The sequence below is a fragment of the Malus domestica genome, chromosome 13, assembly GCF_042453785.1.
Source record: "Malus domestica chromosome 13, GDT2T_hap1".
Classification (NCBI taxonomy): Eukaryota; Viridiplantae; Streptophyta; class Magnoliopsida; order Rosales; family Rosaceae; genus Malus; species Malus domestica.
Window position 1 is genome coordinate 14,379,025 of NC_091673.1, and position 71,698 is coordinate 14,450,722.

Below are 71,698 nucleotides of genomic sequence, written 5' to 3' on the forward strand. Positions count from 1 at the left end.
CTCTATCCATTTACATACTTATCCACACTAGTAACCGGAGCAATCTAGCGAAGGTCACAAACTTAACACTTTCTGTTGTACCAAAGTCCTCGCTGATTTTGTGCATCAACAAACTATAATAATTATATATATATATATATATATTAAATTAAATTTTAAAAATTGGTGACCATTGGATTGGCTTAAATATACATACCATTCAATTTCTTAAATGTTATACATGCAAAATAAATAAATTTAAATCTACTTAATAAATAAATTTATACACACCATTGAACTTGATTGGATACGAATTCTACGAAACTAATTTTGACGGTTATAAACGAAAAACCACGATTTAACGGTTCTTTTAACTCCGATTTGATGATTTTTTTACAGCTACACTCCTTGACCCTATATGAATACAATGAATGAATTCGATCTTTAATTTAAAATATTTACACTAGTGGATACCACAAATCTTATGTTATACTTAATGAAAGTATAAATAAACTCTAAGTGTTAGTGAATCTATCGTTTTGATGAGATAGACATCCTATGAAACTAATTTCAATGATCCAACCGTCAAACTTGTTTGTATATGCTTCAAGATCGCATACGCCAAAAATCGCAAAAAACAAAGATTTAAAGATCAAGTAACGGGACAAAACTTTTCGACGGTTATAAACGAAAAATCACGTTTTAACGGTTCTTTTAACTCCAATTTTGATGATTTTTTACAGCTACATTCCTTGACCCTATATGAATACAATGAATGAATTCGATCTTCAATTTAAAATATTTACACTAGTGGATACCACAAATCTTATGTTATACTTAATGAAAGTATAAATAAACTCTAAGTGTTAGTGAATGTATCGTTTTGATGAGATACGCATCCTACGAAACTAATTTCAACGATCCAATCGTCAAACTTGTTTGTATATGCTTCGAGATCGCATACGTCAAAAAACGCAAAAAATAAACATTCAGAGATCAAGTAACGGGACAAAATTTTTTGACGATTATAAATGAAAAATCACGATTTAACAGTTTTTTTAACTTCAATTTTGATGATTTTTTATAGCTACACTCATTGACCCTATATGAATACAATGAATGAATTCGATCTTCATTTTAGAATATTTACACTAGTGGATACCACAAATCTTATGTTATACTTAATGAAAGTATAAATAAACTCTAAGTGTTAGTGAATCTATCGTTTTGATGAATTACGCATCCTACGAAACTAATTTCGACAATCCAACCGTTAAACTTGTTTGTAAATGCTTTGATATCGCATACGCCAAAAATTGAAAAAAAAACAAACATTCAATGATCAAGTAACGGGACAAAACTTTTCGACGATTATAAAAGAAAAATCACGATTTAACGATTCTTTTAACTCCGATTTTGATGATTTTTTACAGCTACACTCCTTGACCCTATATGAATACAATGAATGAATTCGATCTTCAATTTAAAATATTTACACTAGTGGATACCACAAATCTTATGTTATAGTTAATGAAAGTATAAATAAACTCTTAAGTGTTAGTGAATTTATCGTTTTGATGAGATACGCATCCTACGAAACTAATTTCAACAATCTAACCGTCAAACTTGTTTGTATATGCTTCGAGATCGCATACGCAAAAAATCGCAAAAAACAAACATTCAGAGATTAAGTAACGGGACAAAACTTTTCGATGGTTATAAAAGAAAAATCACGATTTAACGGTTCTTTTAACTCCGATTTTGATGATTTTTTATAGCTACACTCCTTGACCCTATATGAATACAATGAATGAATTTGATCTTCAATTTAAAATATTTACACTAATGGATACCACAAATCTTATGTTATACTTAATGAAAGTATAAATAAACTATAAGTGTTACATCTATTGTTTTGATGGGATACGTATTCTACGAAACTAATTTCAACAATCCAACCTTCAAACTTGTTTGTATATGCTTTCAGATTAGATACTTGACAATGAAAATTTCCTTATAACGTGGAAGGGACTCATTTTCATGAATCATTACCGTTGCCTACTAAGTTCGTTAATTATCCCAATACTGACGACGACCTAACAGATGATGACTTCGAACTTGGAATAAATATATTAATTATTTTATATATTGTAATTATTAATTAGACTATGTTTCAATTAGCATGTGATGATATTTTATAATAAAATTATATTTATGTTTTTTATTACGTATTTTATTCAAGTTAGATTTATTTATTAAAATTTTAAAATGTTATATGAGATAACACAAAAAAAAAAAAAAAAAAAGCTGGTTGTTTTTTTTCTTTGGGTTAAATATTAGGCAGGAAATGGATGAATTGGATGAAATTTTAGGTGGGAAACTCTACACGAGAAAGGACGAATTCGATGAAATATTAGGCGGGAAATTTCCCGCTTGGTAAACTTAGTGTCGGTTTTAACTGACACTGTCATATTTAATGCGACAAAAGTTTCATTAGACCGACGCTATGTGAAGTGTGTCAGAAGTTGGTGTCGGTCTTAACCGACACCAACATTTATTTAAACTGACGCAGTACTTTTATTAAAGAGTGTCAGAAAGTTGACTGGTTAGAAAAGTGTGTCAGGTTGGCGTCAGTTTTAATTGACGCCAAGTACATTTAATTTGACACTAGTGATTTTTAATTCGATGTCAATCAATCCATGTCGGTTTAAACCAATGCCAACTAAATACCCATATTAAACATCTCTCTTTCCCATTTCATCCGTGCTTTCATTTCTCCCCCAATTTCAATTTTTCTTCTTCTCCTTCCCCATTTCATCCGATCATCCCTTTCTTCCTCCTTTTCAGTTTTTCCTATTCTCCTTCCTGATTTGCTAACCAAATGTTTTAGAAATTTTATGAGAAACTCCAATCTGAACGTTCTGACAGTAACGTTCAAAATCCAGTAGCAAGCACAGATTGAATCCATACAGAACAAGCTGAAGAGGAAGCAGGTCGACGCTGTGGAAAAAAAGAAAATAGCCAACCAGCTAGGGTTTCGGATAGAGAGAATAGGCATTCAAGGAAGCGGAGCAGGAACAGAAGCAGGAGCAGAGAGAGGCATTCGAGGCGGAAAAGTAGGAGCAGAGAGAGGTATAAATAAAAAGATAGGGATAAGGTGACACACCCCGACCGAGGTCAAGGCATGCTGGCCGTCACGTGAGAGTGACGTAGCCATGAGCACAGTGCGGAAGCATTAAAGATAGCAACTATACGAATAATTAAAAAACCAGATTACTAGAGTGCATTACTAACAGAAAGTGATAGGAGTTAGTTACAACAGTAAACACTCCTAATTAGAGCATAAAGTCTAGGTGCAGTTCAGTAGGACAAGTACTAGTTATACAGTACTAGGAATGTCCTACTATTATTTGATAAGTCAAAACAGCCGACAATCCCGAGCCACTAACAGCAAGCTTACTTAGAACCGGGAGGGGCGCAAAACAGAAAACGTGAGTGGGCAAAAACAAATGTTTTACAAAATCATTTCATTTATCAATATATTAACCCCTCGCTGTAAAACATGTATAATTTTCCCAGAATCAAGATATAAGTATATACATACATATATATATATATGAAATCATATCAATTCAATTCATGTTTCACATAATCATATTCATATGTATGCCATGCCAAAATATAACAAAGTAAACAATCCAGGTAAGAATGATTTCATAGAAACATGATATGTTAGCCGAAACGCCTGAGGTAGTCTGTACGACTGAATTCATAGCTCAAAAGTCAATCTGGCCGAAGTAACTACAATGACCTATACGGCAATATACTGCACATAAGTCAAAACCACTAAAGAGGGTCTGTACGACAAGATTGGGTAAAATTGAAGGGAAAACCATGAGATTTCATGTGGGATTTCTAGTGACTAGCATGCATATACAATTCAAAATTTATATACGAAAGAAATGGAAGCATGTTATCAAATAATATCAAAGCAATAATCATGCAAATTCCCTTCAAGATGCATAGGTTTATGTAAGATGCATCATAAACAAATTTATATAAGAACAAAGTTTAGGAGTAGTTTTATACCTCTTGATCTAGATCTTAGACCAAGGATGGACCACCTCCAAGCCCTTTGCTCCTTGAACTCCTTGAGCCTAGCCTCCTTCCTTGCCTCCTCCACTTTGTTTAGAATAAGTGCTCCTAGGTTCTCTTCAAGCTTCCAAAATTGAAAACCTCTAAAGATCCTCACCCACTAGTGTAGTGAGAAGGATGAAGGAATAACCAAAGGGGTGAAAAGATGATTAGCTAAATCCCCCTAAGGTGGCCGGCCCTTTAAGTGTTAGAGAGATATTTTTCTTTTGTTCTTTTAACACTTCCAAAAACCCTAATGAAACATTTGCTATAAAGTTCCTTTTATAGCCAAAAAGAAACAAGTCAACATTTGATATTTCTCTCCCTCCTTTGGCCGGCCCCTTTGTGTTGTTTGGGCTTTGGGCTTTTATTTATTTCAAGTCATCCAATGCTTGAATAAAAGCCCAATGGGTTTAGGCCTAATGGGCCCAATTAAACCCAAACGTTTCTTTAAGCCCAAAACGATCTAAGATCGCTTTTATGATTTCTTTAGAATTTCTAATTAATCACAACACTTAATTAATCCAATTAATTATTTCCATCATCCATTAATTACTCACTACAAGAGTGTATTGGTGAACAATCGTTTTAGGTTCTAATTAGCAAGGCAGTGAGGTGATTGGCACCAATCCAATTGATTATATTTAATCCAATCACTTAGTGAATTAAAATTTACTTTTAATTCACCTTCTTCTTTGACGACTACATTTAATCATCTAGAAGAACTCACAAGCCATGAATGACATCTAACCATATATCATGGCTACCCAAGCTAATGTAGAAGTTGTTAGGAGAACCTATTCAGTTGGAATTACAATGTAATTCGATCATTCTCTAAAACAATACTCTCAATCACATCACTAGGGTATGGATATATTATGTCAAACCCCTAATGTGATTATTCCTTCTTATATGATTCAATTGAGTCGTATAGGAACGCTTTCCTTTATTACGCTCGATACTTCGGCCGAAGATTCCATAATCATATCTTAGAGTATTCATCATCTCTTAACGAGGATTAGAGATTCCTTGTTGCGCATTCACTTGCCTTCATGACTAAGTGGCTTAACCCCGACTATGCCGTGGACACCTGCGGATGTAGTGACTTTAACATAATCAAAGATAAAGTACTTAACCACAAGACAACGATGATGCCTCAGGTCAAATGACTACTTACATTATTCCAACCATTAGAGTTACTTGTTTGACATGTGAGTAGACCTCCATGCAAGTACTCTCGTTCGATTGTGTTCAATGAACTCATTCCCTTAATGAGCACCTACATACTTGTCTTAGTGTCACTACACGAATGGGATGAGACCTTCCATCTTTCTAATGGAAGCGGACATAGTATGTACCGGTCTATGCATTGTCAGTATCCCTCCGACAATCCTATGACCAGGAACCTTTTGGACATGATGGTTATGTGAAGAAGGTCTCTGTAGTCTAACTTCATTAGATTACTTCTTCAATCGATCCATTGTCCATGGATTCACTATTTAGGACATATATCGTTTATAGAGATAGTCCTAAATAGTATCTTTGCCATTTGATATATAAGAGTCATCTATACATCCATTTATTGTCCTGAAAGGTTTCTTCTAAAGATTGACTTTCAGGGCATATTTCCAACAATCTCCGACTTGCACTAAAGTCAATCACTAATGTATCTTATACATTCTAGTTGAGAGAGCTTATGCTCGTAGGTTAACTTGGTTATGTATTAATCTTTTTTATTTAAAAGGGATTCACTTATCAAATGTTTCCAAAACATTTGATGATGTCTCTTTCTTGTGTTCGAATACTTTGATGAGACCTTAATTCCATGGCTTGAGCTATCGCCTCATTGCGTCGTAGTGTCCTACTCACGACCTTATGGTTTGGATTCAATCATTGGTTCTAAAAGAACCCCTTCCATTCAAAACACCTTTTGAAGCAGTTTCTAAAACAATATATCGTCATATATTTCGTTTGTATACATTATACAAACTTTGCTCCAACCTTGAGACCATTGTAGTACAATACTTACAATATATTCATATGATTAGTACTTCATCCATTATGAAGTTCCATTTATTAAAATGGCTTATTTTGCACTTTGGTTTATAACCTAAGTGAATGCACGCTTCCAGAGTCCCACTCTGATGTTCCTTTCTTAAAGGCAATAATATTCTATCAGTTGCTTTGGTTCTGATCCTGGGATATAGTAATATCTTAAAGTGACAACCCCTGTGGTTCTTCACTTTGGGATATCTACTCACAAGTCCATACATGTGTCCCTTTTGTGATTTTGTGACACATTCATTATAAGGGTTACGAAAGTGATTTTCTATCATATAGGAAAATGCTTTCTTAAATCTTCAACATTTGAGATTTAATTTCCCCATTTAACATTCTTGAGATAGCCTCGCTATATCAATAAGTTCAATTTCAAGTCTATACTTCAAAATCGACCGTGTCATGTTTTGTCAATTTTCGAGTAACATCTATGTTCTATCAAGTCTATCAAATAGACTTTATTCATATCTTGTTGCTCAAATTATGACATCACTCCCACTTGCCTTGTTGTAACTTAGCATTCATTCAAAAACTTAACAATTACATTTTCTTGATTTGAATGCATATTGCTCCCACTAACTTGTCTTGGATCTATTGACAATCATTAAGATCCATTAGCTTATTGATGATGTCTCAACTATTTTGAGACTATCAACAACTCTAGCTAACACAAGTTATTTAAACGAATCATACACAAAAGAATTCCTTCTCAAGTAATTCCTTTTGAAATGTGTGACTTGCTTTGTCAAGTCTATTCATTTAAATTATATGGTGTCATACACCATACTACAAGTTTTAGTCATACTGAGACCTTTAATGTAGTCATATAAGAATTATCCAAGTCTTTAGTGGAAGCATGGCTCCTACTAAGGATATAGAAACTCAACCATTCCTTCTTTATGGTTGATATAATTCTTTATCAAAACTACATAGAGCGTTATAGTTACATAAGATGTCGAATTTGGATTGTCTTGTTGTTAAACTATATGTTGTGACTCATTTTGAAACTATTCCCTTTTGTTTCATCAAATTTGTCCATGGGCTTTGTTATTAGCTTGTTCTCATAAAAGAGAAAGATGGACAACTCCCAACATATAACCATTTTATGTTAGGTTGACGAAACCAATATTCAAAGACTATTCTTTAGAATGTTACACAACATAGAATTTTAACGTTTGAAGAGCTTGAGTCCTTTAACAATTAAAATTACAAACTCGTAATAATAGTCAGGTACTATTATTCTTTAGACAACTATAAACCAATCATATTCAAGTTTACATCCATTTTCACACCTCCCACTATTTCTCATGACTTTAATGAGAAATCACTTCATACATTCAAAATGTATAAACGTGGAGTATACGGGTAGAAGACATTGGGTAGTAGCTTTAAAACCTTTCAAGCTCATTTGTTTCAATCTTCACTAAGTTAATGTCTCGTTATTAAGTGACTAAAGTCTTTAAACATTTTATAGATTTAGACACTTCTTTCTTGGTTTAATCACTAACACAATTGACATTTTAAAACAATTTAAAGAATGCCCAATTAGTTGTTCAAAACTACTAATTGAATCAAGAGTGATCTTGATTATTGTGGTTTAAGTGATAATCATATAAGAAACGTTTTTCTTATTACTTATATCATCATAATGTGATATTCCTTTTCTTTAAGAAAGGAATCTCTAGACCTTTGTCAATTCATATAGAACTCATAGGTAGACAATTGGAACCAAATCTAAAGATTCATTGTATCCTTTTATGTCCTACATGTGAGATCTATCCATAATTGATAAGTCTAAAGTTTGGTTATCACATTACAATAAGCGATATAAATCTTGTATCTCAACTAGGATACAACAAGACAATATTCAATTCATAACACTACTTTAAGGAAATAATATATTAGAAGGCATTCATCACATTACATTGATATGATAATTCAAACATTCATAATGTTTAATACAAAAAGAATTAGCTCTATACATTTAGAGACTAATTATATACCTTCATTTAGGCACCAATAGTGGTCTTCCATCATATGAAGCCACATAATAAGTTCTTAACAAAATAAGAAAGTTTAAAGACTATGTTTAAGTGCCTAACAAACTTCCTAAATAGTTAGCAAAAAATATGGTGGCCGAACCCTTCTCCAACCTTTTCCTTGCTTATTCATCTTCTACTTGGCTCCTTCACCAATATACAATTATACAAGTGATTAGCCCTTTATATCAAATATAAAGGTTTAGAAGATCTAACATTTAGAATTGAAGATAAGAACAGAAACCATACCTTGTGGCTTGTCCTTAAGAGTTGCAAGGTATAACCTGCAATTCCTCTTCCAATGCCCTTCATTTCCACAGTGGTGGCAAGTCCCCTTGGGCTCATTTGCCTTCTTTTTCCTCACTCTTCCTTGCGGCTTAGGAGTGGGTGACTTCTTCTCCTTCCCTTTGCCTTTGCCTTGCGGCTTCGCCTTAGAAGAGGATGGCTTGTTGTAGGCTACTGCAGCAGTCCCTACAACGTTCTCTTTCTTCATAGTCTTCTCAGCAGTTACTAACATGTTTAGTAACTCAGAGATAGTACTATCCATCTTATTCATATTGTAGTTCATAATGAACTGCGAGAATGAATTAGAAAGAGAAGCCAAAATGAAGTCCTGGGCCAATTCCCCGTCAAGTGGAGTACCTAGGTTCTCCAATTGTTCAATGAGTCTTATCATCTTCAGTACATGTTGATGCACTGGAGCCCCCTTGACCATCTTGGTCTTCACAAGTTCACTGACAGTGCTAAAGCGACGGTTGCGCGTCCCTTCACCATATAACTCTGTAAGATGGAGTATGATGGAAGATGCACTGTCCATGCCCTCGTGCTGTCTCTGTAGCTCCTTATTCATGGAAGCCAACAGATAGCACTTGGCTTGTGTGTCATCCTCAACGTGCTTGTCATACTTAGCACGTTCATCCTCAGTGGCCTCAGGGCCGAGAGGTATGTGAGGTGGGGCCTTGTCTAGCACGTAAACAATCTTTTCCAATGTTAAGAGAATCTTGACATTATGATACCATGATGGGAAATTGTGCCCCTCTAGGCAATATTTGTCGAGTATTTTCGCGAGTGTGCTTTCAACCATATCTAAATACATAAACAATAAAATAATTAGTTTGATTGTTGATTAAGTCAAACAATTCGGGTCTTTAAACCGAATGACACCACCCACCATTTTTGGCAAATTCCATATCCCTCAAGATGGAATCCGGGAGATTTCAATGAAAGCTCCTAGCGGGTTATGGGAGGCTCACTATTACCAAGCCCAGCTCACGATGATACGATATTGGCTAGCAAAAATAATAATGAGATGGTACACTTACCCATTCACAACAACCTCTTGTGATTACCCATCTTTTTGGCCTCTAGAAAACAATGCCTCACGATGATATGATATTGGCATCATTTTTCTTAGTTAAGTTCTTTCCCACCATGCCGGTTTAGATAGGGGTCCAAGTATGACCTCACGATGATACGATATTGGCCACACTCGTTGCCTACCTTCACCTCATCAAATGTTTTAAATAAACTCCTCCTGAGTATAAGCATGCACTTTGCACTCCCCCATGATAGGGTGGAGGCGGTGTACAAGTCATAAACGATTGGAGCCTACCACGGTGGAAGGCCACGAAAAAGTGTTCAAAGCACTCTTACGCTTTCAACTTAATATTGTATGTTGGTTGAGGGATTTTAAGGTCTCATCAATTTTATTTATTTAATCACATTCAAATAAATTGTGTCCTATTATAACTACTAGTCCAAAGTTAATGAAATTAGTAGCATATGATATCCCCACTATTTGTTTTCATAAAACAAATCAATATCAAAACTTTTTTTTTTTTCAAAATATTGGAGATATATATAACTACTAATTATATTCATTATAGTTTAGTAACGTATGATACTCCCACTATTTGTTTTAAGAAAAACAAATCAAATCAAAAACGAATTTTTCAAATATTGGAAGTAATTACTACTACTATGGTTTTTGCATTCCTTTGAAATTAGACTTTATAGTTATCTTAGGCTCTTTGGATGACCATGGACTTATTGGGTTAATTCAACAACGAGCCAACATTGTTGAATAAGAACTCGGGGAGGTTGTGTCAATTTAATTACGTGCTTTTCAATCCAATTAAAACATTTTCATTGAGCCATTAGAAATGAAAGACAATCATTCATTGCTAATTAGGGCGTTGGACCCATTTAATCTTTAATCTCATGTCAAAACCCTCTTTTAGTTATGTCTCCTTACCAATAGTTAAAGAAACTCTAGTATAGCACTAGAGGGAATATACTAACTAAAAGAGATTAAGAAATAATAAGAATTACAAACCGATTTGTTCAAATTCCTACAAATTACACATACTAAGAGGGAGAGATAGATTAATGTCCAACGTGACAAGGTCCAATTGAAACAGTAATTAAAACACATTCCCAAGGTTCAAACAATTTGAGTTTAGCGCCTTATCTCATAGCTCAATTATCGTTTAAGGCATAAGTCCATAGTCACCCATTTTTCTAACTACTTAATCACATTAAATAATCATATGGAATGCAACATAAACATTTAGATTTAGTGCATATGGGCATAATATTATTATGAGTTTAAACAACTAATAAAATTAAAATCAAATATTTTAACTTTTCAAAAAGAAGGGGCCTAAATGCAAATATGAAAAGTTAGGGGTCAAACCGTAAATACTTAAAAGTATAAACAACCCTTTTAACATTACAAAAAAGCCCCACAAGTGGGTAATCCACTAGGGTGACCGGCCAACATAATGGGGATGGGAGGTTTCACCCATCTTGCATTGAACCAACATAAAGTAGAGAAAAAAATTAAATTTTGCTTGTCACTTGGTTTTGCTTTAAGGACTTTAGTGAAAAGTGTGATGGAAATTTAACTAGACTAGTCTAGGTTTGAATAAATTTTGAGATGGCTATGGATGGTTTGTACATCATCCAAAACCACAAAACAATGCATAAGAAACAAATAAAACCATTTTCACCAAAAACCAAACCATGAACACCAAGAACAAAACCATGAATACATTTTCAAGATTTGTATATTCTTGGTGATTTTTCAAACCCAAAAACAAAAGTGACAAGATTTCTACTTTCTAGCTTTAAAGTGTGTGTGTGTGATTCAAAATAAAAACACAAACACATAGCCGAAAACCCCTTTTTGTCGTGCCCTCCCTATGACTCAAAACCCCAAAAATTGTTCTAAACTCATTCTTCATTCATGCATCCAAAACAATTTTTGCATACATATCTTTCTCAACTATTGATTTACATTTTTCAACAATTGAAAAACAAAAGATAAACATACTTTGAATGAAGCAATAATATGTCATACATAAAATTAAAACCCATATGCATAAAATCCAAAAGGACACATCATACATAAATCTTTGGCTCTGATACCACTTGAAGGGAAAACCATGAGATTTCATGTGGGATTTCTAGTGACTAGCATGCATATACAATTTAAAATTTATATACGAAAGCAATGGAAGCATGTTATCAAATAATATCAAAGCAATAGTCATGCAAATCCCCTCCAAGATGCATAGGTTTATGTAAGATGCATCATAAACAAATTTATATAAGAACAAAGTTTAGGAGTAGTTTTATACCTCTTGATCTAGATCTTAGACCAAGGATGGACCACCTCCAAGCCCTTTGCTCCTTGAACTCCTTAAGCCTAGCCTCCTTCCTTGCCTCCTCCACATTGTTTAGAATGAATGCTCCTAGGTTCTCTTCAAGCTTCCAAAATTGAAAACCTCTAAAGATCCTCACCCACTAGTGTAGTGAGAAGGATGAAGGAATAACCAAAGGGGTGAAAAGATGATTAGCTAAATCCCCCTAAGGTGGCCGGCCCTTTAAGTGTTAGAGAGATATTTTTCTTTTGTTCTTTTAACACTTCCAAAAACCCTAATGAAACATTTGCTATAAAGTTCCTTTTATAGCAAAAAAGAAACAAGTCAACATTTGACATTTCTCTCCCTCCTTTGGCCGGCCCCTTTGTGTTGTTTGGGCTTTGGGCTTTTATTTATTTCAAGTCATCCAATGCTTGAATAAAAGCCCAATGGGTTTAGGCCTAATGGGCCCAATTAAACCCAAACGTTTCTTTAAGCCCAAAACGATCTAATATCGCTTTTATGATTTCTTTAGAATTTCTAATTAATCAAAACACTTAATTAATCCAATTAATTATTTCCATCATCCATTAATTACTCACTACAAGAGTCTATTGGTGAACAATCGTTTTAGGTTCTAATTAGCAAGGCAGTGAGGTGATTGGCACCAATCCAATTGATTATATTTAATCCAATCACTTAGTGAATTAAAATTTACTTTTAATTCACCTTCTTCTTTGACGACTACATTTAATCATCTAGAAGAACTCACAAGCCATGAGTGACATCTAACCATATATCATGGCTACCCAAGCTAATGTAGAAGTTGTTCGGAGAACCTATTCAGTTGGAATTACAATGTAATTCGATCCTTCTCTAAAACAATACTCTCAATCACATCACTAGGGTATGGATATATTATGTCAAACCCCTAATGTGATTATTCCTTCTTATATGATTCAATTGAGTCGTATAGGAACGCTTTCTTTTATTACGCTCGATACTTCGGCCGAAGATTCTAGAATCATATCTTAGAGGATTCATCCTCTCTTAACGAGGATTAGAGATTCCTTGTTGCACATTCACTTGCCTTCATGACTAAGTGGCTTAACCCCGACTATGCCGTGGACACCTGCGGATGGAGTGACTTTGACATAATCAAAGATCAAGTACTTAACCACAAGACAATGATGATGCCTCAGGTCAAATGACTACTTACATTATTCCAACCATTAGAGTTACTTGTTTGACATGTGAGTAGACCTCCATGCAAGTACTCTCGTTCGATTGTGTTCAATGAACTCATTCCCTTAATGAGCACCTACATACTTGTCTTAGGGTCACTACACAAATGGGATGAGACCTTCCATCCTTCTAATGGAAGCGGACATAGTATGTACCGGTCTATGCATTGTCAGTATCCCTCCGACAATCCTATGACCAGGAACCTTTTGGACATGATGGTTATGTGAAGAAGGTCTCTGTAGTCTAACTTCATTAGATTACTTCTTCAATCGATCCATTGTCCATGGATTCACTATTTAGGACATATATCGTTTATAGAGATAGTCCAAAATAGTATCTTTGCCATTTGATATATAAGAGTCATTTATACATCCATTTATTGTCTTGAAAGGTTTCTTCCAAAGATTGACTTTCAGGGCATATTTCCAACAGAAATATAATTATGCTCAACTCTATTCTCTCATAATAGCCGGGCGATGAATCGCTAGTTACCTACGAGTCGGAACCATGAATAAGGTTTGTACGACAAGACTGTGCACTTAAGTTGGATCCAATATGAGCATATAGTACGAGAGGTGACGTAAATAAACAGGCATGTACATCATATCTCTGGCTAATTCACAATTACCCTAGGTGCAGCTTCATGGGCTCAACATTACTTAATCACATATCACATCATCAATGATTCACACAACCAAACATAACTTACCTGAACTCACATGTGCCTCCACAGCACCACATATATGATGTGTGGTCCAGATTTTTGGGTCACCAATCAAAACAACCCATTTTACTTACTTCCAATTGGTTCCAAAATAATAGGGACTTAACACATTGGTCATTAACCACACATAGTTCCACAATGCCACAAACGCTCAAGGGCATTTTAGTCTTTTCACATCAACGATAACAAATAATGTACATTTTCAGGACGGGTTGTGACAATCTCCCTAACTTATAAAATTTCATCCTCGAAATTATACATAACAAATACATCCACTAATAATCATAAAACAATCGTGGATACATCTCCCTCATCCAATCCTCTGTCTCCCAAGTAGCTTCTTCCACTGAATGATTTCTCCATAACACTTTTACCAAACGAACTGTCTTGTTCCTCAGTTCTTTATCCTTCCAATCTAATAGAATCACTGGTTTGTCATCATAAGTCAAGTCCGAATTGATTTCCAAAGGTTGAGGAGGAATCACATGTGAAGGATCTGATACATAATGTCGAAGCATCAAAACATGAAACACATCGTGTACCTTGGACAACTCTGGAGGCAACTCAAGCCTGTAAGCAACCTCACCAACTCGCTTCAGAAATACTCTATCGCTTACATCATACTTCCGATCAATGGCATGTTTGTCTGTTAAGCTCTTTTGTCGATCTTGGGCCGCTTTCAGGTTAGACTTAATTACCTAAACATTTTGAGTAGTCACATCCACAATCTCAGGGCGCACTAAAACTCTTTCGCCAACGTCTGACCAACATAGAGGCGTACGGCAAGATTTCCCATAAAGTGCCTCAAATGGTGTCATACCAATACTCGAATGATAACTGTTATTGTAGGCAAACTCCATCAAATCCAAACAATCATGCCAACTATCTCCAAACTGCAGCACTGAAGATCTTAACATATCCTCTAATGTCTGAATGGTCCTCTTAGATTGTCCATCTGTCTGAGGATGATATGCCGTATTATAAAGCAATCTCGTACCAAGAGCTTCTTGGAATGCTATCCAGAACTTGGAAGTAAATCTGGGATCCCGATCTGAGATGATATTAACTAGCACACCATGATACTTCATAATCTGCGATATGAATAACTTAGCTAATCGGCTTAACAAATACTTCTCCCTTACTGAAATAAAATGTGCTGATTTTGTAAGCCGATCAACTACCACCCAAATGCCATCATAACCATTATGTGTGTGAGGAAGCTTGTACACAAAATCCATAGTAATATTTTCCCATTTCCACTGTGGAATGGGAAGTGGTTGCATCAACCCAAACGGCTTCTTTCTTTCAGCTTTAACCTATTGGCAAATGGCACACATACTCACATATTCAGCAATTTCTCTTTTCATACCTGGCCAATAATAAAATGATCTAATGTTATGATACATCTTAGTGCCTCCTGGATGTATCGCATATGCCGAAATATGTGCTTCATGCAAAATTTCTTTATTTAATTCTGCATTATTCGGCATATACATCTTACTTTCCTGCATAAGCATGCTATCAGTTTCTCGAATCTCAAAATCTTTCTTTTTGCCTTGATTCCTTGCTTGAATTATTTCTTGGGTCTCTTCATCAATCATCTGAGTCTCAAGAATGCGATCAATTAAAACTGGCCTAACCTGGAAATTAGCAAGCAAGGCTTCTCCTCGATCTTCCACTCCTAGCTCCACTCCAGTGGACCTCAAACCTGCTAGAAAAGGAACATGACAATCATAGATGGCATTAAGTCTGGCTGGAGTCTTCCTGCTAAGTGCACCAGCCACTGCATTTGCACGACGAGGATGGTACTCAATCGTGCAATCATAGTCATTAAGTAACTCAATCCACATCCGTTGACGAAGATTAAGATCTCTCTGAGTAAACAGATACTAAAGACTCTTATGATCTGTGAAGATCTTACATTTCTCACCATAAAGATAATGTCTCCAAATCTTCAAAGCAAAGATGATAGCCGCTAACTCCAGATCATGTGTAGGGTAATTCTTCTCATGAGGTTTCAAATGTCTCGAAGCATAAGCAATTACCCTGCCATGTTGCATCAATACACAACCTAAACCGTTCAGAGAAGCATCACTATAAACCTCATAATTACCACTATCATCTGGAAGTGCTAGAACATGTGCATGAGTGAGATAGTACTTCAATTGTTGAAAACTTTGCTCACATTTATTATCCCACTCAAACTTAACCTCCTTGCGCGTCAATCTCATCAATGGCAAAGCAATCACTGAAAAATCCTTAACGAACCATCTATAGTAGCCTGCTAAGCCAAGAAAACTCCGTACCTCAGTGACGGTTTGAGGTTGCTCCCAATTCTCCACAGCTACTACTTTCTGATAATCCACTTGAATGCCTTGAGTAGAAATGACATGTCCCAAAAATGCCACTTGATTCAACCAAAATTCACATTTGCTAAACTTAGCATATAGTTGGTGTTCCCTCAAACTGCTCAACACCAACTGCAAATGTCTAGCACACTCAGCCTTAGACTTAAAGTATACCAGAATATCGTCAATGAAGACAATAACAAACTTGTCCAAATATGGTTGAAATACTCGATTCATTAAATCCATAAAAGTTGCTGGTGCATTAGTTAACCCGAATGACATCACAAGAAACTCATAATGACCATATCGAGTCCTGAATGCGGTTTTAGGGACAACTTCATTTTTAATCTTCAACTAATAGTATCCCGACCTCAAGTCAATCTAAGAAAATACGCAGGCACCTCTGAGTTGATCAAATAAATCATCTATATGAGGCAATGGATAACAATTCTTAATGGTTACCCGATTCAATTGCCTATAATCAATGCACAGCCTCAAAGTTCCATCTTTCTTCCTCACAAATAAGACTGGGGCTCCCCAAGGTGAACTACTAGGCTAAATGAAACCTTTATCCATTAACTCTTGCAACTGCACTTTCAATTCTCTTAATTCGGCAAGAGCCATTCTGTAAGGAGTCAAGGATATAGGATTCGTACCTAGAAGCAGATCAATAACAAACTCCAACTCTCTATCTGGCGACAATCCAGGCAAATCCTCAAGGAATACATCCGGAAAATATCTGACCACACGAACATCTTCCACACTACTAGGAGTATCATCACTCAGCACCACATGAGCCAAACATCCCTGGCAACCACCTCATTTTCTTGATCCCCCAATGAGAATCGGCGCGTTCCTCTATCCAGGTATAATCCAGTTTCCTTGATTTGGTTTTAGGAGGTGTGGTCTTGATCAAGATGCCGGTAATGGGCGATCTCAAGATGCCGGTAATGGGCGATCTCAAGATGCAGAGATGGAAGCAGGGTTTGCAAACGAACCTGCAGTTGAAAAGGCTCTTGAAGTTAAGCCTTGAGAAAATTTCCACGACTAAAGCCTGTGGAAGTTGATGAAATTCACAAAGAGGTCCTTCGGGTTGCTAATCGCGCTTCGCTGCCGATCAGCGGTGTGGTTGCCACTCTTTTCCTATGATTCATTTTGTGGGTTTTAGGTTTCTGAAGGAAATTGGAGAGTTTGAAAGAGCAGAAGTGAATTTATGGAAAACCCGGAAAATCACTAAGGAAGAGATTTTGGCGGCAGATTTTCCCGCGCGAAATCCAATTTTGGTCTACGGTAAAGGCGCCAAAAATTGGATAAAAAGTGGGCTGGGCTGGCCCGGATGATTAGAATAGGCCCAATAGGGCATGGTCTTCAACATGATTTCCTAACGTTTGTTTGTCGGCAAATAAGTTAAAAACTCAAAAGAAACCTTCCGAGTCAAAACAAGTACATACAAGTTAATAGCAAGGAACTTACATTAACAAAAGTATTTAACAAAGCAAGTTATGACTGCCATTTTCGTCGATGGAGGCGGAGTTATCCTGAAGAATTTTCAAGAGGAACCAGTGCTGGAGCATCGTAGACACATCGGGAACCCATTACCGCTGAAAACATAACCCAAGTGCTCATTGCATAGAGAACACGGAGCCCCTGCCCTCCAAGTGAAATCCGGCTGAAAAGAGATTGTCTAGGAAAGACACAGTAACAACCATCAGATGGATTCGAGAAAACAAAATGTGATCGCTTAGAAAATAGACTGATGAACTATGAGGACTCACGTTCGCAGACGAATTCGTGGTTGTTGGAAGACTTGCTTCGAAAGAAGGCCAGTCACGGCCCGAGTTAAGTTTTGTAGACTTGTGGTGTTGCATCTCCGAGGCAGAATCATAACTCCCTTCACGAGGGAGATCAGAACTCTCTTCAGCAGGAAGATTGTCACGTTTCCTACAGCCTTGTACCCTGCATATCATATAGTAAGCATGCCAAAATGAGTTGATATAATTCCCGACAAACGTCTCAGACTCCTCCCTAAACATCCATGTATCGTACAAATTTATGGAATACAATAGTTCTGCTTTTGCTGATAACCATTGCCACTAGGTTTTGATATGTGAAAAAAAAAAAAGATCATCTCGAATTTAACAAAAGAAAATGAACAAAACACATAATAAACAAAAGGCTCCGTCATAAACCGCCTGATGAGTACTGATCGGCGATAGAGATTGGACCATATCAAAACATTTCGAAATGCAGAGATATTGACAGAAGTTAAGTTGCGATTGATTTCTATATTTTCAACTTTTCAATGTCTGGATCGTATTTCCCAACATACACATCAACTTCCACAAATTGAAAGCAAACAAGAAGTTGTAAACTTGTAACCAAAAAATGCAATTAAATCTATGCATGTATACAAGTGAGGAAAAATTGCAGTACCTTTTCACCTCCTCTGCCCTTGAAACATTATAGAGTGAAACAAAGCAGGGACTGTAACCAATTGCATGAAACTGATTTCGGGTCTGAGTAATTCTAGTTTCTCTGAGACTCGTCCTTTTCTGGTTATAGCAAACCACAGCCCAATCATTGTAAGACATTACAATTTCCCCATTTCTCAAAAACACCATGGGTTCATACAAATCGCAACTAAGTTCTCTCGGATACAAGTTTTCGATAACAAGAGTTTTAGTCCAAGTCTCTCGGACACCATACTCCTTCATAACCCACATAACAAATTTACTAGAATCGTCCCCAAACACACACAAAACGAGACAACCTTCCAACACTCCCAACTTCAAACAGTCTGAAAATTGCTTCTCCAGCGGTCCAAAGTAGCTAGGTGGGGCAACTGCCTGAAACTGTTCCCGTTCAAAGTTGAAGGAATTTATAAGCTCAGAAACATCGCTACCGCGAGAAACCCAATGCAGAGCTCCATGAAGATAAGCATTGAAGGGCAACTGACAACCAAGGCTCCCAGAAGCACTTCCAATGCTTCTCCAAACCCCCGTACCAATGGTGTATATCTCAGCCTCATAGCTGCATCTATCATTGCTGATCGGTTCACTCAACGGAACAAACGTTTGCAACACCTTATACTCATTAGTCCCAACACTAAATCCAAGTCCAACAGAGGTAAAATTAGGCCTAGCCCTATCGCTCCGCGGCACGGTGATGAACTCACCCAAAATTGGATTGCAGACATACAAAAGGTCCCCTCTTTCGGGTCCGGACAAGCAAACTAAACCATTGCAGGAGTTTATCAGATTAAATTCAGAAATGGGCAGGCTAAATTTGGGGGTAAACCTCAGTTTTTCGTAGCGAAAGCGAGAACCAGATGATTCCTCAATCTGGGTAAAATCGAGCCTCCTTGTTATGCTTTTGGGGGGAAAAGTCTTGATCAGTATGCCAATGGGGGATCGTGAAGTGCAGAGAAGGGAAAATTGAGGGTCGGAAATTAGAGTAAGCCAGGATTTGCAAACACACCTGCAGTCGAAGAGGGTTTTGATGGGGAGCCTTGAGAGGATGTCCATGACTATAGACCGCTGGAGGAGTTGAAATTTGGAGGGAAGTCTGGGCGGCTGCCATTGCCGTCGTTGTTGGTGGTGGTTGTTGGTCGTCGGCTGCTGTGGTGTATCTGCTGCTGCTGCTGCTCTTTTGTTTGGATTCGTAGGGTTTTTCCCTTTCCTTCCTCTCGGCATTTTTTATTTCCGGCGGCGGAGGGAAATGAGAAGGCAATTGACCGTGAAAGTGAAAAGTTGGGCCGGTGTCCTCCTTCACTTGTAGGTTTGGTTTACCAGTTGGACTAGTCAAAACACTTGAGTTTTGAGTCAGCAATTTGTGTTTGTTTGTTAGATTAGGAAGTCAAACGGGTTTGAATTCACGCAGTGATGCAAAGACAACACTCATTTCCACTATTGTATAGAGCAAAAGCAGCTTTGATCAGGGATGATGACAACCTCCGAAGACTTCATAACCAAATAATTTTCGCGATGAACCGGCATCAAAGAATAATTTTCACGATGAAATGCTCGAGGGGAACTCGAGGACAACTTAATCGGCCTCGAGTGGCTATATCTCTAATCACAGAAGACGAATTCTAAAAAGTTTGTTTTCCAAATTTCCCATCAAATAATTGCTTAAACTTAGAGCACTTTTGAGACCGATTCTACGGTACCTGCATGCACCTAGTACCGATGTTCTTTGAGCCGTTCGATCAAACCAACTTTCAAATGTGCAACGGCACTCGGTGCCTGTAGGTGCTGAAGAAAAATCACATTTGACACGATCCAGTGTTGTTGCTGGAATAGGCAGGAAAAATTCATCCATGCAACACCCCCCAGGCCATGAAACACGAAACTAAAACAAAGAGGTTTTATTGGCCCTTCAGCTAAAATAAAATATCATAACAGATTCACAAACACAACATTCAGATTAACAATCTTTGTGTTCTCTTCATACACGGCAGAAATCGCGTTAAGGTTTAAGCGTAAGAAAGCAGCTAGATCTGTTGTAACAACGATCCAAAAGACCTCAAAGTGCAGACGTTTCAGGAACAAGCTTGATGGAAACGCTGTTGACACAGTGGCGTTCATCTGTCGGCACCTTATGCCCTTCCCCTTTAAAAACATGCCCCAAGTGACTGCCGCAAGCTGCACATGTGATCTCAGTTCTCCTCCCATCTGGGTCAGGCTGAAGTACATACATAGTTGTTTCAGTTACATCCAATGTCAGCAAAATGCATTAGCTAAAAACAAAAACAAACAACATTTGTATTATCAGCAACAGGAACACACCGATCGGTTTATGGCTCCAGGCAGACCCTCGTAGAATGCAGGCCAACCGCATCCGGAATCAAACTTGGTAATTGGCTTTTGAAGAAGGGGTTTACAAATGTGAATGGTGTTCCACAACCAGCACATTTGTAAACCCCTTCTTCAAAAGCCTTGTCATATTCCCCAGTGAATTTTGGCCTGCATAACTCCAACCGTAAGCAAGTCTAACTTAATCAATTCACACATTGTGCAGATACTAATATCTCCCCAACATTGTAATCAAGGTGAAGGGATTATGTAACATGTATCAAATTGGTAACTGGAGTAATTTCCTCAGTAATCTAAGTAGGGTAAATTAGGAGATTTAGCAAAATTTTGTATCTTTCAGAAGTTTGACAACTCGGTGATTCTCGATTTTAGTTCAATTACTGCTTGGTGTGATGGCAAGTGCCTTCGCCCATGAGCGTTAGGTCTCGGGTTCGAGACTTGGAAGCAGCCTCTCCATAAATGGGGGTAAGGCTAGCCGACATTCACCTCTCCCAGACCCTGCGTAAAGCGGGATCCTTGTGCACTGGGTATGACCTTTTACTGCTGGAGGGGACTCGAGTGGGAATATTTCTAAATCTTAATGGAAAACAAAAAGGTCTTCAACGTGTTAACAAAAACGAACATAAAAACTAAACACTGAAAACGAAATGGTTATCAAATGGTCTTAGTTTTGCAAGTAGACTTAAAAACAGTTGAATACCATTAGTAAGTAAGCAAACCCTAAAGCACTTCATGGGTGTTCTTCTGCCAATTCATCACAGATGCTATATTTTTTGTGGCTAACAAATTGTTAGACTTAGAATATGTTATACAATCTTGCAAATGATAACATGTTTTATGAGTTATATTATCAAAAATACAAAAAAAATTATCAGAGAAGCAGAAAAAATATTGAATATACCATCCAAGAACAACAAAATCCAGAGAAAAGACAGAACCCATCAAAATCCAAACACCACATGAGAATTGAGACATACCTAAATAGATCATAGTATAAAATATGATGACCAAAATTAGAAATAGGAACAGGCAGAAAAGAAAAGAGAGAGGAATTACTCAGTTCCTTCCTCGCGTAGAATCCTCAACTGTTCCGGCGAGAGAACAGCCCGCCATTCTTCCTCAGTTTTCTGAATTGGTCGATACGTTTTCTTGGGAAACTTTTGATATAGACTTATGTGGAAATTCTATTATTGAACATGGACGCAAAATCAACCAAATCCTCTGTTAGAGCATCTCCAGAAGATTCCAAATTAGTGGTGGATTTTGGTTGAAAATAGTGTATTCAATTGGAATTTTAAGAGGATTTAATTTTTTTTAATGAATTTAGGGTATTTAATAAAAAATCCACCACTAAAATTATGGTGTATTCAATTAAAATTATGGTGTATACTTACTGTATATCTAATCATTTATTATGTGTCTTTTCACATAACTCTGGTTAACTTTTACATTAAATATTACTTTTTTAATTTTAAAAAAAATTAATTAAAATTAAGTGAAATAACATGTGACAAATGTTTAGATTCATGATGAGAAATTTTTTTTAATTATCAAATTTTCTAACTGAGTGAATTGGTTAATTATTAAAAACTGTTGCTAATCAAATTTTTTTTATTTTTAATCATTTAATCAAATAAATTTTTTTTTAAATATAGTATAAAAAAATGTGTAAATAGTATCACTCGTTACCGTTTCTCAAAAAAATAATCACCACTTATTATTAAATTCAAAACATTTAATAATCAATTTTGAAAGCAAACATTTGATTTGAACTTTTTGTCATCGGGTATGTGATGTGGCCCGTGTAACTAAAGGCCCAATAGTTCCAAATGGGCTGAGTGGGGCTTGAATCTGGCCCATTACCCACATCGTCACTAGGCGTTTGATGCTTTCAAGTTTGAAAGCTCAAAACTTGGTGGCTTTCTCTGCGACTTCAAAAGTTTGAAACAAGGGAAAGAGAGCAAACCACCAGCAAGAGAAGACACACTCTGAACACAAATGTACCCGGGATTTGGCAAGGCGTCAGGACCAACAGGACCGCCGGGATCGCAGCCACTTTTCGGAAACCTTGGCGGCGGTCGGCCGCCTTCGCCTTCTCCCCCGACCACCCCTCCTTTTTCCGGCGCTGCTCCGCTGCGTTCTCCGTCCAGGTTCGCTCTCTCAATTTTTCTTCATTGTTCATCACATGGGTTTCTTTGGGTATTCGAAACTTAATCCAAAGTATCAATTTTTTTTTTTTTTTTAATTTTGTATATCGCTCTCCAAGAATTTCTGATATTATATTTCTCTTTTTTTGGTTTAAGCATATGACAGAAATTTGGATAAATGGGCGGACTTTAGTTCCCAATTTTGTATGAGTAGAAGGGTTTTTTGAAGAAAAAGAATGTATTCGGGTGATCGAGTTCAAATTCTTGGGTGCTTGTTGAATCAAATTCTATAAAAATAGCTCACGTCAGCTTTCTAAATCTGTATATCTTCTTTGAGTTTAAGGGTTATGTGCAAGTCTGGATTGATTCGAAGGAGCATTGTAAAAATATATGATTGAATAGCAATTGAGCAATTGGGTTCGGTTATGTTAGGGGGCCCGAAGCTCTAGGTCCTTTGGCCTTTGAAAGAGCTCCTTCTGCTGCGAGTCATCCCTGCAGGAGTCCCAATGCGATCACAAAGTTATTGATGTATGTTTAATTTATATGCATATGTCATAGCAAAATATGGTGCTGTGATATATTATTGATGTATGAATGTGCTGTGTCACATATAAAAACCTGTGATTGAATGGTCCTTGAGCATTTGGGGTTGGTAAAATATTATTCATGTTTATTTGAACATAGGGGGCCTGAAGCTCCAGGGCAGCTGTATTCTCCTCCCTTAGGCTTTGAAAGAGTTCGTCCTGCTGCGAGTCAACCTTACCCATCTGCGGGAGTCTATAGGTAAGGACAACCCTTGTTACAGTAAACAGCTAAATTCGTTATTATGTTTTTCACTTGGTGTTATATGATTTTTGCCGTATGTATCTGTCTCAATGCTGTCACATTCTTATGGTGTATGTGTAATTTATGACGACGTCATAGAAAAAAAATAGTATTGTGATATATTATTGATGCATGAATGTACCTGAGTTATGCATAAACACCTGTTATTGAATAGCCATTGAGCATTTGGGTTCCGTTATGTATTAAAAACTTATTGATTTTATTTCACCATAGGCGGCCTGAATCTTCAGGGCAGCTGCATTCACCTCCTTTGGCTTTTGAAAGCGCTCGTCCTGCTGCAAGTCATCCTCACCCATCTACAGGAGATCATAGGTACAACAACGCCTGTAATTGTACATTCATTATTTTGTGTTTAAGATGATTTTAGAAAACCAATTACAATTAGCATCTCTTCTACCCCTTGGTGAGTTACTTTTGCATGTGGTCTTGGAGAACTGAGTGCTTGAGGCTTGTCTTTGTAAACACAAACATCAACCTATAAGCTTACTGTAGCTTTAAACTAAGGAGCTGGATATACGTTTTGCACGTTTTGACTATAACAGTGTACAAATAATTTTTTTTTCCTTCGTTTCTTCCGAAAGATATACTAGCCGTTGTTAGATGTTTTTTTAACTTTATCAAACAAGCATCCTCTGTAATATAATGCTTGTTGTGTATACATTTCTGATACATGTACAGACCCTTATGTTCAGCAATAGCAACGTGATTCTGTGCTTTACATTTTCATGTATGCATTTATTCGCATGTAAGTCATTTCTGTTTAATGTCACTCCTGTGTTTTATTTTGATTGGTCAGTTGTGCTGTTAAATCAGAAATGTCATAACTTCATATTCTTTTGCTTCCAGGTCCACAGAGTCTCATCCTACTTGGGATCATGGGCAGAGATCCTCCTTTAAGAATTATGATACCCAAGCTCATCAAAGGCCATCTGCTGTCACATCATTTGTTGTTTCTCGTAATTCTGGAACTAGTGTTACTGCCAAGGTGTCCAGATTCCAAGACACTAAAGGGATCAGGTCGCCTCTCTTTCTGTCTAAAGATGTCAATTTTAGAAATTCCACTCAAGGTGCCCCTAGAAGGTTAAGTCCTTTCTTTCTTGTTAGTTTTTTCGTTTTTTTGTCTGTGTTTGATCTTGATGAATTTGCACTTATTTACATTAGAAACTGCATTATGCCAACCTAGTGACTCTAGCTGTCAGAAGTGTGCTTACTTTTCTGCGAATGAAACTGTATTATATGACTGCAAACCTTTAATTTGGCCAGTGTATCAACTTTAGTGATATGATCTATGCTTGTTATATTGATCCATAAGGAGGTTAATATGTTTTCTTTACCTTTTTCAACTTGAGGTTGAATAGTTTCTTATAGCCACTCAGATTTTTTTGTAAATATGTGCAGTCACTTAGTTGCTCCGAGAATACGATCTCCTCCCTTGGTCTCTTATGAGGATTTGCATCCTTCTGTTGGAGTTGAAGGGTAAGTTCTTAGTTCAACTCTTTGTGTGTGCGTGTTTGAGTTGAAATGATGGGTGACATTTAAACTGTTAATGTTCTGATGAAATCCATCTGTTGTATGCTTACCGTAACGCTGCCATGTATGGTACTTGGGAAACTATGTTTTGGGCGAGCACATAATAGTTCAGCTACATTATCTCCAAAAATACTGGTCTCTTTATTTTTGCATGTCTGCTTATTGCTATGGGATCATCATAGAGAAGAAAAGTATCTTCCCCGTGAACACCTTTTTTTTCTTATATAGGTACATGCTTCATCTTTTATTAAAGATAATATGGATGGTTTCCTTTTGTGTTTTAAATATGGCTTTAATCTGTAAGATAACTTTATTCAATCTCACAATTTTTTGATCGGGCTGTTGGTTCGCATATAGGCATGCATTTCCCTCTTCTGAAATGGATAGTCGTCAGAAGTTACTTGATCATGCTGAATTGCGGTTTCCTCAAGAACCTTCTCTAGTATCACCTTTTGATGGGTCTTATGCTACTGGTAGAAATTTTCCTCTGAAACATGACAATGGTCAGGCCTCGAAAAGAACAAGGTTCCTACTTTTACTATATACTAAGACTAAGGAAGTTGGCCAAGAAAATTCACATTTTCCTTGAGATGACTATAAAACTTATATAAACATATATTGGTAGACACCTAAAATTTTTTAAGATTCATGAAGACAACTGGGATCTACTTTCTGTAGTGTGGGCAGCCAAAATAGATTATGATATGTGTGCAATGCATAGCAGCATAAGGAGAGAAATAGAAGAGTTCTTATTATCTTCTTCTTCTACAAATGGGACAGTTTCATTGCAAAGTTTATCCAAGCGGTTGTTTACTGTAAAGTGAAAGTGGGTCTTTAGGTTTGGAAAAAGAGAAGTTCAATGGAATTTGTGCACTTGTAAAACCTGTTATTCTTAGTGGCATTTTTATGGCATATGCCCTTTTGAATCCCCAAAAATAAGGTGGGAAATATTCTGAGTGAATCTCATATGACCCTTTCCAGGCCTTCTGTATCTTCTGTTGGGTTCAATACTAGATCAAATACCAGTTTTAGTACTCCTGATTCTCGGGTACATCAAAAGTCTTTGCCATCTGCAAGCAATACTATTTCTGAAGCTGCTGCAGGAAATGTGACCAGCATCCCTGTGGCCAAAAGGACAAGGTCACCACCTTTACTTCCAGAGGATCAAGTGTTTCATGGAAACTCTCATGCCACTCAAGATGGTACCGAACGGAAAAATTTAAGGTGTGTTGGTTATTTTCTACATGCTTACTCAAGCTTGAGGTTTACTAAATTATTTTTCCTGATGTCATTTGCAGAGAAATGCAAGCCAAAGCTAAGAGGTTAGCCCGGTTCAAGGTTGAATTAAGTAAAACTCCACAAAACAATCCTGATAATGTAGAGCCAGGGGTTACTGCAAATAGACATGAGCAATTTGAGAGGAACAAATTAGCTGCGTATAAATCTACCGAACTGGCTATGGATGGTAATGATGGCAATGCTTTACCTGAGGATGAAGGCGTGGAGTCGTCTGGTATCATTATTGGGTCGTGCCCGGATATGTGTCCAGGTATGCCTCTCAACCAAGATACACAATTATCTATGGTTTTTTATGTCTCTAGCATGACCACTTGATAAAATGTGGAGGAAAGTAGGACAAATGGCCGATAGTGTCATCCATAAATGAGGAAATATCAATGAAACATTAACACTCCAGATTTTTAGTAATTTATATCTGTTGCCTTTCTTCTTTTGTGCTAGAAGAGTATGAGACTCAGTCCTTTAATCTCACTAAATTTCCTTGATATTTCAGAGTCAGAAAGGGCAGAACGAGAAAGGAAAGGGGATCTTGATATATATGAGCGCTTGGATGGGGATAGAAATCAAACCAGCATGTCCCTTGCTGTTAAAAAGGTATTCTTTGTGCTATTCCCTCCCGCCCCCACTCTCCTAGAAATTACTTCTGTAATAAGATAAAGTGTGATGGATGTTCAATGTCATTTGTATGCAGTATAACAGAACAGCTGAGCGAGATGCAAACCTGATAAGACCAATGCCAATCCTGCAGAAGACAATTGATTATTTGTTCAATTTGCTTGATCAGCCTTACAATGATAGGTTTCTTAGAATTTACAACTTCCTGTGGGATCGGATGCGAGCAATTCGAATGGACTTGAGAATGCAGCACATTTTTAACCAAGAAGCTATTACTATGCTGGAGCAAATGGTGAATCCTCTTTACTTTTCTTCCTGTTTGCTGATATGCTAGTGAACATAACTACATAATTATCGACATTTAGTGTGAAGAAAAATGTGTGGATTTTATTTTTTTTTTATTTGAAAGGAGTGAGGATTCACCATTGTCTTTGTGTTAACTGTATTACAAAAGACATATGTTCTTTTGATATATGTCTCCCGTGTCTTTTGTAATACAGTTAACACTTGCTCCTAAATCAATCAATACTTTATGAAAATCAAGACTACCAATAGCACAAGAGATAGTGAAACTCCCCGGATCTTTCTTCTTGGGTGGTAGCTTATGTAATAGGACAGCACTGCATTGCTCAATTAAAATCACCTTCTCGTATTCCAAGAACTTTTTCTTTTTAGAACATAGCTCCTTCAGAAATTTGGCATATGATGGGATCTATTTAATAGCATCTAATAGAGGCAAATTAATTTGAACCTTAGCCAACGTCTTCATGAATTCAATGCATTGTTGATCCTTGGAACGTTGTTGCTGCCTTTGTGGAAATGGCAAAGGTGGCTTGTATGGTGGCTTGTCAGAAGGGGCAAATAAACTACCAAGGCCTTTTTCCTTGTTTGCATCAAAGTTGGGTCGAGATTGCACTTTGTCACTTGCACTAGGATCTGGAATACCTGCTACAGAAATAGCCTCTGACCGAGACTTTGCAGCTAACGGTGCACTTTCAGTAAGCTCTTCTTCTTCCACTTCGGCTTCATGGTGCACCACTTCTCTGTTGTCATAGCTCTTGCCACTTCTCAATGTCCGTATTACTTTGCCATGCTCCATCCCTCTTGGATTTTGCTCAGATTGGCTCAGGAACTTTCCTTTGTCTTTCATTGAATATGGTAGCAAGCTGTCCAACTTGAGTCTCCAAATTCCCCACTGATGCCGTGAGATTCTGAATGCTAGTTTGTGTGGATTGGACAAAATTGTTGGTGCTATTAGAGAGAGCAGACATATGTTGAGCTAGCTGTGACATTTGGTCTTCAAGAGATGGTTCTTAGTCTCACTAGTTGAATGGTAAGACTGTTGGTATTGACATGGCTGTTGGTTGCCACCCCAACTGAGATTGGGGTGGTTCTTCCACCCAGGATTATATGTATTGGAATAAGGGTCACTTCTGGGTCTAATGAAATTATTCACCATATTCACATGCTCTTGCACTAGCTCAGGGTAGCTATCCTTGTTGGGGCATTGAGTGATGTCATGAGTTGTCTCACTACAAATGATGCAAGCTTCTTGGGCATTGGGCATGGAAGAGACCTGCATTAAGGCAGCAAACTTGGCATTAAAATTCTTTTCCATTTTAGCAATTTGAGCAGAAACATTAGGAGAACTCTGAAAAATCTCAAAAACTCCCCTCTTTTGTGTTTGTTCTTCTGTCCATTGTTGGGATTCAGAAGCCATCATATCAAACAACTCAAATGCTTCCCTTGCAGATTTTGACATTAACGACCCTCCAGCAGATGCATTCACTTGACTCTTGGTGGTGGCATTGAGACCATCATAAAATATGTTCATTTGAAGGTTAGAATCAAATCCAGCATGAGGACATTTTGTGTACATCTCATTATACCTTTTCCAAGCTTCATGGAAAGACTCGTTTGGTTTTTAAGCGAAAGCCAATATCTCTTTCTTGAGTGCAAGAGTCTTGGAAGAAGGAAAAACCTTATTGAGAATTTTTTCTTGCAATTCTGTCCATGTTGTAATGCTATTGGCAGGCAGAGAATGCAGCCACGCCTTGGCTTTGTCTTTCAAAGAGAACGGGAACAAGCGTAACTTGATAGCTTCAGAAGAGAAATCTCTGATTATGGTGTTGTCACATGCCTCAATAAAATCAGCCAAATGCATGTTGGGATCACTGTTTGGCAACCCATGAAAGGATGGCAATATGTTGAGGATGTGAGGTTTGATTTCAAAGGTTGTCGCATCTTCCACATCTGGATATATAATGCACCTTGGCACTGCATTGATTCTCGCTGCCAATGAATTCCTTAATGGTTGACCTGCTGCAGGTAAGGCTAGGGCCATGTATGCAACTGGTGCCAAAGGTTGGAAAATAGTTGTGCTGCTCTCAGGATCACGGAACAAATCCTTAAGAAAAGTATCACCAAGGTTGGAATCTTGTGCTAAATATTTTTCTCTAGCTAACTTCCTTGCACTTCTCTCTGGTTCAGGGTCGTAAGGAATAAGCACTTGATTCTTGGACCTTGTTCCAATCACCATATACTACACCTGAACAAACAACAGAAATATTAAGCCACAATAAAAATAAAAGTAAAATAAAATAAAACTTAACAGAAACTAACTAAACAACAAAAGGGAAAAGAAAGTAAGTAAACCTAGATGAATCAAAAACACAATTTATGCAAATTGGCAACCACTAGTTAGTTAAATAAAGACAAAAATCTCACACTACACATCCACTGATTTGAACAAGAGCAATATAAAAATAAAAGCCATTGATTTACCCAACGGAACTATATGCATCATTCTGCATAGACTTGAATAATTACTAAAAGCTGTGAACTATAGAAAAGTTAGCTTTTAAAGACTTCAACTTGATGCTTCATGACCTTTTTTTTTTTATTTTTTTTTTATTTTTATTTTTTTTAATACGTGATTTAGAACAGAAATTTGTGAAAGGGATACATAAACAGATTTCTAACGCAAATATACAGCATTATTACGGTACCAAAGTTAAATTCACCATCAATGGGCTTAATCAAAGATCAAAACTCAACAAAATTAATTGCTGTTTTTTTTTTAAATTTAATGATTAATAAAAATAAGACATAAACATAAGCATAAGAAAAATAAACACAAAAGTGACCCTTAATGCAGGTCTCTTCCATGCCCAATGCCCAGGAAGCTTGCATCATTTGTAGTGAGACAACTCATGACATCACTCAATGCCCCAACAAGGATAGCTATCCTGAGCTTGTGCAAAAGCATGTGAATATGGTGAATAATTTCATTAGACCCAGAAGTGACCCTTATTCCAATACATATAATCCTGGGTGGAAGAACCACCCCAATCTCAGTTGGGGTGGCAACCAACAGCCACGTCAATACCAACAGTCTTACCATTCAACTAGTGAGATTAAGAAACCATCTCTTGAAGACCAAATGTCACAGCTAGCTCAACATATGTCTGCTCTCTCTAATACCACCAACAATTTTGTCCAATCCACACAAACTAGCATTCAAACCTCACATCCTCAACATATTGCCATCCTTTCATGGGTTGCCAAACAGTGATCCCAACATGCATTTGGCTGATTTTATTGAGGCATGTGACAACACCATAATCAGAGGTTTCTCTTCTGAAGCTATCAAGTTACGCTTGTTCCCGTTCTCTTTGAAAGCCAAGGCGTGGCTGCATTCTCTGCCTGCCAATAGCATTACAACATGGACAGAATTGCAAGAAAAATTTCTCAATAAGTTTTTTCCTTCTTCCAAGACTCTTGCACTCAAGAAAGAGATATTGGCTTTCGCTCAAAAACCAAACGAGTCTTTCCATGAAGCTTGGGAAAGGTATAATGAGATGTACACAAAATGTCCTCATGCTGGGTTTGATTCTAACATTCAAATGAACATATTTTATGATGGTCTCAATGCCACCACCAAGAGTCAAGTGAATGCATCTGCTGGAGGGTCGTTAATGTCAAAATTTGCAAGGGAAGCATTTGAGTTGTTTGATATGATGGCTTCTGAATCCCAACAATGGACAGAAGAACAAACACAAAAGAGGGGAGTTTTTGAGATTTTTCAGAGTTCTCCTAACGTTTCTGCTCAAATTGCTAAAATGGAAAAGAATTTTAATGCCAAGTTTGCTGCCTTAATGCAGGTCTCTTCCATGCCCAAGAAGCTTGCATCATTTGTAGTGAGACAACTCATGACATCACTCAATGCCCCAACAAGGATAGCTACCCTGAGCTAGTGCAAGAGCATGTGAATATGGTGAATAATTTCATTAGACCCAGAAGTGACCCTTATTCCAATACATATAATCCTGGGTGGAAGAACCACCCCAATCTCAGTTGGGGTGGCAACCAACAGCCACGTCAATACCAACAGTCTTACCATTCAACTAGTGAGACTAAGAAACCATCTCTTGAAGACCAAATGTCACAGCTAGCTCAACATATGTCTGCTCTCTCTAATAGCACCAACAATTTTGTCCAATCCACACAAACTAGCATTCAGAATCTCACGGCATCAGTGGGAAATTTGGAGAGTCAAGTTGGACAGCTTGCTACCATGTTCAATGAAAGAGAGAAAGGAAAGTTCCCGAGCCAATCTGAGCAAAATCCAAGAGGGATGGAGCATTGCAAAGTAATACGGACATTGAGAAGTGGCAAGAGTTATGACAACAGAGAAATGGTGCATCATGAAGCCGAAGTGGAAGAAGAAGAGCTTACTGAAAGTGCACCGTTAGCTACAAAGTCTCGGTCAGAGGCTATTTCTACAGCAGGTATTCCAGATCCTAGTGCAAGTGACAAAATGCAATCTCAACCCAACTTTGATGCAAACAAAGAAAAAGGCCTTGGTAGTTTATTTGCACCTTCTGACAAGCCACTTTTGTCATTTCCACAAAGGCAGCAACAACGTTCCAAGGATCAACAATGCATTGAATTCATGAAGACGTTGGCTAAGGTTCAAATTAATTTGCCTCTATTAGATGCTATTAAACAGATCTCATCATATGCCAAATTTCTGAATGAGCTATGTTCTAAAAAGAAAAAGTTCTTGGAATACGAGAAGGTGATTTTAACTGAGCAATGCAGTGCTGTCCTCTTACATAAGCTACCACCCAAGAAGAAAGATCCGGGGAGTTTCACTATCTCTTGTGCTATTGGTAGTCTTGATTTTCATAAAGTATTGATTGATTTAGGAGCAAGTGTTAACTGTATTACAAAAGACACGGGAGACATTTTTATTGTAAAGTCTAAGTTCTTCTTGCACTCAAAATGAACTCCGCCTGTGTAAGTTTATCTTACATTGCCGGTCCCAAGCCCGGGTAAAGGAGGAGGGGGAGGGCGTTAGGTAGTCGACAGCCGGCACTCCACAGTTACGTCGAATCCTTATGAAAATGAATCCAGAACGAAATCGCACTAAAGCTAGGGCGTCACCCGTAAGTGGCGCGCTGTGTGGCCCGAGCACAGTGATAAGCGAGCAAGGATCGCTGTATCTCCATCGGCACTCGGATGCAGTGTTAAATGAGCAAGGGGGCCATAGAAACTTCTTTTCGAACGACTCCACTCAAAGTTGTTTGGGAGCATATTCTCCTATCAACTTTACACAGGACACACAAAAGAAGTACTTTGATTTTATTGGACGGGGGAGAGTGAAGAAGCTAGGACAGAAGGGTAGAGTTCAAGAGAGCAGAATGCGTTTAGGAACGTGGAATATAGGAACCTTAACGGGAAAATCTATGGAAGTGGTGGAAGTTATGGTGAGGAGAAGGATAAATATTATGTGCCTACAAGAAACTAAGTGGGTTGGTCTTAAGGCAAAGGATCTAGAAAACTCAGGGTTTAAACTTTGGTATTCGGGCACAAATAGAACGAGAAACGGTGTTGGCATTATCGTGGACAAGACCTTGACACAAGATGTTGTAGATGTCAAGAGGGTAGGAGATAGAATCATGGCAATCAAGATTGTAATAGGACAAGAACTCATCAATGTGATTAGTGCGTACGCACCTCAAGTAGGGTTGGATACGAGTTCGAATGAGAAATTTTGGGAAGACTTTGGAGACTTGGTGCAAGGAATTGCCCAGACGGAGAAGTTATTTATAGGAGGAGATTTAAATGGACACATGGGCAGGGAGACAGGTAACTATGGAGGTTTTCATGGTGGCCATGGTTTTGGGGAGAGAAACGAGGATGAGGAAGCTATCTTGGATTTTGCAATGGCATATGATCTCTTCTTAGCCAACACTTTCTTTAAGAAGAGAGAAGAACATGTGATCACCTACAAGAGTGGGTCGTCAAAAACACAAATAGATTTTCTTCTAATGAGGAAAGGGGATCGTATAACTTGTAAGGATTGCAAAGTTATACCGGGAGAGAGCTTGGCTAATCAACATCGTTTGTTGGTGATGGATGTACATATCAAAAGAGTGAGAAAAAAGAATAAGACTTGGAAGTGCCCAAGGACTAGATGGTGGAATCTAAAAGGAGAAAAACAAACCATTTTCAAAGAGAAAGTAATCACCCAGTGTGGGTGGGATAGAGAGGGAGAAGCTGGCCAAAGGTGGGATTCCATGGCTAGTTGTATCCGAAAAGTAGCAAAAGAGGTATTAGGAGAGTTCAAGGGCTTTGCTCCACACCAAAAGGAATCTTGGTGGTGGAATGAGGAGGTACAAACAAAGGTGAAGGCTAAGAAGGAATGTTGTAAAGCCTTATACAAGGACCGGACCGATGAAAATGGTGAAAGGTATAGAAGAGCGAAGCAAGAGGCAAAGAAAGCTGTGAGAGAAGCTAAGTTAGCGGCTTATGACGATATGTATAAGCGACTAGATACCAAAGAAGGAGAGTTGGATATCTACAAACTAGCTAAAGCAAGGGAAAAGAAGACAATGGACCTAAACCAAGTGAGGTGCATCAAGGATGAGGATGGAAAGGTTCTTGCTACAGAAAACGCGGTCAAAGACAGATGGAGAGGTTATTTTCATAATCTTTTCAATGAAGGACATGAAAGGAGTACTTCTTTAGGGGAGTTGAGTAACTCAGAAGAGTGTAGAAACTACTCATTTTATCGTCGAATCAGGAAGGAAGAAGTGGTTGTAGCTTTGAAGAAGATGAAGCATAGAAAAGCAGTGGGCCCAGACGATATACCGATCGAAGTGTGGAAAGTCTTGGAAGAGACAGGTATAGCATGGCTCACTGACCTTTTCAATAGGATTTTGAAAACGAAGAAGATGCCAAATGAGTGGCAAAAGAGTACTGTGGTGCCTATCTACAAGAATAAGAGCGACGTACAAAATTGCATGAACTATAGGGGTATTAAGCTAATGAGTCATACAATGAAGCTCTGGGAGAGAGTCATTGAGCATAGATTGAGGCAAGAGACACGGGTTTCGGACAACCAATTCGGGTTCATGCCAGGGCGCTCAACCATGGAGGCAATCTATCTCTTACGAAGATTGATGGAAAGATATAGAGATGGGAAAAAGGATTTACACATGGTCTTTATAGATTTGGAAAAAGCGTATGATAGGGTCCCAAGAGACATTCTTTGGAGGATTTAAGAGAAGAAAGGAGTACGAGTAGCATATATCCAAGCTATAAAGGATATGTATGAAGGAGCAAAGACTGCCGTAAGAACTTATGAAGGACAAACCGAAAGCTTCCCCATAACTGTAGAATTACATCAAGGCTCATCCTTAAGTCCTTACCTTTTTGCGTTGGTAATGGATGAGTTAACAGGACATATTCAAGATGATATTCCTTGGTGTATGCTTTTCGCAGACGATATAGTGTTGATAGATGAAACTCAGGAAGGGGTAAATGCGAAGCTTAACCTTTGGAGAGAAGTGTTGGAATCTAAAGGTCTTCGCCTAAGCCGATCAAAATGAGTTAGGGGTGAGGATCGGAGATCAGGAAATACCAAAGAGCGATCGTTTTCGCTACTTAGGATCTATCTTGCAAAAGAACGGAGAATTAGATGGAGATCTCAACCATAGAATACAAGCTGGATGGATGAAGTGGAAGAGTGCATCCGGCGTGTTGTGTGACCGCCGTATGCCACTAAAGCTCAAGGGAAAATTTTATAGGCCGGCGATGGTGTATGGCACAAAATGTTGGACGGTGAAGCATCAACACGTACACAAAATGGGTGTAGCGGAGATGAGGATGCTTCGTTGGATGTGTGGCCACACGAGAAAGGATAAGATTAGGAATGAGGATATCCGAGGTAAAGTAGGAGTAGCCGAAATTGTAGGAAAGTTGAGAGAAAATCGGTTACGGTGGTTTGGACATGTGCAAAGAAGGCCTACTGACGCTCCGGTTAGAAGATGCGACTACGGGACAGAGGTTCAGGGCCGAAGGGGTAGAGGAAGACCTAGGAAAACTTTGGAAGAGACTCTAAGAAAAGACTTAGAGTATTTGGATCTAACGAAGGACATGACACAGGACCGAGCACAATGGCGTTCTAAGATTCATATAGCCGACCCCACTCAGTGAAGAAAGCTTTGGTGTATTTAACACAATACGTTGGAAATGAAGCAAAACTTATTTATTGATATCTCCGATAAGTTACAAATATGTACATATACATGAGTCAAAATAAACAAACAAGAGGGAGCCTTCACAAAGGTTGCTTAGGAGAAGTCTCAGCAGTCGGTAGAGCCCCAGAAAGAGAAGGCATCGGAGGGGGATCATTCGGAGCCTCAGTATTGGACAGAACCCTAGAAGGAAAAGGCATCGGAGGTTGATCATTTGGAGCTTCATTATGCGGTACAGCCCCAGAAGAAAAAGGCAATAAATGCCTTTGGAACAAACCCACAAACCGCTGATGATCAAGTAAAACCTGACCATCAGATTCCTTCATCTGGTCAAGCTTCCTCTTCATGTTTGTAGCATAGTTATGTGCGAGCCGGTGCAACTGTTTATTCTCATGCTTGAGCCCTCTAATCTCCTGTTTGAGACTCATCACTTCAGCCGTCAATGATTCAACTTGGCGGGTTCGAGCAAATAGGCCTTTAGACACAGAACCTGCACACTGAATACTCAGAGCCAGAGAATCCTTAACAGCCAATTCATCAGACCGTTTGGAAAGTAGTCTGTTATCTTTGGGAGTGAGAAGGTTCCTGGCCACCACCGCAGCAGTCATATCATTCTTCATCACGGAATCCCCAACAGTAAGAGGACCAGTAGGGGATAAGAAGGATGGGCGCTATATGTTGTCTGGAGAAGGTGTGGCTGCCTCTTCAACAAGGTTCAAGTCAAAATGACGGTCGGAGGGGCTAGACATTTTCAAAGGTGTTGAAGAGAGAAGAGGTCGGACAAATCAAGATCTTAGAAGTGCAAGAAGGGAGCTTCTACTGGTGAAGATTCAAGTGTGCTTTGAAACTTAATGCCAGCCTCTATAAAAATCTGCACTCGACGGAGCTTCAGAAATCGAAGAGGCGCCTGCTCAGAAATCGAAGAGGCGTTTGTTTTCTCAAAAGCTAGGCTGCTCAGAGACCACGAGGGCCGATCTCAGAAATCGAAGAGGCGTTTGCTTTCTCAAAAGCTGAGCTGCTCAAAGACCACGAAGATCGATCTCAGAAATCGAAGAGGCTTGCTTTCTCAAAAGCTGGGCTGCTCAGAGACCACGAGGGCCGATCTCAGAAATCGAAGAGGCACTTTTTAGCCTTGTCAGCACCTGTCACATGCACTCAGCTTTGCTGAAATTACGGGCATTCTGTTGAAAATTTCTGATGAAGTAGAAAGCACGTGAATCTTACTGTTCAATCATCCACTTTTCACACGCACCATCAGCTCAGGGGTACCACAGATAACTTTGCCAAAGATCTCTGACAAAGTTTAGACATGTGAAGCTTGCAGCTCTCACTACATCGCTATGACCAAGAAGGGTAAAAGAATAGCAAAGAAACAGCACTAACAAAGTTTAGACACATAAATTTTGAAGGTCTAGTTATCATATTATTACCCACAAGGGTAAAGGAACAGCACCACTGCTGGATAATTGGAAAGTCCCTGTGTGTCAACCTCTGTGCTCCGTGGCAAGGTAGACTAGCAAACATGCCCTACCTTTACTCACTTTCAAGAAAACACTCCCAACAAGATTGCTTGCTCCAAAATCGAAGAGGCACCGTTCTCCGAATCTCGAGAGCCAAACTCCCAACATGATTAATTTCTCAAAAACCGAAGAGACACCGCTCTCCGAATCTCGAGAGCCAGACTCCCAACAGGATTGCTCTCTCAAAAATCGAAGAGGCACCGTTCTCCGAATCTCGAGAGCCAGATCCCCGACAGGATTGCTTGTTCAAAAACCGAAGAGGCACCGCTTTCTCGAGAGCCAGATCTTCTTGGATAAAGCTTGTCTGTAATCTTCACACGCAACATCAGCTTTCCAGATACCACAGATCACTTTTTCAAAGTGCTCTGACACACGTGAAGCTGGCAGCTCCCACTACCGTGCTATGACCAAGTAGGGTAAAGGAATAGCATTACTACTTGTTGTTAGGGAGACTCCTATATATGTCGACCTCCATCCTCAACGGACAGGCAGACCTGCAAAAATGCTCAACCCTTCCTCATATCTGAGAGGGCACTCCCAACGAAGCCTCTCGAAATACTCAGCTTTCTTTCCCCCCGATAATACCTCTGCAAACAAGCTACACCAGAGCAAGAATATCTCATATCATCAGGGTTAAAAGCAAGAGTATCCCATATCATGCTTTTTCCCTGTCTTTTCCTTTGGCCTTGTTCTTACCTGCAAGACAAGGAGAAAGAGAGCAATCAGTCAGCACTTGGAATCAAGCTTCCAGTTAGGAACTGACTGCCTGGAACCCTTTACCTGATTACTTACCTGGCATTGCTCTCGAGTACACATCTTCAACATCTTTTGCTTCCAGAGAAGATACCACATCTGCCTGAGGAACCGATAGGGAAAGTGAGAAGGATACAAGGAAGCATGTGGAGACAAGCGTAATAGAACGCGTGCCGATACATCCACTACTTTGTCAACAGCAAAAGTATCCCATATCAGCAGGGTCGAACGTACTCTAGATTTGATGGACTTGTTTTGACCTTCAAATTCTTCAGTCGGCCTTATACTCCGGAGGAAACCAGAAAACCCTCCCGCCCAGTTCAAGAATAAGCCTGTGGAAAGTTACTTCTTCAAAAGCAAAAGTATCTCATATCATCTATTCTCCTTTTTTTCTCTTTATCCTTCATGCTGCCTGCAAGATAGGGAGAATGAGAACAATCAGCCGGAACTCGAAATCAAACTTCTGATCTGGGACTGATTGCTTGGAGCTCTGATTGCTTACCTTGTCTGTCACCTCTTTCAGCAGATCCCCTAGCTCGGCGACTTGGGGGACTCCTACCACATGGTTTGTATCGCGTTTGACCAAGCCTGAAACTACAAGTAAGCTTCAAGTGAAATTGATACATTACCTTGTGCATCTCCACTAGTTAAAGATACCACCCCTGGATGGAGGAAGAGTACTTCCAGAGAAGATGCCACATCTACCTATGAGACAGATAAGGCAAGTGAAGACGATACCACACTTCGGTACTTAGAAGTTTCGTGATTACGAGATCATTCTCCCACAATATTTCCTAATGTCATTTGTACTAAATCATTCATTTGTACTCACTAAAGGAGAGCTTGAACCTATGTACTTGTGTAAACCCTTCACAATTAATGAGAACTCATCTACTCCGTGGACGTAGCCAATCTAGGTGAACCACGTACATCTTATGTTTGCTTTCCTGTCTTTATCCTTTTACAAACTTATCCACACTAATGACCAGAGCAATAACTTAATACTTTCTGTTGTACCAAAGTCCTCACTGATTTTGTGCATCAACAATCCTTAAGTCCTTACCCTTTTGCGTTGGTAATGGATGAGTTAACAGGACATATTCAAGATGATATTCCTTGGTGTATGATTCTCGCAAATGATATAGTGTTGATAGATGAAACTCAGGAGGGGTAAATGCGAAGCTTAACCTTTGGAGAGAAGTGTTGGAATCTAAAGGTCTTCGCCTAAGCTGATCAAAGACAGAATATATGGAGTGCAAGCTTAGTGCAAATGGAGGCCAAAATGAGTTAGGGGCGAGGATCGGAGATCAGGTAATACCAAAGAGCGACCGTTTTCGCTACCTAGGATCTATCTTGCATAAGAACGGAGAATTAGATGGAGATCTTAACCATAGAATACAAGCTGGATGGATGAAGTAGAAGAGTGCATCCGGCGTGTTGTGTGACCGTCGTAGGCCACTGAAGCTCAAGGGAAAATTTTATAGGACGGCAATAAGGCCGGCGATGATGTATGGCACAGAATGTTGGGCGGTGAAGCATCAACACGTACACAAAATGGGTTTGGACATGTGCAAAACCGAGCACAATGGCGTTCTAGGATTCATATAGCCGACCCCACTTAGTGGGAAAAGGCTTTGTTGTTGTTGTTGTAGTAGTGTGAAGAAAAATGTGCGGATTTTTTTTTTTTTTTATATGAAAGGAGTGAGGATAATGGGATAGCAAAATTCTCTTATTCTTATTGCTCTTCCTCATAGTTTCTGAGGTCCTTTTGCTCTCCCAGACCCTGCGTAAAGCGGGAGCCTTGTGCACTGGGTACGACCTTTTTTTTACTCATGCTATGTTTTTCTTTCTTTGTGTAGATACGTAACCCAGAAACTCCTATTTGCCTTTCTATGTATTTCACATACATATTATCTCTGCATTTTTTTTTCTTCAAAAGATGCATCTGGTTGGTGATAAATACAAAGCTCTGTTTGACTGATTGTTACGCATTGAGTTTCAGATAAGACTTCACATAATTGTCATGCATGAATTATGTGAATACTCAAGAGGAGAAGGCTTTGCTGAGGGATTTGATGCACACCTCAATATTGAACAGATGAATAAAACATCTGTTGAATTGTTCCAATTGTATGATGATCACAGAAAGAAAGGAATAAACATTCCTACAGAAAAAGAGTTTCGAGGTTATTATGCCCTTCTCAAGCTGGACAAGCATCCTGGGTACATGGTAAGGTCTCCTGCAGTAGTCACTCTGTTGTACATGGTTCATTTTGTTGTTGTCTAAAATTAAGGGATTCCTGCTAGGTTGAACCTGCAGAGCTCTCGCTTGATCTTGCAAAGATGACTCCAGAAATAAGACAAACTTCAGAGGTGCTATTTGCACGTGATGTCGCTAGGTAATCACTTCCTTCACATGTGTTTTCTAATTTCGTTGTGTAAACTGGAATATTGATATCAATTGATTTCCTCTTGCAGAGCTTGCAGAACTGGTAATTTTATTGCTTTTTTTCGACTTGCAAGGGAAGCAAGTTACCTCCAAGCATGCCTAATGCATGCTCACTTCTCAAAGGTATGGTTAAATTTTGCTTATTTTGAGGTACTGCTTCACAATTACATTTAGGATCTTTGACCTCACACAAAGAATAACAAGCTGCTCTATCTACCAGCAAGGCATTCAGTTGCTAAAACATCAAGTACTGTAAAATGCAGTATGTGCTTGTGATTGTAGAAACATGCTGAGCTGGATAGACAGAATCATATTAAAGATTTTGTTTCTTCCCTTCCAGCTGTATCAATCACATATGAGGTATTCATCAATTTCCCCCCTGAACTTGTGACCATTGGTCAATTTCCCTCCTCAACTTTAATTTTGGCCAATTTCCCCCCTCAACTCTCATAATTAGTCAATTTCCCCCCTCAACTTTAATTTGGCTAATTTCCCCCCTCAACTCTCATAATTAGTTAATTTGCACCCTACTGTTAATTTTTTTTTTTAATTTTCCATCTATTCTTTTTTTAATTTTCAATATTTCTAATAACTTCCAACAAAGTACTAAAATTAACATAAACTCACCTGCATAATATAGGGTAAAATGTACAAAAACATAATACAATTAGTATGTGATATGGGTTGATTATAAGAAAAATTTATGAATCGGGTTTAAAGCATGTAGAAGAAGAAATAATAACAAAAAGAAATAATAATCCTAAACTCATGGATCAGACCTATTTCAATAAAATGGGTTATTCTTAATAAGGAGTCGAAAATTATGAATTGACTAGCCATTTTTGCACTAAAGCTCGATTCTCCGCAATTTACTTGAACTTAGCTTTCACTTTTATAAAGAAAATTGTATTCACATACAAAAATTTACACATCAATCCTTTTCGTTATCAATTTTGTATAGTCAAAAATCAAATAAAATTACTCCATACTAATTTATTATGACTAATAATACTATCCATGATAAATTCTAAAATTCTAAATTTTAATCTATTTGTAATAGGATAAAGATATATGAACTTGATTAACATACATCTTATTTAGTTTCTTACACACACTTGTTTAATTATGATCAAATTAAAAAATTAACAGTATGGTGCAAATTGACTAATTATGAGAGTTGAGGGGGAAAATTGGCTAAATTAAAGTTTAGGGGGGAAATTGGCTAATGGTCACAAGTTCAGGGGGGAAATTGATGAATACCTCATCACATATTTATGTTCATCCATGACATTGAAGGGAAATGTTTTGAACAGACTTTTGAACTCTGTGTTATCAAAAGTATAGGCTTAAAAGATAAGTCTCAGCCATTGTTCTAATATGCTGTTGTAGAGTTTTAGTGTTCTACTAAACCTAGCATATTTTTAAGATAAGGTTTACCTAGGGTTTTCTGAGTGTTTTCTTTGAGCATAAGTGTTTAAAGTGTTTGATTGGTAGCTTTCTTACTCAAAGAAGGGAAGAAGTTGCGAAATCAACCGTGTTATACTCGGATGGAAATCTTTTGTGAATAGAAGTTTAGGTTGAACTTGATTAAAGTATGGTTGCAGTGTCTAGGGCCTAGGCTCTAATGATTTTCATACTTATGACCCAAGGCAGTAAGATTCAGCCATAGGGTCTTGTAACAGAATCATAACACCGCTCATCTTCAGGCTTCAGCTGATGTGATTTACTTGTTGCTGCTGAAGTTAGATTTGTTTATTGGTACAGATAAGATAACTAACGATTTTTCTGTTTTGACCAGTTACGAACCCAGGCACTTGCTTCTATACACGCAGGTCTCCAGAATAACCAAGGTCTCCCTATTGCGGATGCTGCCAAGTGGCTGGCAATGGAGGTATGATTCTTTGGTTTGATTACCATTCCATTTCGGTACCCTGTGGCGAAGGAGGAACCATTTTAACTTATCTGATGCTCTGCTTTGATGATTGAAATTAGGAAGATGAAATTGAAAGCCTTTCAGAGTATCATGGGTTTGTAATAAAGTCATTCCAGGAGCCATATATTGTGAAGGAAGGTCCATTTCTCAATGGTGATGAGGATTATCCTACCAAGTGTGCTAAACTTGTTGATATGAAAAAGTCAAGAAGGATAGTAGAGGATGTTTTGGCTTCTAGTCAAGTCATACCCTTGTCTTCTAAAGCAACAAAAAAGACTCAGTTGACTAAGTCAAATAAGCCTGAACCAAAAGTTATTTCATATGTTGAAAAGAAAAATCCTGTTCGTCGTGCCCCAGCCATTGAAGTTACAAAACCTGTCCATGAAGTTGATGAAGAAATGCCTAATTTTGAAGCTTTTTCACCCCCAAAAGATGCCAGACAAAAGCAGCAAATGATTCAAACACCAATTTTTGGTCAATACAGTAAAGATTCCCCTAAGGTGGCTGCTGTGTCTCCTTCCCTGTGGGATAAAGTTGGTACCATTGAGAAGCGAAACTATGATGCTCCTTTTAGTAACTCTCCAGAGACAAGCATGCATTCTGGCATGGAACGAATGCCACTGCAAATTGAGTCAAAAACATATGTACAAGAGAGATCTGTTGGTATATATAGTTCCGGGAAGGAATACCCAGATATCCAAATTATGGTAACTGATAAGTTGGAAGACGAGGAACCTCCAGATCTTCATCAGAAAGATGAAAACAATGATGTTATGGAGAGTTCTCAACAGGAAGAAATTGCGGAGGCAAAACTTAAGTTGATACTGAGGTATGTAGCTTGTTGTACTTCTTTGGCTATATGTTGAGGCTATTGTTATCCTGTACCTTCATGCTCTCACTTTTCTTCTCATCAGATTATGGACGTGGCGTGCTCGGAAGCTAAGAGAATTGCGAGAGAAAAAACAGTTGGCAGCAATTGCTGCATTGAACTCTTTATCATTGGGGCCACCAATTCAACTCAAGACAGATGTAAGCCTTTTCAATTTTATGAAACTAAAATACCTGTCTGCTTTATCGTGCAAGTTTGTTTTTGTTTGTGCTTAAAAGACAGTCATAAAGGCAGTAGATTTTCTTCTTTGTGAGCTTAGGTAGCTTTAGTTGGGTGTTGTGGGTTCGAGCATGATTCAATAGTTTCGTCAATGGAAAGATAATTAAATTGTTGGATTTCAGAGATTGTTTCTTTGTTCACTGCTGTCTTACTGGATTTCTTGTCCCATAATGTTCTTTTCTGACTTTATGAAGCATTTGTTCCTATAGGAGAGCTGTGTTTACATCTATTAGAACATAGTTCATTAGCTAGGAAAGAAATCCAACTGATTATTTATCTTGGCCTTGGAACAATTTTTTGTTTCATTTTGTAGCAACCAAGCACTTCTGGCGAGTTTGACATTGATCTCGTCTTGAGGGAGAGATATAAAAACCATGGTCAGTCATGGTCAAGACTTAATGTTTCAGATGTAATAGCGGATATACTGGGCACAAGAAATCCGGATGCTAGATGCCTCTGTTGGAAAACTGTTTTATGTTCTCAGATGAACAATCTAGAAGGTGATGACCTAGGGCAGAGGAGCCATGTCTTGGGAGCAGCCCCCTGGTTGCTTTCAAAGCTCATGCCTTCAGCAAATGATGTGGACAATGATGATGAGGATCTTGTAGTTTCATCTCCTGGTGTCTCTGTATGGAAGAAATGGGTTCGTGGCCAATCTGGTTCAGATCTGAATTGCTATTTGTCTGTGGTCAGGGATGCAAGTTTTGATAACCTATGTCAGAGTGTATCTGGTGCAAGTGCTGTTTTGTTCCTTACATCTGACAGCATCCCTTGGAATTTGCAAAAAGTCCGTCTTCATAACCTTCTGATGTCGATACCTTATGGTTCCTGCTTGCCCCTTCTGATCTTAAGTGGCTCTTACAAGAACAATGTTAATGACTCCACTATTGTTGATAATTTGGGTCTCCATGACTTGGATAAGTCACGAATAAGCAGCTTTCTGGTTGTTCCGCTTGTTGAAAGCCAGCAAATGGGACAATTGGATGGTTTTTTCAGTGACAACCGACTTAGGGAGGGGCTCCGGTGGCTTGCAAGTGAATCGCCCCTTCAACCCATTCTTCATCATGTGAAAACACGCGAACTCGTTCTTACCCACTTGAATTCTTCACTGGAGCCACTAGGCAGAATGAAAGATTATGAAGCAGGTCCAGACAACTGTATCCTTGCCTTCAATGAAGCATTGGATTGGTCACAGAAGGAAATTGCTGCTGCTGTCAAATCAAATCCATCCAGTTGGCCTTGCCCTGAGATTGCTTTGCTGGAGGAGTTCAGTGATGAGTACAGGGTTGTGAAATGGTGCTTGCCAAGCGTAGGATGGAGCTCAGCGGAAAAAGTTGAACCGCTAATGTCAGCACTAGGGGATTGTAGGCTTCTAGCTTTTCCCGACCATATTTCGTGGCTACCCCAATGTTGTAATGCAGGAAAGGAGATTGAGAACCTGAGAGGTGAACTTGAAAATGGCTTGATCGAGTACCTGACGAATTCAAGTAAGATGATGGGACTTGCACTTGCTATAAAAGAGGCACCTGTAATGCTACAAAGAAGCTGTCGGCTGGAGCGCCATGACTCGTGCTGCTATATAGTCCCGAATTGGGTTATGATCTTCAGACGAATTTTCAACTGGCGGTTAATGGGTTTAGCCAATGGGGCCTTTTTGTCAGCTTATGTATTGGAGAGTCCTCATCTTAACGCAGTTTTTGAAAATCTGGGTAAGTTGGGGCTTGAAGATACCGGACCTTCGCCCTGTTACCTTAATCAGCTGTCTCTGGATGAAATCCTCGAAGTTGGGCGCGCCCCTCTTTCATCCCATAGAGGTCAGCCCTTGGTAGAATCTGGTGTAGCTGTTCCTGAAACATCTCCTAATGGTGAAATCCACGAGACCCCGAATAGAACGGACTGGATGGAGGATGAACGAAGTTTAGCGCACGATGGTCAAGCGGAAATAGAAAACGTACCCCACGAAAATGGGAGGTTGGAGAATGCTGGCAGAGAAATGGTGGTGACTGGAGAAGTGGGCAAGGGGGCTGAAAAATTAAGCATATTGTTAGAACAGTGTAACATGTTACAGAATGTGATAGACGAGAAGCTGTCCATATTTTTCTAACTTCTAACGATTTTTTGTACGAATTTTGTATTACGTGTAATATTTGTTGTAACAATATTGTATTTACCTGACGAGATATACCAAGTTGGGGATGCTTTACTCCGAAGTCCTAACCCCACAATGATAATCTAAAAAGACGCCAAACGCATGCTTGCACGTAAACTTTAATCTTTTTCTTTCTTTGGCCGCGGGCTCCCAAAAAAGAAGGTGCTCTGCTCTGCATTGAACAGCACCTTGATGGAGCACTTGATTGATGGTCAATAACCAAGATCTACAATTTTCGGGCAAAGTAGTTATCGCTAGGATAAGAATTGAGGTTTGCCAAGAAAGGTGAAGGCATGTAGGCCACTCTTGCACTGAAGATTTTGCCACTTGATGAGGAAACAAACAACATGAAAAGAGCCCCACATTCCATGACAATCTCATACCTTGATCACATTATTGAATCCAATCCAACATTATTGCTCAAAAATCAGCACCAAATAACACCACACGTCTTCTCATCTTTAACAAAGCTAAACAAGATTCGAATTCTGAAACGCTAACCATAGCGTTACATAAAGCGCAATTTACTGCTCATAAGTAGGTCATGCCTAAATCAGTTAAGAATCCATTTCTGTCTCAAGAGGAAACCATATTATACATATAGAGAAGTGGCAGGAGAATACACAATATGTTATATCTACTCATCATCGTTAAGTTTTAGGAGATGACGAATTACAACCGAGACTAACAAGAAGATTAAGTATGTGAAATGTTCACCCTAATTTCCATGTAAATGAACCTTCTGTATGTACCTCCTACTTCAATCTCATTTCCTCCCTCTATCTATATTGTTGGATTAGCAGAAGAGAATATGTTCTCCAGGCATATCACATAGGTCAAAAACCGTGTTATTAGTGAGATTAGCGTTCAGGGGAACATCTTCTACATGCAGAACCAACGCTTCTGGCAACGGCTGAATGCACCGCTAACACACATCCTGCAATCAGAAAAAGTTGAATCAGGTATTTGAACAAAGGCATTGATTGACTCTCCAAAGTGATCTCTCCCATAATAAGCTCGTTATGGTCAACTTAATTGGAATTGTATCTGATATAAAAGGACTGAAGGGAACATCAAGTAAATAAGTACCACTTAAGAAAAATAACAAGGAGACGTGTGGCAGCTCCATTAAGGCCCTTCAGTTCAACCACTGCAGTCAATGGAGGGAACATAAATGGATAGTTGTAGCATAATAGTCACAGAATGATATATGACAGCTTAACAGACATACCAACTCACAGGGCTCTGACATGTAGGAGATGGAACAACAATAGCTGGGCTTCGATTCATCGAAAGCACAAGCTGACAAGACTGTATTTCTGAGGAATCACTTCTCACAGAACGGTAAACTTCCGACCCAGTGGTAACAGATGACTCGGAAGTTTTTCTCACCCTTGTTGCTGGCCTATTATTGGCCCCACTAGCTCCATCTGTAGCACCACCAGCTGACTGTAGCACGCACAATATAAAGTTGGTAAACGAGCCAATCAATAGAGCGTACATCGGAAAACAATGCCCTCTATAGCTAATATCAGATTATGCATGTGTCATGTGCAACGCAATAAGAAGCAGCAATACGATAGGAGTGTAATAGGATTTCTCATATTCCTCTATTCCTCTATTCCTCTATTCCTTCATGTTATAGATAATATCATCAAGCTAGTTGTAAATTTAAATCATCTTCTGGACATGGGGCATATGTTACCCAGTGTCCGATGTCACCCTGCTAAATCGGATGATCAGAAATTTACCGCTTAAAATGTGCAACTTTACAATAGAACCCAAACAGAAGCAAAAGTGTAACCTTATTATGGAAGCCCCTAGGGACCACATATCCTACACCCAAGAATCTTACAGCTTACCACTATGAGTACCGATGGGAGTTCGTACAAAGCAGGGGCATTGGAATCAGCCTAAAGAAAAGGTAATAAAATTAAGGGAAGGTTTATACAATTCATACATTGGACAAGCCTTTGATGTGAACGATGATTATTGTTATATCATCTGTCCGGATTTCATGTTCCAACCATAATTTATATGATTCTCCAGCAATGGCAGCACATGCATCTCGAGGATCTGGATATCTTGCCGCCTGTACGAAGAATTGTGTGCGAATATTTGTGAGCCGGAAGGATAGTAATAGAAATATTTAAAAATTAAAAAGAGAAAACAGTTTGACATTTTATTCTTTTTGGTGTATAGCATTAATGCTTAATAATTACATATTTAATGAAAACTCTGTAACTATACAGGATGAAATCCACATATAAATTGGTCAATTACACAGGTAGAAGATATATGGACACAAAAGGGCAGTACCTCAAACGCTAACTTGCTTGCAAACTGTAAAATGGCAAAAGACTTAGCAGTTCATAGATGCTAAAGAGGAAAAGTACACAAGCAACTTCTACTTTTGGAATATTCTTTGGTACAAATACGACAACATGACATTAATGATTCTAAATGAGCTACCAATAGTGCAACCATTAGTTTATATTGAGCTCAGACTCAACAACCATATTAGATATGCCAATGACAAGATAGTTTTATCAACGATGTTCCACAACGATATTTGAAGTTTCTTCCATACTTATAAAATCAACTCCAAATAACAACTTATTTTCTGATGGCAATAGAGGTTTCTTCCGTACTTATTGCTTTATATGTCGAGAGCTAACAAATCCCAATGTATCATAGACCAACATGGACACAAGAGCATACAAACAATCATTTGCCTAGGTCATTGTACAACATGCAAGATGATGAACTATCCGTGAGATACCAAAAGCGGCAAAAGATCAATGTATTAGCAATGAGACATTCAAATACAATGCATCAATAACAAATTCAGTTGAGCATCATTTAAAAGGGTAACAAACAATGAAAGAATTGCTTTATTGCAGTCTACAAATGGTCAAAGTGACATACCATATCAACCACAGCTTGGCTTGAGAGGAACTCGAAAACTCCATCACTTGCGACAACAAAGAAGAGATGATTAGGTGTCAGCTTAACCATTGAAACCTCTGGAGTGGCAACCACACCAATCGTCTCAGCGGTGCCATCACCTACACTCCTTGTAAACGCAGTTCCAGGATACCTTCCATTTGGAATCCACAACCTTGGTGGATCACCACTTGCACTCTCTTCATCACCCCACGTCTGGATATCTGGATCCTTCAGCCCGTCCAATTGATCAACACTCATAACTCTGGCCCCACACAGCTTTACTCTCTCATACTCGTCTTTCCTAAATGGTGTTTGGTCACAAGACAAGTCCTCTGCAATAATTCTATTACCATCTGTAACTGCAATCACTGCTCTCGAATCACCCACATTCGCGACATAAAGGGTATCCCCAATAACAAGCACAGTAATTGCCGTGGTACCACTCATAGTATCATCAATCTTACTATTATGCAACTCATAATTCGTCGTTAGAAAAGCAGAATTGTAAGATTTCACAGGGTCAGCTGACAATGTGGGATCATTGGCTAATATCTCTATTAACCTGTCCTTAACAAAATTAGCACACTGGGTACCAAGTTCGCCATGCCCATCAAACACACCAAAGAAATGGATATTCGGGTTACCTCGGACTTGCGTACTAACACAGAAACTGTCCTGGTTTTCCTTATCCGGCGAGTCAGGATAGTAGCCGCGCTGTGTTAACAAAGAGTACTCCAAACGATAGCCGTGTGAAGGAACAGGGACGAACTCCAATGACCTCCGTGAGAGTATGTGCTTCCTCTGAGCGCTGTACGGACCAGCATCTCTGAAGTCCCGGAGATCACCATCGGAAGACTGGGGGTACCGGCCGCAACACTTGCCATGGACACAACCCATGGCTTCTACAAGGGAAAGAAACGAGATGAACAGAGCCAAGAAATTCAAATCCAGGTCAATTGCACCCAGGTGTTTGTAAAAATGCCTGAAAGAAACCAAGCGTGATCAGCTTCCAAAACGCAATTCTTGGTGCGAATGGTGAAATGGGTAATCTTGGAATTCGACAATGTGGAGCTTGAAGTGGTGATCTCTCTGAGCTGTGACTACAGAGGATCAAGCTTCCCCAGATGATAATTTCAGGTGGGTTTTGTTTTCCACCCTCAAAGAAATGAAATTTCCGGGAAAATTCTCACAAGAGAAAAATATCCGCCACCCAGAAACGATGTTCAACACAAAACCACAGAGCAACCCAAAGGAATAAAATGTTTAAAAGTTGGAGACCTTTTTGTGTTTCTGTGATCACACGCGCAATGGGGGAATTGACACAGTAAAACCGAGGAGTTTGTGGGTTTTCAGAAGAAAAAATACAAATTCTACTTTCTTTTGAGGGCACAAGATCAGGGCTCAAGAACTTAAAGAATCAAAACTGCGAAACCCTAAGAAAGGAAGAGTCCAAAGAAGATGGGGTCTGTGTCTGTCTCTGTCTGTGACTCTGAGAAATGGTGGCGAAATGGGGTTTCTTGAGAGAGAGGGAGACGGGGATGAGATTCTATGTGTGCATGGGTTGAGTGTGTGAAAGAAACCCATGTCCCAAGGAACCAACCAAACCATGTAGAAGTAAAGGTCCTGTCCTTTTTTGTAATTTTAATTTATAATTATATAAAGATTTTTTAGTCAAAATAGATCCTAAAATTTGCATAACTTATCATTTTGATCATTGAGATTTGAAATCCATAGAATTGGTCCATGAGTTTGTCCACAATTAATCATTTTGGTTCTTTCATGAAAAATCTCTATAAAATAAGAATAAAATAACAAAAATACCCTCAATTTTGGTTAAGTCATTTTGACTTATTGTTTATTAAATTGAGAGTAATTTTGTCATTTGGATCCCTATTTAACATAATTTTTCACCCAAGAACCAAAATGATTGATGGTGGACAATCTCAGAGATCATTTCTATTGATTTCAAATCTTAGGGACCAAATAAATGAGTTATAAAAATCTCATGGACCATTTTGGTTAAAAAGTCATGTATAAATTTTTAAGCATTGATTCATGGACTTTGGTCTAATTAGAGTTTTGATTCCTAAATTAAAAATTGTTGTTTCAAAAGGAAATATTACATAAGAATATCTTGAGATCATGAGACTCTAGCTATATTTGCAACTAGCAACGGATGACAAGAAGGAAGAGTTTGCTAGAAAAAGACTGGACCCAAATTGCATGACAAACCCAAACATGCCAAATCATCACCAACAAAATTCTTTTTACGGCAAATATGTCAAATTTCACAAAACCAACTTTGGTGCATAAGAGCATGACAATTCAATACTAAACTTCCCCATGAGTGATTATCCACTTTTGCATTTAAAATTAATTGTACTGCAAGTGCATAATCGAATTCTATCATAATCTTCTCAAACTCATTATTCCAAGCAAGTTGTAGTCCAATAAAAATACCCCTAATTTCAACACATAGAATCTCACCTCGACCAACATTAGCAAAAAAAACCAGAGGCCCATGTTCCCTACGAGATTTTGAGAACACCACCACCAACAATGAAATTGGACAACCCCTTGCGACACCCATCAACATTAAGTTTTACCCAACACTTAGGAAGAGATTCCCAATGAAGAAAAGTATATGTTCGAAGGGGCTCTATGGCTTTCAAGTAGGCAATAATAACTAAGTTGGAATCACTAAGGAGAGAAAAATCATGTTAAAAAATATTTTTGTTTTGCCAATACCACAAAAACCAGTAAGTTATAGAAAAAACCAAGACTAATATTTTGAAAGAGATATGATTTTGGAACTAATTGTTAGTAAGTGCATCAGTAAAAAGCTGTCAAGAGCAGGAAATTTTCTTCGAGCCTTAGCAGCAAAAGAACATGAACAATTGATTTAAAAACACCATCACATTTCCCGCATGAAGAATGCTAGCCAACCCACGTGTAACTCAGTGTTCATTGGTCAATAATTTGTCTAGCAACAAAAGCCAAAGAAAAAATAACACTTTAGGCGGAAGATGTAACTCCCAGATAAAATTTCATCGCCACTTGGTGTTCATATTAGCGCCTAGGTCAACACATAGACAGACTTTATAGTAAAATTACTATCACTAGTTGGTCTTCATATACACCTGTCGAACAAGCCACCAAAATACTATCCACAATAATATTAACAATTTTATAGACAATTACTTTAGGAAGGAAATGGATCAAGCATTTTGCATCCCAATTCCCACTATAGTAAAAATCAGCCACATACGACATAAGAATAGTTGGCAAAAGACACCATTTTGAATTAATTTTGATAAATACGTTAATAATAATAATAATTTTTTAAATAAAACCAACCAATTTTGAAGTAATTTTGATCAATTAAATATTTTTTTTAAAATACGATATTCATTAAGATGACAAAAATACGTACACAAAGGAGAATAGATAACATAAGTGGGTTTCAATAAATATTAAAGACATCATTTTGACTATTGGGCGTAAATGGAAACATCTAGGTTGAATATACTCCAATTATCTCCAAGTAATTAATTTGTTGAAGTGAATTTTGGTCAACACGTTATTGAGTCTTTTCCTTGAATTGGAATATCGAACCGAGTCCTTCAAATCGGAGCCCTAAATCTAATTAAATACTAGTAAATAATATACTTACCTTGTATGGAACCAAAATTTATTATTTAGTGCGTTGCAAGTTCAAATTTGGAATAAACCTACAAAAAAGCAATGTTATAAAAAACAAAGCAAATGCATCAAATCACTAATATGGACGGGTGACGTATGGGTGGGGTTCGCATGGAATAATAATCTTTGCAAATGCTGAAGAGAGACGGCTTTTCGAATTGATGCCTTGCTTCCTTGCTTTGCGGAAAGACAAGATCAACAGAAATAAAAAGAAAAGGATTGTGCCGTCCACACACGTTTCTCATGTGCTTTTCTTAATTTTTTATCGTGAGATTAAATAAAGGTAATTAAAGAACAAAAATTAAAAAATAATATGTGAGAATTAAAAAAATGTATGGATAGGACAACCCAAATAAAAATCAAAATATTCATGTTTGTACAACTTTGCAAGTGACAGTAACATTAATATTAATTCACGTGTTATAATTATGAATTGGTAATAATAATGATATTTTATGAACATGATATAGTGACGAACTAAATTTCGAACATCTTCTTACCTTGAAAAGAAAGATTGATGCTAAGAACATAAAAATTATAATGAGATGTCAAATGGGTACATTTCTTCAACTATCAGTTTCTTGATGAGAAAAGAAATTCGCACAACCAATAATATAATTACCAGGGCTGTCTATGAGATTTTAGGGGTCCTGTGCGAAATTTATAAAGGCAATCACTTTTTTTTTAATAAACGATATTATCTACATTAATGAGGTGGAGAAGTAGGCTAAGGTTCACAATGGGCAGCAATAATGTAGTTTAATTCGTCTTTAGCAAGAATTGAACCTAAGACCTCTGACTTATAAGTGAAGATGAATAGTACTAGAACGCAGTACTAAGCCGCAAAAGCAATCAATTAAATCAAAACAAAATTTAGCACGCAATGATTGTAAGTTTAAAAATATCATTAATAATAAGTAAAAAAAGCAACAAACATAATGTTCGCTAAATAATAAAAAACAGTTCAATCTTAAACAACCACATAAGAAGAAAAAAACTTCAAAAACTCTAACTTTAAAGTTTCGGTTGAAATTTAACATTATTATATAATAAAATTGAGAAGAAAAAAAATACCCTTTTAAGGTATTATTATTAACACTAAAAATATCTCATTATACTCCAAATTTTTATATTTTGAAAGGAAAAAAAATTACGCTTATAATGAGTACATGATGAGATTTTAAAATGATAACAAAAACAATTTTTAAATATAGAACATTATTACATAACAAAAGCAATTTTTGAATACCCCCTTTGATAATTATAACAGCTGTATAGCCACCACTAGACAAAATACACAAATCTCCTAAACTGCACAAACTTGCTAAGCAGAGCGTCGTAAAACACTAAAAAATATTAGGCCATCTCCAACCGAAGGGTCCAGAGGGCTAGAGGGCCGAAAATAGCCCTAAAACCGTCTCCAACCGAAGGCTAGGCCAGAGGGCTCGGGAATCTGGGAGGGCCCCACGAGATCGAAGAGGGCTGGAGGGCTGGAGGGCTGGAGGGCTGGAGGGCTGGCTGCTTTCGGCCAGCCAGCCAGCCCCGGGCTGGCTATTTTTTTTTTAATGTTTCTCATTTCTGTCGGTTATAACCGACAGAAATAATATAATATATATAATATATATTATTTCTGTCGGTTATAACCGACAGAAATAACAATTTGAATTTAAACTTCCAACGGCTAGCGCCACTAGCCGTTGTAAACCTTTTTTTTTTTTTATGAATTTAAACCTTTTTTTTTCTTTTTTTTTCTATAACTTCCTATAACTTCTATTTTACAAAATTTGTTTCAATTTTTTTAATTCTATTTTTTTCCTATAACTTATATTTTACAAAATTTGGTTCATATTTTTTTCATATAACTTCTATTTTACAAAATTTGTTTCATATTTTTTTTTAAATTCCATTTTTTTCCTATAACTTCTATTTCACAAAATTTGTTTCATATTTTTTTTAAATTCTATTTTTTTCCTATAACTTCCTAAACCATTATACAACATTAAATTAAATTAAGTAACATGAAACAACATTAAACAATATGAAACAACATTAAATAACATTAACCAACATAAAAATTATACAACACTAACCAACATGATTTTTAAATAAAATTAAGTTGTAGTTTTTAAACAATAAATTATGTTTGGCCCTATGACCCTTTGGCCCTCGGTTGGAGACGGTTTTCTGTGACAGGGCTAAAACGAGCCCTCTGGCCCTCTGGCCCTCGGTTGGAGACGGAGGCAAATATGGCCCTGTACTGTTCATTAAAATATTAATATCTTGGAGAATCTTGGAGGGCCAGAGGGCTAAAACGAGTCATCTGGCCAACCATCGGTTGGAGATGGCCTTACCAAACTAAAAAGGAAACCACCGGTCAACTCGTCTCCAAACACATGTAATGTTCAAAATTGACTGAAAAATAGAAATCAAAACTCCACCAATATTCCATGAAATGATTTTCTTAAGGACGTGAAAGTCAAAGTTCCAATATGATGTGCTATATCGTGCAGAATTAGATCCTCTCTTGATTTTTTCAGTGTGAATCTTAAAGAATCAATTAATACCAACCATTTATCAAAAATCGTGTAACTACAGTTTTTTCTTTTTTATATTTTTCACACAAAACGAATTTGCCTTACTGTTGAAAATATAAATAAAAATAATTGTTATCACATGATTTTTTATCAACCATTGATATTAATTGATCTCTGGAATCCCTAATAAGAAGATCCGGAGAGGATCAAATTCCATATCCACAGCTCTTTAGTAATTGGTGTTTTGTAGCATTATTTATTTGTCTCCTTATCTGTCTGAATTGGAAGTTTCCCCTTGAACTCTTATGAAAATACAAATTATTAACATGGACACCTCTCAAAGCTCACAGTTTCTCTCCGCTGTGACTTGTGGAAGATCTCATAGCAATTTTGCGGTCTACCCAAAACACAATTACGTAACATTATTATGTCACTCAAATTATAACACATAGAACATATTTATGAGAAATGATAAGAAGACTCTCAAAGTGCAACATTGACTCTCTACCATCTTACAGTCTAACTTTAATTCTCGTGCCAACACTAAAAAATATTGTGTAAAAAACATGAGGTGATAGAGAGATCATTGAGAGTTCCACTTCTGATAGAGTCTCCTTAGCATATTTTTTATTTTATTTACATAAATAAGACATCAACTTTGTCGTTCACTCTTATTAAAAACACATAAAATAATGCATCGTGACGTGTGTTTCCAATACACATGATAATTTCTCGGAAGAACTTGAGCCTTGTTAGGAAGAAAATTCAGAAAGTGCTTTTGGGAAAAGAGGGTATTGGGCTGCTGAGTAGAAATTTAATTGCAATTTTCAAGATGATTGGGGGACCAAAAGCATTGTCTCATGAGTCCCACTAGATTCTGTCATACAAGCTTTTGATGTGTAGCCTTTTTCTCCATCTAATCTTCAGCTTTTGATAATAAAGCTCCAAAAGTTGATGGGGTTAATTAAGTTTTTTTTCTTTTTTGGTTAATCATCTTGGATTCTTAATGCTTTATTACTTGATTAAGGCATGCACTTTAAAAAGGGTAACAGCTCAAGCTCAATCATGTTAATGTTTCTCTTGCTAAACCATGTTTAATTTGGAGCATCGCTCAAGTTTAATATCTTCTCTGTGTTATCAAATTACTAAGGAACTACCAAAACTAGGTTGACAAACACTTGTGCTTCAATCTCTAGGTTGACAAACACTAGTGCTGTATGAATAACTTTCCGAAATAATGTAAACATGCATACTACTTCATAGATGGGTTTTCATTTTAACAGGAAGTATGATGTCCCGTCACGCACCATACAACTAGTTGTCTGATTGTTTCACATCCCTCAAACATAATCTTGTTTAAGTAGGAAGTTTTTTTTTTTTCCCGTAAAGGAAGCATGTTAGTTGAAGCTATAAAAAATGAACAGTAACAGATGCTTGAAAATACCTTGTAGTCCGGCCCAATATCAAACTTGGAGAGCCAATAACATAATTTTTCCTTCATTCATTATTCACCAAAAATTTTGAAGTCTAGAAACTAATTTTCAATGGTTAGATTTTAGAATTTTGGGTTTTCCGACATTAATCTTGTAGCCTTGTTGAGAAGCCAGACATCAACTTTCAATTGCCATCAACGAGGGAGGAGAAGACAATGCATAACACATTATGGCACTCAAGTCAGTGTTTGTTCATTATGCTTGTAAAGAAAAAAATGCAGAATAATATCATGTCCTTCTTTTTTGACCCATTTGTTGGTGGGATTCTAGTTCTTTTCTGACCCTGTGTGTGCATTGGCATCTACCGCTTTGTGGCAATTTTGTACCGGAATGCTTGTGCTAGTATGGAGGTACTTGTGTTTGTGGTAGTCCTTAGGAGTTTTATTGTTATACTTATTTGTGCAAATTATCACTAGATCAATATTTGGTCTCTAAAGAATATACTCATACAAAAACCTTTGTAACTACATTATCGTGTGTTTATAATTGTGTTCTTATTTGTTAGTAAAAATTACTATTACTTGTCATCGTTAAAAAAAATTGGGCTCCAAATCCCATTATCTCGTCTTTCTCCTATGTTCCATGGGAGTGTATGTTCGTTGATTATAGATACACTCTCCGAAGTGCATCTAAATTCTCATTCTCATTCTCATAACTTTTTTTTAAAATTAAACTAAAATATCTCTCGAATTAAAATAAAATAAAATAAAAGATAGAGAGGAGAGACCTTCATTTGTAGGCGGTTCTTTTGACTTCCACCGGGTCCTTCGGGCAAGAGCTTTAGGTCCTTGGGCTTAGAACTTTTTCTTGTCATGAAATGGGCCTTAGCCTGTTAACAGCTTTACCCAATTTACGAATCAGTCCACTTACCAAAAACAGAATGCTTACAAAAATGAACCCATTTTTAGACAAAATAAAGTTATAGCCCCCCACGTAATAATTTCATATCATATGAACCCCTTGAGTAATAAATCAACTTTAGACAGGTTGTTCATTATGTGTGTCCTGTCCGACCACTTCAACTTAATAATAATTAAGGAAAACTAATGAAAATGACTTGAAAATTTTAAGTTTTAACAATAAAACAAATTAAAGGGTAAAGTGAATAATACTATGATTGAATTTTTAGTGTAAAAATGCGATTTTTCGTTAAACTAAATAGTACCGGGAGCTTTTCGTTAAAGTTCCTTAATAATTATCACATGCAAATTATATGATATTTTTTTATAAACGTGAAAGTAAAAAGGATGAAAAATTAATTAAAATTATATGCGACAAGGAACTATTGCATGACATCATAGTGAGGAGGGGTCGTGACTTCATTGCCCATCGCATATTATCATGGACGGAGAATTATTTTGTTCATGAAAAAATTCATTTAACTCCCCATGCATGCAAATTGGGGTTGACACTTCAAAACAAAGGAGCTTTTCAATAGAATACCGATGTTGTTTTTGTTAGGGTCTCAAGGTGTAATATGCTTATTGTACAAGAACGATGACTTGATCATATAACGTGTCGGTATACTTAGTTGCATACTCGTGAAATGAACAAAGAATATTCAGGATTATGGGTCTATATTCAAGAATGAGAGGTCGATCATATTTTTGAACTTATACATTTTAACATATTGTTGTGTTAATTAAGGGCTAGTGTTTGCATTGTAGACTTGTGAAAGGAACAAAACATATTCAAATAATCACACTGAAGAGTTTGAACATATTTTTTGAACGTCTACATATAATATATTGTCATATTACGAATAAACGTCCAACTGCAAACAAATGTTCAGCTGATTGTTTAAACATTCTTTGCTCATTTCACGACTCCTCACTTTCAACATTTGTGTGAGACAAAGGGCGTCGGATTAGAAAATATGGAGAATTAAATAGGAAATCCAAAAGGATTGGGGAAAAGGAAAATGAAAAGAATAGAAATCTTGAGAATATGGAAAGAAACTCCAAGTAAACATCCCTCTCAACATTTGGCACTTAATTTTGATGTAACCCACTAACAGACAAAAAACAACCTCAAAATCTTAGGCGTGACAAACCTAAGTGGGGGGTGCATTACATCGTGCTACCTCATACGCGATGCTTCCACGTCGTCTCTACTGCCTATCCCCACAACTCCCACATTCGATCATTACCTTCTTTCTCCTCGTACCTCCACCGTACGATCGCTCTAAAATTTTCCACTAAATTTCTAATTAAATATAGAAGAAAACCCCACTTAATTACGATTTAATCCTACTTACTATTTTTCTTACTCCGACGATCGACGAACGTTTGGTACACGACATTACCGGAGGCGGGAAACTCGTCCACGGAGCAACTCCGGCACTTCAGTCCAAGCGGCTCCAATGCCCCCGCGACACGCGTCCACACCTCGTGGCTCGCACACGTGGTCGATACCGACATCGTCGCCGGCCTGAAGATTTGGACGACCTTCTTCAGCACCCGAACAACGTCGTCTCGGTCGTCGTAGACCGACCCCACGCACTCGAAGCTCGCGTAGCTGTAGCCGTCTTCGGGGGTAACGTGGATGGTGGAGTGGCGGTTCCCGTAGATACCGTTCATGGAGTACCCGCAGGGGTCGAATGCGAAATCGCAGATCAGAGCACGAGGGTTAATTCCGGATATTCCAGTGAGTGCAGTCATTTCTTTGCCGGCGGAGTCACCGTCGTATTTGTTGCCGGGACGGAGGAAGAAGTTGCGGGCGAGGTCGCGGTCGAGCTCGGTCATGCAGATTTCGAGTGTGAACAGTCCGCCGTCGCTGTCGTCTTCTCCAAAAGGACATGTCGTGTTTTCTCTGGATGCGGAGAACACGTTCCATGCATGTGAGGGGGTTTTGGAGGGCATGACGTTTGCCTTGCGGTAGCAGAGAGTGTTGGGAAGAGATTCCTCCAAATAAACGACCTCGTCTTGGAAGTTGGTGTAGGGAAAAGGCTGGGCATTGGGGAAGATAAAGTTGCCGCGGGTGTAGCGGCAGAAGACGAGGGTGAGGCCGAGATCTAGCGACGCGTGGCGGAGAAGTGGAGGGATAGATTTGAGGAGCTGGGTGGTCCCACAGGTCTTGATGATGATCTTGGTGGGGTAGACGAAGAGGCTGGACTCGGATAACACGTAGGCGTCGAAGTAGTGATTGGCTACGGCCGAGACCACAGTGCATTGGACGGCATGTAGGACATGTTGCAAGGACTCGAAGTCAAGGAGGCGAAGACCAAGACCGAATGACGACCCTACATTTTTACGGTCGTCCCCAGAGAAGTGCAGCTCCAAACGCTTCTCGAACCCTTCAAAACCAGAAACCGCCATTTGGGTTGTTTAGGTTTAGGTCACACGCAAATTGTAGGGTAAACCCTAGGAAGATAACAAACAAGTGCCCTGAAAGAGAAGAGCACAAATCAACAAGTTCCAAATGAAAGAATGGGTAGGAAGAGATGGAGAGAAAGAAATGAGATATGTGAGAGAGAGAGAGAGAGAGAGAGAGAGAGAGAGAGAGGAGAGAGGTTGTGAGGAGGAATGTGGAGATGAGAGTGAGATGGTGGGGTGTGTGGAATTTATAGGTAGGTGGGAGAGAGAGAGAGAGAAGAGGAGGAGGAGGAGGAGGGGCATGCTGGTGTGGCAACCAAGAATCATGATTGCAGACATATATAATGAAGTGAATAAGGATGACGATATGTATATTGAAATTTGCTTACGATTTTATTTTTTTTGTGAGCAAAATCTTTTCCTTTCAGAAGAGCGGAGAGAGACAGAGAGACTGATGTGCAAGCAGTGGAATTTATGTCCACGCGTATAATTTGTACCAGAACCCTGCACTTGTCTCCACTTACTTCCAGTCGGCAGACAGTCACTGTTCTCTCAAAACAAATGCATATTGCCAATTAGTGATTTGTTACCACTTAATTAATATCAATTTGATTAAGATGAAAAGCTTATTCGATCTATTTAATATGTTCAAATGTAAATGTTGAAATGACACAAATAATGTTATGTCTACTCAGTTTTAACGACATATAATAGTTAAAGAATTCAATCATGCAACAACTTGATAAACATACATTAAAAGAAACAATTTTGAGTTTTCTAAAGTTAAGTTCACAGTTTTTTATTTGAACTCATAGTACGTATTGTATTTCGAAGAAAACGTCGAGATGGTCAAAATTTATTGTTTGCTATTAGGGCATTTTAAGGGTTTCGAGGTCATTTGCATGAGTTTGGTAGAAATATTAATAAACTTTTAGAGGTTGCACTTGAACTTAATTTGAGAGTTTTCTCGTTTCTTGTGGATTCCGGATTGTGTTATAAGGTGTAACACTGGTTAACAAATATTATTACGATTGTTGCTTGCTTTAATTAACAAGTTTAATTTGCATGGTATAAGTTGTGCTAAATTGCATATATAATTTCATTTCATGTTTCTCTTGTTGTCTAAAAAATAAGCAGGGGAGGTCCTTGACTGATTGATGTTGGACCAAGAAACAAACATCATCAATAGGCCTAGTAACTAATTTTTTTTTTTTAAAAAAAAGGGTAAAGTTAACCCTAGCTGAGAAGAAAACCTAAGAAAAAACCTATCGCCGTCGAAGCCTTTGGTCTTGGGATCGGCGGTATTTCTTCTTAATTGATCCCTTCTCTTTCTTTTCTTGTTTTCAGTAGAGTCGGTATCTCGCTTGTTGATAAGAACCTTTGTAGTTGTGGTCATTCTTTTTCATGAGGATGAGAGCCTTTGTAGCAGTTATGACTTACTACTCAACTCCGAATCTTAGAGTGAAAATTACATTGTGTGTCTTGACGGTATTAGGTCTGGCTCGCAGAGTTTAGGCTTTGTGAGCATATCATTCTTGTTGGTTAGGTGTGGTTCTTCCGTCCTTGAGGAATTGTACCTCTAAAGAGTTTATTTTGTGTTGTGTCATTTTTTTGTTTTGTTTTGGTTGTGGTTTCGTTATTTGTTCACCAGGCAAGGACTACGAGGACATCTTTGTGATGTCTCATAACATGGCTTTTTTGCCGAATGAGCATAGTCTTTTGCGAGTTTGTTAGAAAAGTAATGCAAGATTTTGTTCTCATGAGCGTATTTTTCCGTTTGGTTCGATGTGGTTATGTGGGGTAGGTTTTCTATTATCTTTTTGTTGCGTTTGTAATCATAAAATTGTATTCCTGATCAATGATGTTTCTCATTCTATTTCATTAATGAAATATTTATTACTTTAAAAAACAATAACTATTTTACGATTGTAAGAATTGGACACATGGATTGGTCCATATATGTCTGCTCAAACACAAGTAGGTTGTAAGGGAATTGTTGTTTGAACAAGAACCTTATCATCACAAGTACATAAGGAAGATAGTTATATATGTTTTTCTGCCAAATTTTGGGAAACTTCGGTTAATTTTGAATGTCAATAATTGAAAATAAGACGGGTCAAAACTCAGCATCACAATTACAAGGAATTATATCTAAGTCATAGCTTGAATATTCGGGGACACAATTATAGACTAGGAATATATGTATGTTCTTGTTCCTATCCATGCATGAATTATTAGCATTGTTGCTAAATTCAATATGTTTTTTTATAGTCATACTAATTTTTCCAAGTAATACATTAAAGAAAATTAGAAAAAGTGGTAAAGAAAAGAGATAAAAAAAATGTAAAGATTTGAGTTTAGTCAAGTTAATTAGAACAGTGGGCTTCATCTTCTGAACTCAAATTCGAATCCTCATTCTCGTAATTTAATGGTTTTATTACTACTTATGCTATTTTTTTATATAATAAAATAAAAAGTTTACAAAAATTAAAAAGAAACTGCGATATGAGCACTCAAAACTTTGAAAATGCGCCGTGGGACAATGGAAAGGTGAAAACTACACTAAAAATATGAAAACAAGTGGTTGATAGGGACAATGCTGCCATATATATTCCTGAGCATTGATCGAGCAGGTGCGCGCTGATAACAACAAAGGTAAGACGTGCCCAGAATATCATGAATATATTAGCTTATAAGTTAAAAAAATAATATACAATTTCGTTTGCAAAAACCAAAAATAAAAGGAATCAGGCGTGACTGATAAAAATAATGAGAATATCCTTGAATTAGGGGAGATGCGTACGTGAAATCAAAGCCAATATTCTCCCATCATTTTTATTCTCCCTGCAAATACATGTAGCCAGCTAGATGGCATTGTCATGTTAATTTGTTTCCCCTTCAAAAAATGTAAGACTAACTTGTTTTGAGTTATTTCAAGATCGTGATAATCACAGTTCAGAGAATCAAGATATAAGCTAAAATCGAAATACGAGATCTTAACACGTATGTCTAGCAGTATACTGGAAACGTACTATCAACATGATACTTTTCGAGGAGAGTCGAGGTTGATATTTAAGCATTCACCCAAAACGAAAAGGAAAATTAGGAAAAAGATTGCCATACTTATAATTATGTCAACTTTGATCAGCCAAACCTTTTCTTTATACAAATAACTTAAACCTCTAGCTATTACAAACTGCATGCTGCCTAACATTTCGTATAATTTTGTTGGTCCATATATTTTTCATTTGCCAAAACTACCGACATGATTTTCGTGTTAATTCTGGTCAGACATAAACTATTGAGGTACAGTAACTTTGAAGGAAAAGGGAGTAATTAGTGCTTGGTGGGCTTTCCAATGAAGTTTTGCTACTCACCTAATTACATTTCTGGTTCTCCATGGCTTTTATTTCAAGACTATTGCTGAAGATTACATCTACAATTCAGAATGATCAGCTAGCTAGGAAGAAGCTTTCTCTTGTCAAAAGTTTTTTTTTGCATGTTAGGTTATAGATGCACAACTAAAACCAAGTTATGGTGTCGGATTTTCAATCTAAACTGCACATTCAAATGAAATTTTGCATGATCAATTATTAAAACACCATAACTAACTTCTGTTAAATTTGAACTCATAACATCGTTTGTCACTGTATACCGTATACCGTTAGGGAGGAAGATAAAAATCAATAGAAAAGCAAGCAACCAATTTGTATTTTTATGATGCATGTCGGTATGCACTAAGGTGTATGGTCTAGAGGGGTAAATTTTGAATGAAGAGAATTAGGAAGGGTTGAGAAAGCAATGATGAAAATATGTGAGTTTAGTAAAAAAAAATTGCTGTTTTAAGAAGAGGAATGATGCAGAATGTATGGCGTCATGAATAAATCTTATGGATATGTGGCTGGCAGCCCCCCATCATGACCACAAACCCACCTCTTTGTGCTGCACGCGCATCACCAAACTCAACACACTACCTCAAAGCCCACACCACACCACTCTCTTTCTTCTGCACGCAATCTTCTTCTTCTTCTTCTCTCTCTCTCTCTCTCTCTCTCTCTCTCTCTCTCTCTCTCTCTCTCTCTCTCTCTCTCTCAACAAGTCTTCCTTTTAACTTCAACTTGGGAGGATTAACTCATATCCTTTTTGAAAGAAAATTGTTATTCACACTTTAAAAATTTAATAGTGCATTTCAAACTTTATGTATTTAGAAAGAAATATACTTTTATAAAGAATGCATGATTAAATTTTTAAAGTGCTAATAATAGTTTCATTTTGATAATTTGAAGGGACAAAGAAAGGCATTTTGAAAGCCTTTACCCACAATCCTTACTTGGTCCCCCTAACCCACCATTTTTAAAATCTTGTATAACCTAATCCCACATTCCAACTTTTTTTTTCTTATTTATCAATATTCTAAATGCATACAATGTTCCTTTCGCAATAACGAGTCACAAAATTGGCACATGAGAAAGTTGTGCTTATATTGTCTCTGAACTTAGAATTAAGCTCTCTAGGTTAAACTTTGTATTATAGGTTTGGACTTATAATTAAGAAAATTAAAACATACAGGTATCGTGCCATATGAGCACATAAAACATAAGGAGAAGATACAAATACAATCATAACAAATACACGTTAGCTTATACAAAAGTTTCTTTCTCTTCGTTCTCAGCCCAAATAAATGAAATCATGGATTTACAACATCTCCAACACTATATAATTGGTCCCACTCAGCGGCCTCATGCACCCCTAGACAGCCACCATGAACGACCCTACAAAGCGACACATCATCTAGCATGTGTCCCAACTCCTTGGCACAATTGGTCCCACCCCTCCCCTCGGGCCTCCATGTATTTCAGTTTGAAGACACGTTAACCCTACGAGCCCCTCCATGGTCTCACCATTTGCAATTGTTGGGATGAAACTAATCATTGAGAATGAACGAGAGGGTGGGCTTAATTATCTAGCCGCCATGCCATGACTGATGAGTCATATGCCATACTTTCACGCGTACAAAACATATTTACACACATGTATTAATTGGAATTCCAATGTTCGGTTTGTATGAACGATAACTAGTCTCTCGGCGGGCACTAGTGCGGATAGAATTTTCATACCACATATGTACATAGTACTTCCTATGCCGCGCATACTTTTTTTTTTTTTTTTGGATGCCACGAATGAACCTTGTTTAAGTGTTACAGCTAGTATTGGGCGAGATTTGAAGTGATAAGAGTATGAGATGAGGCGAATAACTTTACAATAGTGGATGAAATAAATCTCTTTGTTTTTTTACCTCTTCTTAATTACTATTTTTCTTCATATTATCAATGGTGTTTTCTTAGCATATAAGAACTGATGAATGGAATTTTAAGGAACTTCTGGAAATTTACATAAGGACTTGGTTTGCTATATATATGTGGTATACGTAAAAGGGTGTTGGTGTTTATATATGGTGTGTATTTTCTTGAAGCAGCATATATCTGGAGAAGAGCAGTCGTGAGTGCTACTGTTCCATGCGCGCAGAATTTGCCTTTAATGTATATCATTTATTGTATGGAGGTGCCCACCACTCTCACTTGGAGTGCCATCTGATGATATGTCAATGTTTTTAGTGCACAGCTGAGCAGCAGAAACTAAGAATTGAAATCTTGGAAAACGTTGCTTCTCAGTTTCATCATGATCAAGTTCATGGCCGGGTTTTCACTCTCAAAGCTTTTTAGTTCCTTTTGGTTTATGGAGATCAAGCTCATGTACTAAAAAGGATTGGATCGGTTTGATGTCCTATTCTCATTCTTTGACTTTCATTCTTAATTATGAATTTTAAACGTTTGTTAGTGCCAACAATACATGGATGTATTATGCACGAGTTATTTGTTTTCTCAAACAATATTTGGCAACGTACTACTGGTTTGGAAACTTCACAAATAAACTAATAAAAAAAATTCGCATATATTACCACATTGTCAATCAGATCTCTTGAAAGTGTAAAGCATATAGACTTGATATATTATGATTCTCATGCATGAATAAGTTTACCAGTGTAAATAGTTAGTATAGTAATATAACATTGTGTTGAATAGCGAGTTTGGCCTTGATTTTTAGATAATAATTTCATTAGGAATAGTCAAGAGCGTACATAATAAGATGGGGCATGTCAAATGTGGTCTTTACAACACATCACACACAACTCCACAATCACAAACTCATCAAAATACAATACAAATCCTTAGTCACAGAGGACCTTTAGTCCTAAACCTTCAACCCTAGTCACGAGGACTAAACCTTGCAAACCGAAGGCCTAAAGGCACCGTGAGGAAAGGATGACAGCACCCTATGATGATCTTGTAGTTGTCTGGAAAGAAACCGTGCTATGAGTCACATCTAACAAACGTTGATTTTCCTTGCCATTAGTTCTTTGCTAAGTGCACAAAATGCAACCCTAACCACAAATACTAAGTAGAGTGTGGTGATACTACTACGTACACCATGATTAAAAACAGTGGATATATTAGATTGTATTCTATTATCTCTAGAGAGGAATTATACTGACACACGTAATGAGAATATTGATCTTCAAAAGGTTGGAGATGATTTTAAGCATATGATAGATAATTAATCACTAATACAAGGTTACTTCTTCACATGTTAATTAACCTAATAGAATGTTAACTTTCAATTATTCATCCCTATGAAGACCAAAATTTTAAATTAAATTTGCAAACCAAATGATGTGTCATCAATAGAAAATAAGCACGTTAATCAACATTTGCATAATAAGAGTAATGCTAGGAGACCAAATTTTTTATACCAATTTGCAAACTAAATGATGTGGTTAGAGATGATTGAATTATTAATTAAGTGTCGATTAACATGCTTGTTGTTTATTGGTGACATATCATTTGATTTAAAAAATTTAGTCTCCCTAGCATTACTCACATAATAATCCAAGAGTAATGCTAGGGATACTAAATTTTGAAAACTAAAGGACATAGAAGTTAATGATTGTTTTATTACTTAAGTTTTGATAAACGTGCTCATTTTTATTGGTGACACATTATTTTGTTTGCAAATTTTATCTCCAAATTTTGTCCTCCTAGCATTACCCACAATTGAATTATCAACAATTACATTATATAGTTTACAAATTTTGGTTTAAAAATTTGGTCTCCCTAGCATTAATCTTCACCCATTGTGCATTGAGAATGGTGCAAAATTATAAAAACCTAGGATAATGCTAGGTACATCAAATTTGCAAGCCAAATAATGTGTCACCAATATATAAGACATAAGTACATTAATCAACACTTAAATAATAATCTAATCATTAATAACCACATCATTTGGTTACAAATTTAGTTTAAAATTTTCGTCTCCCTAGCATTACCCATAAACCTAAACCAAATTTGTAAATAACAAATCAACCACATGTTAGAAGAACTTTGACGATTACAGCCTCAAAAGGCCAATCAAATTCTCAAGTGGTGGTGGCCATGCCTAACTATATTTTTCTTTTTATATCAGTAAAGAGTTTACTTGTTATCTTCATTTTATTTAAGCCTGTCTAGCCACTTAGGCAATCACAAGGGTTATCCTAAGTTTGAGTCTTTATACTCGTGATTCGTAATACAAGCCACAGAGAAGAAGAAAAACACCTAGTTCTTTTTTCTTTGGGTGTTTAATTTATTTTTAAATTTTTTTCTCACTTGCTGTTATTTTTAACTTTTAATTCTCATCATGAATAAATAAGAGTATAAATGAAAAAAAAAAATCCTAAGTAGCTTGATGATCAGATTTTACAAAAACCCCGAAATTAACAGAAAGGATAATGTTAGGGAGATCAAATTTGTAAATCAAATTTTGTAAACCAAATGATGTGATTGTTGATGATTAATTACTAATTAGGTATCGATTAATGTGCTTCTTTGTTATTGTGACACATTATTTGATTTGTAAATTTAGTTTAAAAAATTTAGCCTCCTAACATTATCCTTAGCAGAAAAATCTAACGAACCCTAATCTAGTGAATGAGTGATGGTTCCCACCAAAGAATGACATGATACATCCTACTAGGTGATAAAGATCGATGAGTTCTGAAGCAAACAAAGCATGTTAGGAAGTTTTAAGTGGCCATAATCTTCCAAGTCACACACTGCCCCACATATTCACAAAAGCAAAGGGAATATTTTTCTCACCATTCTCTGGTAATACTTATCACCCTATTTATTATGTTGAATGAGTTTAATTTTCGAGATCTGTGTAGTAGATAGACATAAATTAAAATTTAAACTCATCAAATGATAACAAATAAGATGTTAAGTATTACCACCGTTTAAAAGTGGTGAGCAAAAATGCATTCCAAAAACAAACAAACAAAGCCTCACCCAAGTGACCAAATAATAATAATCTTTCCCCTTTCAAACAGTCTCCAAGTCCTCGAGCCCTTCCAGAACAAAATGCAAAATCTATCTCGAAGCTTGGGAGATGGGGTTAGAGAGGGAGGGAGGGAAGCTTGGTAGATGGGGTCAGAACAAAATGCAAAATCTACCTCGAAGCTTGGGAGATGGGGCTAGAGAGGGAGGGAGGGAAGCTTGGGAGATGGGGTTAGAGAGGGAGGAAGGGAGGGAGGGCAATATCCTAATCCTCCATACACGCCACATCATTCCTCTCGCGATTTTTTCATTCAGAAATCCTCTTTCTCTCACTGTCGGAATCTCTCTCAATTGCTCCACGCAAGCATCAATTCATTCTGATATGTGACTTTGTATTGTAAGCCTTTCACTTGTTTTTTCTTTCTGCCGGCTCACCAGTCACCATTGCCTCTGATGTCTTATTCACTTACTTTCCTTCCTTAGCCAAAGGCCTCACTCAAGTACATAACAGCAGAGCAGTTCTTATCCATTTTAAATAGAAGATAAATTATGGATGATCTCTTTCTCATCCATTAATTCTAAGCTTACGCAAAATTCGCACGTTTAAATTGATTAATATACTATTACTCAATTTGATACTAATATATTTGGTCAATGTATACACGAGTTGTCTGATTTTAACTTGATATATGAATTTTTTGAGTAATGCTACTTAGGGATGCAAAACTAAACACATTTCCTGACACACTTTCTAATATAGGTGGAGCCTACATACAATGATAGGATTCACCTATATTAGAGAAGGGTAATCATACAAAATGGTCATTGAGATTTGCATGATCAATATAAATGGTTCTTGAGATTTAAAATCAATAGAAGTGGTCCTTGAGATTGTTCATCATCCATGATTTTGATTATTCCGTTAAAAACTCCGTTAAATGTCCCGGAGCTCTTGGCCGGAAGTTTGGGCAATTTTCAAAGCTTCGTAACTCAATTGTTTCTTAACCAAATTCGACCCATAATATATCAAGATGAAGATAGGAAAGTGTAGAACAAGATTATACGTATTTTGGAAGCCCAATGATTGCTGGATATGGCCGGAAAATAGACTGAAAGGTGACTGGTCCGGGGGGAAACTGGAAAACTCGCAGGAAACTGGGTAAACTTTAAACGTTCATAACTTCTTCAATACTCAACGAAATCGAGTGATTCAAAAATAAAAATCCTACTTCGACGAAAAGAAGAGACTAGTATCTTTCTTTACTGCTAACTAGCCGTGTTTTGGCTGAAAAACAGCTCAAAAGTGGATGTCTTGGTCTCAAGTTAGCCACTTTCGAGCAGTTTTTCGACCAAAACACGGCGAGTTAGCCATTGAAAAATGTATCATTCTTTTCATCTCATCAAGAAGCATAATTTTTGTTTTTGAATCACTTGATTTCGTTGAGTATTGAATAAGTTATGAACGTTTAAAATTTACCCAGTTTCCGGCGAGTTTTCCAGTTTCCCTCGGACCAGTAAACTTTGAGGCTATTTTTTGACCATCTCCGGCAACCATTGGGCTATAATCTTATTTTACACTTTCCTATCTTCATTTTGATATATTATGGGTCGAATTTGGTTAAGAAACGATTGAGTTACGAAGCTTTGAAAATTGCCCAAACTTTCGGCCAAGAGCTCCGGGACACTTAACAGAGTTTTTAGTGGAAGGACCAAAATCATGGATGATGGATAATTTCAGCGACCATTTCTATTGATTTGAAATCTCATGGACCATTTATATTGATCATGCAAATCTCACAGACTATTTTGAATAAAAAGCCGATTAGAGAATGTGATTCTTGTGTATCTAAATAGAATTATTGAAAATTTAATAGGTTGAAATCAATTCAAATTACAAATTTAGGAGTAGGTTTTGGACTGGTTTTCCATGACCATTTTGTTGCGAGCTGTTTCCCATCGCAAAATGAGTTTATGCTTAAGTAGTTTGAATAATCTTCGGTCTCTTATTGCCAATTGATTTTTAGTTAGATGTTCAGTTCTAATATGATCAGAGAGTTGCTAATTACTTTTAGGTTAGAAGCTTACATTCTAATATATTTTAGTTTACTGACATTTGGTAAATTTAAGTTGGGTTCTCACATTTTAATTTACTCATACTTTATTATCTACAGTATTATAGTTAGTTGTAAATTCATTTTAGTTTACTGAATTTTAGTCTCTACGATATTGTAGGAAGATCAAAATTCAATTCCCATTAATAAAAAATATGTGTTGACGGTCAATTTTTTTTTTTTTTTTTTATGCTCATCTCACATCTATATATATTATTCTAAACTCAATAACATCATATATATTCCAAGGTGAGCTATGGTTAGAGTGTAGCATGCTTCACCACCATTATCTTAAAACGCATCTATGTAGTTAAGAAGATAATCCACTAATTTTAGGCAATACTTATATTTCAACTCCATACAATTCCTAAAACATGAATTCCCGAGGTGTTGGCCGCAAGAAATTTAGGTCTGATCCAGATTGGTCGTAATCGTAGCTACTGAGTCAGTGAAATCCAGTTCAGTAAATGGCAGTGGTACGTAGTGCACCATTAAGAGAAGAGAAAAGTTGGGGGGGGGGGGGGGGGGGAGGGGTGAGTTTCAAGAGAGATTCAAGTCATTGAGTGACTCCTTTTCCCATGCCTCTTTCTTGAATGAAGCCATTGATAGTGTGTGAGTGAGTCTGTCTGAGTGAGTGAGTGAGGGACAGTCAGGCACTTACAGACATGGATTTGTAAGCATGGAGGCCATCGTGTTCCCTCTGCTCCAAATTCTCTGTCCTCTCCAAAAGTTATATAATTATCAATAAGTTCTCTTTTGTTGTTGGTTAAACCGGAAAAGGATCCTCTCCGAATCCCTTCCTTCTAATCCACCAAATTAGGTAATCTATATAATTGAAATTTGATCAAACGGCTACAAATAGAGGCACACTTTAAAAATTATAATAACTTTAGTCATTTGATTAAATTTCAATAGCACGGATTACCTGATTTTGTGGATTAGGAGAGGATCCCTTTCCGTTTAAACCGACCTACTTTCTACGTTTCTGACTCGAACCCCCTTTTAGAGTTTGGATTTTGCAACTTTTGATTAATTTTGTACTTTTACCAATGAGTAAGAATGGAAAGTGTTCTTTGGCTTTTGGAACTCTTAATCCTGGCTTTAATAAGTGTTTAGAGGCAGTAAACAATATCCTAACTGGACTAATCAGTCTATCACCTATGATTAATTACCTTTAGCATATATTTATAAAGATATCGTGGTGGTGTGAAGCATCTAATGCGAAACTTGGTTAGTTTAATTTCTTGTTTGCCTGTACTATTGTATCCAAACCCAAAACCTTATATAGTTGTTTGGATCAAAACTTGAACTTTGAGCTCAAGGAAGGAGCTGGCCCGAAAGGA

At 37.5% G+C, this 71,698-nt stretch overlaps 5 protein-coding genes, 2 non-coding genes and 1 pseudogene across 11 annotated transcripts; 2 read left to right on the top strand and 6 right to left on the bottom strand.

Moving 5' to 3' along the window:
* Window positions 1-14,098: 14,098 nt before the first annotated feature.
* Window positions 14,099-16,408, bottom strand: LOC139190802 (uncharacterized). Its single transcript, XM_070811288.1, has 4 exons — window positions 15,869-16,408; window positions 15,325-15,697; window positions 15,167-15,192; window positions 14,099-14,521 (listed from the first exon to the last, which is right to left on the bottom strand). Exons 1-4 carry the CDS (start codon window positions 16,406-16,408, stop codon window positions 14,099-14,101), a joined length of 1,362 nt encoding a protein of 453 aa, XP_070667389.1.
* A 1,137-nt stretch (window positions 16,409-17,545) lies between these two features.
* Window positions 17,546-20,263, bottom strand: LOC103453174 (F-box protein At3g07870-like). Of its 2 annotated transcripts, none has more exons than XM_070810424.1 (3): window positions 18,605-20,263; window positions 17,947-18,127; window positions 17,546-17,855 (listed from the first exon to the last, which is right to left on the bottom strand). In XM_070810424.1, exons 1-3 carry the CDS (start codon window positions 19,861-19,863, stop codon window positions 17,721-17,723), a joined length of 1,575 nt encoding a protein of 524 aa, XP_070666525.1. In that variant the 5' UTR covers window positions 19,864-20,263; the 3' UTR covers window positions 17,546-17,720. The 2 variants fall into 2 exon arrangements, with proteins under 2 accessions (XP_070666525.1, XP_070666526.1); XM_070810425.1 differs by having other exon boundaries at window positions 17,546-17,840; window positions 18,605-20,101.
* A 259-nt stretch (window positions 20,264-20,522) lies between these two features.
* On the bottom strand, window positions 20,523-22,394 carry LOC139187618 (peptide methionine sulfoxide reductase B5-like; annotated as a pseudogene).
* Window positions 22,395-22,898: 504 nt separating this feature from the next.
* Window positions 22,899-45,941, top strand: LOC103453039 (SAC3 family protein B-like). 4 transcript variants are annotated; one of them, XM_070810586.1, is made up of 17 exons: window positions 22,899-23,135; window positions 23,817-23,915; window positions 24,192-24,290; window positions 24,825-25,058; window positions 25,377-25,454; window positions 25,866-26,033; window positions 26,490-26,732; window positions 26,807-27,057; window positions 27,301-27,401; window positions 27,499-27,714; window positions 40,244-40,471; window positions 40,549-40,640; window positions 40,720-40,813; window positions 42,489-42,581; window positions 42,683-43,452; window positions 43,538-43,652; window positions 44,045-45,941. In XM_070810586.1, the coding sequence occupies exons 1-17, from the start codon at window positions 22,984-22,986 to the stop codon at window positions 45,833-45,835; spliced, it is 4,824 nt and encodes a 1,607-aa protein (XP_070666687.1). In that variant the 5' UTR covers window positions 22,899-22,983; the 3' UTR covers window positions 45,836-45,941. The 4 variants fall into 4 exon arrangements, with proteins under 4 accessions (XP_070666687.1, XP_070666689.1, XP_070666688.1 ...); XM_070810587.1 differs by lacking the exon at window positions 22,899-23,135 and adding an exon at window positions 23,483-23,660; XM_070810588.1 differs by lacking the exon at window positions 25,866-26,033 and having other exon boundaries at window positions 22,900-23,135.
* On the top strand, window positions 29,273-29,379 carry LOC114820803 (small nucleolar RNA R71). Its single transcript, XR_003768281.1, has one exon. It is a non-coding gene; the product is annotated as a small nucleolar RNA R71 (small nucleolar RNA).
* On the bottom strand, window positions 31,205-31,311 carry LOC114820800 (small nucleolar RNA R71). The gene has a single exon (XR_003768278.2). It is a non-coding gene; the product is annotated as a small nucleolar RNA R71 (small nucleolar RNA).
* A 507-nt stretch (window positions 45,942-46,448) lies between the features above and the next one.
* LOC103453040 (probable protein phosphatase 2C 35) lies at window positions 46,449-50,418 on the bottom strand. The gene is made up of 5 exons (XM_008392574.4): window positions 48,809-50,418; window positions 47,841-47,972; window positions 47,112-47,329; window positions 46,970-47,030; window positions 46,449-46,817 (listed from the first exon to the last, which is right to left on the bottom strand). Exons 1-4 carry the CDS (start codon window positions 49,724-49,726, stop codon window positions 47,024-47,026), a joined length of 1,275 nt encoding a protein of 424 aa, XP_008390796.1. The 5' UTR covers window positions 49,727-50,418; the 3' UTR covers window positions 46,449-46,817; window positions 46,970-47,023.
* Window positions 50,419-58,480: 8,062 nt separating this feature from the next.
* Window positions 58,481-60,087, bottom strand: LOC103453041 (S-adenosylmethionine decarboxylase proenzyme 4). Its single transcript, XM_008392575.4, has one exon. The coding sequence runs from the start codon at window positions 59,873-59,875 to the stop codon at window positions 58,808-58,810; it is 1,068 nt and encodes a 355-aa protein (XP_008390797.3). The 5' UTR covers window positions 59,876-60,087; the 3' UTR covers window positions 58,481-58,807.
* Between the last annotated feature and the right edge of the window lie 11,611 nt (window positions 60,088-71,698).

Coding starts and splice junctions, on each gene's coding strand:
- LOC103453040 (XM_008392574.4), bottom strand. CDS start 49,726: ATGGGTTGTGTCCATGGCAAGTGTTGCGGCCGGTACCCCCAGTCTTCC. Junction 47,973..48,808: donor GCCAAGCTGTGGTTGATATG/GTATGTCACTTT, acceptor TTCTTCGTACAG/GCGGCAAGATATCCAGATCC. Junction 47,330..47,840: donor ACATCAAAGGCTTGTCCAAT/GTATGAATTGTA, acceptor TGCGTGCTACAG/TCAGCTGGTGGTGCTACAGA.
- LOC103453041 (XM_008392575.4), bottom strand. CDS start 59,875: ATGGCGGTTTCTGGTTTTGAAGGGTTCGAGAAGCGTTTGGAGCTGCAC.
- LOC139190802 (XM_070811288.1), bottom strand. CDS start 16,408: ATGAATCGAGTATTTCAACCATATTTGGACAAGTTTGTTATTGTCTTC. Junction 15,698..15,868: donor TATTGATGCAACATGGCAGG/GTAATTGCTTAT, acceptor CTGTTTACTCAG/AGAGATCTTAATCTTCGTCA. Junction 14,522..15,166: donor AAAGAGAAATTGCTGAATAT/GTGAGTATGTGT, acceptor CAAAATGTTTAG/GTAATTAAGTCTAACCTGAA.
- LOC103453174 (XM_070810424.1), bottom strand. CDS start 19,863: ATGCCGAGAGGAAGGAAAGGGAAAAACCCTACGAATCCAAACAAAAGA. Junction 18,128..18,604: donor AGGGCAGAGGAGGTGAAAAG/GTACTGCAATTT, acceptor TATGATATGCAG/GGTACAAGGCTGTAGGAAAC. Junction 17,856..17,946: donor CCACGAATTCGTCTGCGAAC/GTGAGTCCTCAT, acceptor TGTCTTTCCTAG/ACAATCTCTTTTCAGCCGGA.
- LOC103453039 (XM_070810586.1), top strand. CDS start 22,984: ATGTACCCGGGATTTGGCAAGGCGTCAGGACCAACAGGACCGCCGGGA. Junction 27,402..27,498: donor TGTCCCTTGCTGTTAAAAAG/GTATTCTTTGTG, acceptor ATTTGTATGCAG/TATAACAGAACAGCTGAGCG. Junction 40,814..42,488: donor TGCATGCTCACTTCTCAAAG/GTATGGTTAAAT, acceptor TGTTTTGACCAG/TTACGAACCCAGGCACTTGC.